This window comes from Helianthus annuus, chromosome 12, assembly GCF_002127325.2.
Source record: "Helianthus annuus cultivar XRQ/B chromosome 12, HanXRQr2.0-SUNRISE, whole genome shotgun sequence".
Classification (NCBI taxonomy): Eukaryota; Viridiplantae; Streptophyta; class Magnoliopsida; order Asterales; family Asteraceae; genus Helianthus; species Helianthus annuus.
In genome coordinates, this window is record NC_035444.2 from 10,620,374 (window position 1) to 10,692,462 (window position 72,089).

General features: G+C 38.9%; 3 protein-coding genes across 3 annotated transcripts; all 3 read right to left on the reverse strand.

The window, feature by feature from the left end:
• Window positions 1-23,308: 23,308 nt before the first annotated feature.
• On the reverse strand, window positions 23,309-25,591 carry LOC110878843. Its single transcript, XM_022127222.2, has 2 exons — window positions 24,649-25,591; window positions 23,309-24,570 (listed from the first exon to the last, which is right to left on the reverse strand). The coding sequence occupies exons 1-2, from the start codon at window positions 25,127-25,129 to the stop codon at window positions 23,426-23,428; spliced, it is 1,626 nt and encodes a 541-aa protein (XP_021982914.1). The 5' UTR covers window positions 25,130-25,591; the 3' UTR covers window positions 23,309-23,425.
• A 23,367-nt stretch (window positions 25,592-48,958) lies between these two features.
• LOC110878853 lies at window positions 48,959-52,741 on the reverse strand. The gene is made up of 3 exons (XM_022127233.2): window positions 52,692-52,741; window positions 50,314-51,135; window positions 48,959-50,237 (listed from the first exon to the last, which is right to left on the reverse strand). The coding sequence occupies exons 1-3, from the start codon at window positions 52,705-52,707 to the stop codon at window positions 49,126-49,128; spliced, it is 1,950 nt and encodes a 649-aa protein (XP_021982925.1). The 5' UTR covers window positions 52,708-52,741; the 3' UTR covers window positions 48,959-49,125.
• A 6,685-nt stretch (window positions 52,742-59,426) lies between these two features.
• Window positions 59,427-61,598, reverse strand: LOC110878854 (3-ketoacyl-CoA synthase 10). Its single transcript, XM_022127234.2, has 3 exons — window positions 61,147-61,598; window positions 60,350-60,975; window positions 59,427-60,208 (listed from the first exon to the last, which is right to left on the reverse strand). Exons 1-3 carry the CDS (start codon window positions 61,564-61,566, stop codon window positions 59,605-59,607), a joined length of 1,650 nt encoding a protein of 549 aa, XP_021982926.1. The 5' UTR covers window positions 61,567-61,598; the 3' UTR covers window positions 59,427-59,604.
• Between the last annotated feature and the right edge of the window lie 10,491 nt (window positions 61,599-72,089).

The window sequence follows — 72,089 nt, forward strand, 5'->3', positions numbered from 1 at the left end:
AAACCCGCTACCCACACACACTTGATCGATGGCCTCTTGGACGCACGAGGAAGAGCTAGCACTTGTCACGAGCGTCATGGACGCGATGAAGGGCCGCCAACCCGGTGAGACCCGTTACTGGCCGGAAGCTTTCGCTAGCTACCGGCAAACGTGGGGATTGACCGGCACAATTTAAATGTGTGCCAACACAAGTGGCGCGAGCTACGACCGAAGCTCGATCGTTTTAAAGCCTACTACGAGAGCGTCCCGGGCGGTGATATAAGTCACGAAGACCGGGTGGCAGTGGCCAACATCGAGTTCCGGGGCAAGGAGCGGAAGCCGTTTGACAAGCTCGCCCTTTTAGAAATCTACCTAACACTTTAGGCTTTTTTTTATTTTGTAATCTTTTTTTTGTAGAATTTTGTAATTTTTAGGAAATTTTAATAATATTTTAGACTTTTTTTTAATTTTGTGTGTATCTTTTAATTTTAGGCTTTTTTATTTTAATAAAACTGGCCAACCCACGTGGGCTAGCCACGCACTGCCATACCGACCCAACACGTCACTCACCAGCCGGGGGGGGGGGGGGAAGTCCAGTGTCAACCCATGCCCCAAACCCCCGCCCCACCACACCCCACGGTCTAAGATAACACAGAATGATGACACACATATTTCAATATGATTTTTAAACGATGACACACAAATATAGTGTCATAAAAATTATAAGATGACACACAGCGATCACACACATATTTCAATATGATTTTTAATCACAGTTAAACGATGACACACAAATATAGTGTCATAAAAATTATAAGATGACACACAACGATGACACACATATTTCAACGTGTTTTGTTTTTTTTAAATGACATTTAAACGATGACACACAAATATAGGTGTCATAAAATATTCGGATTTTACCAACGATGACATTTTTTTTATGACACACATGTTTACGTGTCATAAGATTAGTGTGTGTCATTGTTCTTGTGTCATTAAAGGTCATTTTTCTAGTAGTGAATAAAATATAATAGTTGAAAGAAAAGAGTGTGTAACCATACTGAAAAGGATGAAACGTAATTAATACAAAGAATATGGATTGTCGTTGAGATGCCTAAAACACAAAGCCAACATCAAAGGAATTAGGTTGGCAGATGATACAAGAATCTGTTACAACTTGACAAAAGGAAATCACAAAAAACGAAATCAAAATTGAGAATCAACTTACAACTTAACCTACAGTTTGTTATGTTAATCAAAGATCATCTTATGTTTAAATTGTTCAAACCAAACGCCTACATTGACTAAAAACAATATGAGTAGAACAATAAAGTAAATATATTCAAAGTTTGTTAGTGTTACTCCAACTTGCTTTACATAGGTAAAAAAATAAAAATAAAAACAATAATGTTTAAAACTAGGTGACACACCGTACTATGCGGCGGGATGTCTCATAAGAAAGGTGGTGAGCGCATTTTATACCATACTATATCACATATATGACATAATACAAAGAAGCTACATAGTCTGTTTTGTTACTAGTGAAAAATGTTTCATTTCAAATACAATTCCGTTATTAATAAAATTTCTATATGAACATTGAAAAAAATATATAAAAAGATAACCTTATCGAATAATAACTTTAATATTGTTCAAATAAAAACATAGTTAAAATAATATTAGTTTATGATTTTTACTATAATTTAATTATTGTTGTGTTGGATTATCGATGTTGTTTGGTCGGAATCGATGGAGTTTGCCACGGTATTGAAACGGCACCGGACCCAAGAAAACACTCTATTTTTAATACTTTATTGTCAACTTACATCTCGTAAATGGATATAAATACAAATATTATAAAACTTATTGGGTTTACTATATTTTGTGTAACATCAGAACTTTAGTAGAAAATTTAAATATAGTAAAAATAATAAACTAAAAACCATGTAAAAATTTAACTAAAGGCTTGGAAAAGGGTTAGGCAAAGAAAAAAAGAAAAAAAAAACCATGTACAAAAAGAAATCATACAACATTTGGAATTGAACCTGTGACAATTCAAGAAAAAACTACAAACCATGTACAAAAAGAAATCATACAACATTTGCGGGGCACTAAGCCGAATATTTCTCTCTCATAACATGTACGTATATGTTTTGGTTACTTGTACATACTAAGAAAAAAATTAAATTGAGTCAACCAATTAAATTAAAACACTATAATACTTTTGCTTAAGAAAAACAAAAACGATAGGAAAACAATAATTTTAAACCCGGGAAAAATCGTAATTTTTCAGGATAGATGAGCGTGTGCCAAGCAGCCGCCTAACACAAATAAAAATTACAGCGAGTCAAACAATTAAAACAAATCACTACTATAGTTTTGTCGAAAAAAAAACTAAAACAATGGCATGACTGTAATTTTACACTGAGGGCAAAATCGTAATTTGACTGGGAAAGCAAAGGAAAACGACGGCAAAAAATGTAAATTTAGATTGAGGGCAAAATTTTAATTTGGCTAGGTGGAGAAAAACAAAACTAATGACAAAAATGCAAATTTAAACGGGTCAAAATCGTAATTTTGAATCGAGAACAAAATGGTAATTTTTAGTTGAGGGCAAAAGCATAATTTTTTTTCAACTGTGTGTAAAAACATAATTTTGAATTGATGGCAAAATCATAATTTTAAAGCGAGGATAAAATCTTAAATTGGTTGGGTCATTGGAGGAGTGCCAGATCCCCATCTTGTGTCTGTAGTTAGACCATGCGTAATGGTTAAACATTATAATGCCCCCTCCATGGGGCGTTTTGCGCCATGTGGCAGCCCAGTCAGCAAGGGGCATTATACCATAAAATGGTGTAGTGGGGCATTATTCAAATAATGCCCATGCAATCATTTCCTAATTATTTTTTTTAATTTAAAACATAAAAAAATACAATACTAAAATATTAAAAACAGAACTTAAAAATAAAGAAAATAAAAATACAGAAAATAAAAAACAGAAAGTAAAATAAAAATACAGAAAATAATAAAGTTTAAAAGTATAGGGGCCTAAGTGTCAATATCAAAGTTTTAAAAAAAAACCTTTCTTCTTCTTCATTCCCATTCTTCTTCCCTTCTGCAAACCCTGCAAACCCAGAAAATCCGGCCAAAAATCCGGCCAAAAATCCGGCCAAAAAATCCGGCCACAACCCCATCTCTCTCTCTAAACCCACATGTCCTCAATTGATTGGGCATTCAAACCATTGTTCAGCGTTTTTAAAACCACGCCACCACCATTTTTTTTCAAAAAAAACGCCCGGAAACGCCCCATGTAATGGGGGTTCCGGCGTTATCCGGCGTTTTTTTGCAAATTTTTTTAAAAAAAACGCCCCGTTACGGGGGGTCTTATACACTAGGGCAAAATCATAATTTTATTGGGAAAGCAAACAAAAACGATGATAAAAAATGTAAATTTAAATTGAGGGCAAAATCATAAATTAGATGGGAGGAACAAAACAAAACTAATGGCGCAATTGTAAATTTAGACGTGGCAAAATCGTAATTTTGAACCGAGAGCAAAATTGTAAATTTTAACTGGGGCAAAAGCATAATTTTATTTTGAAATGGAGGTAAAAACATAATTCAAAACTATTGACAAAATCGTAATTTTAAAGCGGGGATAAAATCGTAATTTGATTTGCCCCAAACCCTAAAAGCTATGAGGTAAAACTATAAAAATAAAAAAAGAAAAAGAGAAAAGAGGAAAAAAGTAAAAAAAAAAAACAAAAAACAAAAAAACCACTGTTCATGAAACTTCCTAAATGTTATATAGACTAGTTGATACCCGGCCCGTGTTGCGGGGCGATAGCCGAATAATTCTCAATCAATTAAAAAAACACTACTATAATTTTGCTAGGAAAAAAACTACAACGATGATAAGACCGTAATTTTTGGCTCAGGGCAAAACTGTAATTTTTCAGGACTAATGAGCGAGTGTTTGGCAGCTCCTTGACATGAAAAAAATTTAAATGGAGTCAACCAATTAAAACAAAAACTTTTATAGTTTTGCAAAAAAAAAAAAAAAAACTAAGACGATGAGAAAAGCGTAATTTTGAACTGAGGGCGACATCATAATTTTAATTTAGGGATGAAATCGTAAATTAAAAGGACCAATGGTGGAGTGCCAGGCAGCTGCCGGCATGATTGGAATTTTACACTATGGGCAAATTTGTAATTTAACCAGGAAAACAAACAAAAAAGACGGAAAAATGTAAATTTAGGTTGACGGAAAATTTGGCTGTGAGGATAAAAACTAATGGCAAAACTGTAAATTTAAATGGGGCAAAATCGTAATTTGTAACCGAGGACAAAATTGAAATTTTTAGCTGGGAGCAAAAGCGTACATTTATTTTTAAGTGAGGGGTAAAAACATAATTTTTAACTGATGAAAAAATCGTAATTTTAAGGAAAAAACCTAATGGCAAAAGTGTAAATTTAAACGGAGTAAAATCATAATTTTTAACCGAGGGCAAAATCAAAATTTTAGCTGGGAGCAAAAGTGCAAATTTATTTTTAAGTGAGGGTAAAAACATAATTTTATATTGATAGCAAAATCGTAATTTTAGGCCGGGATAAAATCATAAATTTATTGGGCAAATAGGGGAGTGTCAGACAGCTGCCTGACACTATTAAGGCTGCCGCACATTTCAACCAATTGGGGGCATGTACTATTACCCCTCGTGGGGTTTGTATGTGTTGAATAATACAGAGAAAAGAATAACGGAAACAACAAAAACATCGCCATATTGGAATCTCTATAGTAGAGAAAAATATAAAGAAAGTAAGTGCACCTCAATATTTTATATTTATAGGTTCATATTCAACCCTCTATATCTTTTTTGTGAGTGTGTAGAAAAGAGGAAAAAATAATAATAAAAAGGTGTTTGTGAGTAAGAATCAGACAAAGATTGAGAGTTGGATGTGAAATATTTTTGAAAAATTAATAAAATCTTGAGAAAAATGTGTTTTATATAAATGAAGGTGGAGGCTCCCATGTGAACACTCTAATATAGATACATGTCGGTGGCTAGAAAATCAAAGAAAAAAAGATAGTAGATGCCACATGGCATTCACCTATTGGCTTCACCACCCAACTCAGCCGTATATTTTAGTTATAAAGGTTATATAGTATATTTTAGTTATAACTAGTGAGATGAGAGTCACACATTACAATGGGAGGTGCGGGTTGTGGTGGGCGGTTCATTCACCATAGCAACGGAAACAAAAAATCTAAAAGATACAATCATATACCCTCAAAAAGTTTTCGGTCCTTTGTTTTTTTTTATTAAATTTAGTTAGATAACGGAAGTAACGTTTACAAGATTATTACAAATTATTTAGTTAAGTTTAATTTAACTTAAATACGTAGAAAAAACTAAAATTAAAAAGTGCAAAAGAAAAGAGAAAAGAAAAAGGAAAAGAAATATGAGAAAAAGAGAAAAGGAAAAGGGAATGTGGGGTTTAAACGTTAGATAATAATGTGTATAGAGTAGGGACGGACCCACCCTTTGGTGTGGGTGGACGGACGAGCATACTCTTTGAAAAAAATTAGTGTTAATTTTCGTGTAAAATCTCGGCTGTACTCCTTGAAAATTTTCAACCTTCCCTTTAGAAAAAAAAATCTTATTAATTTATAAAATCAAAAAAATAAAATAAAAACTGTAAACACTGATTTTAACCCACTTTTGCTTAACAAATTATTATTAACCCTATCAGTTTCACTAAACAATTTAGCCCACACAAAGGCAATAAAGAATCCATTGTAAGCTTGTAAACCAAGGCCATATATGAATTAACCTAACCAAATTATTTTTGAAGTAAAATAAATGTGATCCGCCAGCCCCACTACCCCAACGATCAGCGCCCAGCGATGGTAACAACAGCCATCTTCTCGCTGAAAAAAAAAACAAATTCCGGCCACCAAACTAACCATAATCCGAAACTTAAAGATGTACCTTCATTTATTTATGTTATTTTGTTGTTTTATGCAAGGTTGGAGAACTCGCTAGTCGGCCGGTGAGGTGGGACTAGCGACTACTCGGGATTAATCAGGATTAATCGGATCAGGTTTTTTATATGTAATTTTCAGTTTTAGGTAATTTTTATCGGTAAATATTGTAAGTATACAAGATTAATTGTTGAAATTCACATAGTTTGGTTGGAAACTGGCCGGAATTTAGAGGTTTTGGCCGGAATATAAAGGTTTTTTGCCGAAATCTGTCTGGAATCGCCGATTTTTGCTGAGCGACTAGGCCCGACTAGCGATTAATGGACTGGGTTAACGAAAAATTACTCAGTTACTACTGGCCAACTAGCTATTAATCGCCTCCTAGTCGCAATTTTTACAACACTGGTTTTATATGATTTTTTAGGAGAAATAGAGTTATATAGATGTTAAAAGAGTTATATAACGTGGTTAAATGGACTTCCTCTGGTGTCACTTGGGATTGTAATCCGAACCTGCATATAACGTTTCCCGGCACCCCAACATAGCTTTGAATGTGCCATATAGAGATTGTAACCATTGGCTTTATTTTGACCTACGCGATACAATGTGGCTTCTAAGCATAATGTTACACGTAGGGATGAGCAAAATAGACCCGGTACCGGCACCGAATTTACCGAACCTGGTACCTTTTCGGTACCGATTCGGTACCGACTTTTAACATTTTCGGTACCGGTTCGGTACCGGTATTTACCGGTTTTTACCCTCAAATACCGGTACCATACCGGTACCGAACCGGTACCGGTACCAAACCGTACCGAACCGGGTATATTCGGTACCGGTACCCACTTTTGAGGATTTTCGGTACCGGTATCGGTTGGTACCGAGCTCATCCCTAGTTACACGCGTGTTTGTAAACTTGTGACAAGAGAATCTTTTTATCGAAAGCTTGTTCGACTAAAAATAGGCAATAAGATCGCTAAAGATCTTAACATTTAACGTAAGATGATCGTGACTGATCGATTGTCATCTTGGTATGTTGAGGTAGGTTTCAATCACACAAAGGATGTTTCATAAATTGATCAACAACAAATTATGGTACATACAGCTAGCTCCATCATGGCATGATGTATGCTAACATGGCTAGACTAGAGTGGTCATTATCTAATATGATGGACCATTAAATGGCAGTGTTATCTTTACCATCAACGACCATCCGAGCATTTTACTCTGTAGGTCCCTATGCACTTACACGGACCTAATTCTCTAAGTCACGCACACGTATGATGTGCGGAATCCAACACACGAATGTTTGAACATACGTAGAACAACAATTCGTAAATGAACCTGTTTTCTATTGATTGAAAGTGTGTACAAACTGTCACATAAAACCCACACTTATAATCTCTCACAAAAAAATTCTCTCAAAAAACTATAACGATTCCGTATTGTTCGTTTTGTGTGGTTTGACTATGTATTGTATTGTTCGAGATTGTATTTGATCAGTATTCAATTGTTTGGTTTGATTCTGTGTGATTCAAGATTTCATGTGGTCGGAATCAACTATTCATTCGTGTTGATTTTATCATGTGTTTATAGGTTATTGCCGTCAGGTTGATTTTGTGTTAATTTGATTTCACAAAAAGGCATTAGAAAGCATCAAAAATCATATAATATTAAACCATTTATGTTCCAACATGTTAGAAGAGTTTTTGTTCCACAACTGTTATCAAACTAATATTCTAAGTTATCATATATTTTCACAATATTTTAATAACTGTTATTCGTTTTCATTTTGTTGGTGCACTTGTGTCTGTATTCGGTCACGATGTAAACGATGTCCTGATTTAGTGTTGTAAGTTGACTAAGTCAACCATCCTCCGGTTTGACTTGGACAACAGTTTGTAAAATGTTGAAAGATGTTCTGTGTCGAAGGATAAGAGATCGAAGGATGATGTGGATCCTTCGATCTCATCGAAAGATATGCTTCGAATGTTAGACCTCGAAAGGTGATCTTTCGAGGTCCCTGCTGATCCTTCGAATGCCTTGTCTTCGATAGATGATCCTTCGGACCATCTATCGGATCCTTCGAACAGGACATCATGGGCTGGGTATATATATACCCATGCAGTGTGTTGTTTAGACATAAGACACAAGACAGAAGCACACCGAGAGATAGAGTTTTGTTGAGAGCATTCTGTCCGAAACACACACACACACTTAGAGAGTTTGCAAGTTAGATTTGTACACATTGTGCTTGTAACCGAAACCTTCATACGTATTAATACAGTGGTGTTAATCGGTGAACCCTTGTGTGTTTGTGTTTATACTTGATTCATCCCGGTTTGCTTGCTAGCTTGGATTCCGCACTCGCTAGTGGGTTTGTATAACAAGGTTTGAGGTTCGTCATCCTCCGAAGAGGGACCTACAAGTGGTATCAGAGCTTGGCTCTTTACCTTGTTTAAAACCGGGTTTGTTCAAGTTTTTGGTGTGTTTGGACACTTGGTTTAGCACCCGTTTTGGTGGTTTTTCTTGCATATTTAAACTGAAAAACGGTTTCTAAACCTTCGGGAGTGTTCAAGGTTGGGTTGGGTAACTTAAAAGGTTGTTTATAAGTGTTTTGGTGTTTTCCGGTCAAATTCCGATCAAGGATTCCGGTGACTGGTATTAGGATAAGGTTCTCCATTTTTGGTAAACTTTTCAAAGTTGGTAAGAAGGTACAGCCTGCACATCCCTTTCTGCCGAAAGTTGACTTACCAACCCATCACCTTTTCACCAACCTTTCACATCGTGTCAGTTGTGTCAGAGTGTTCGAAAGATATCCTTCGACTTCGAAAGACCATCTTTCGATCAAGGAAGGCTCGACAGATCATCATCTTTCAACCCATCCTTCGAAGTTCGTAACATATCTTTCGACCAAGGGAATCTATTCGAAAGACTGTTATTCGAAAGATAAGGATATATACTCGAAAGATAGGGATCTTTCAATTTGTGAATCCTTCGAGTTTGTGAATCTTTCGAATTCATTGTTCGAGATTCAACAGTGATCCTTCGAGCACTGTTGATCCTTCGAACAAGATTTGATCTTTCGATTGTGGTCTGTTTATTTTTAACAAGTTTCTGTGATTTCAGATCTTTCGACCAGGATCCTTCGGCTGGGTGATCTTTCGGAATATTCACTTAGCATTTATTTTGCTTATCAATCATGAATCCGAATTGGTGGAATCCAGCCCCAGACAGTGGTAAATATACAAGTTCAGGTTCCACTCCCTCATGGTGGGGTACACCGGCGCCAGACAGTGGAAAGTACACTTCTACAAGTCTATCGCCTTCATGGGCCGAGTCTCCGGTATCGACATCTTCTCAGGGAAATCAGTGGGCATTGGTATCGAATCAAACTCCAAGTATCCAAAGTATTTTACTGAGCGAAAGCGAAACAGGAAGTTTGAATCGACCTCCGAAGCTGATGCATTTAAACGAGTATCCGGGTTGGGCTGACAGATTTCGTACATATGTTCTGGGTCAGAATACAGAGCTGTGGATACGGTTCACCACAGATTTTGATCAAGCTATCGAGGTTGCTGCTTCTTCGACTGCCACATTTGCAGATCTTCCAGAGGATCAGAAGAAAACATATGATCTGGAGAAGAAAGCTTACGCCATTCTCACTCAGGCGTTAAGCAAAGATATTTATCACCAGTTTGTTAGCTTCAAGACTACCAAGAAGCTGTGGGACGGTTTAAAAACCAGAGGAGTAGGGAATGAGGCAACACGTCAACTGCGTCATGATCTACTCAAGAAGGAATTTGATGGTTTCGCATGCTTAGACAAGGAGTCTTTGGGAGATATGACAAGCAGATTTTATCATTTGCTTACTGAGTTGAACAATTTTGGCGTGACAACAACTCAGACGGAAGTGGTGAAGAAGTTTGCTGATGCATTGCCACCCCAATGGAACAGTTTTCTAGAAATCTTGAAGTATAATGGGGTTAAGGCAACTACAAACATCAATGACTTCGTGCAGTTGTTGGAGAACAAAGATCAAGAAGAAACCTTGAAAGAAAAGAGAGTTCCAGTGCCACAGAATCCAGAAATGTATTATGGAACTACAAGTTCTTCTTCTTCAAGAGCCATTGTGCCAAGCAACCCTGGTTCTCATGCTCCTCTTCAGACAGCCTTTGTCACAAGCACTGATATATATGGCAATACAGTGCAAGTTCCTGTTAAGCCTCCTCCAACCACAGACATGTATGGAAATCCAATACAGCCACCTCCTCCTCCTCCTGCTCAAACACAACGTGCATGTTATGGAGGAACATCATCTGCTGGTCAACAAACAAAGCCAAGTACAGTGCAGCTCGACACTTCAAGCTTCTCCAAAGTCAGTGTAGAAGTAGCTAAGGAACACATGGAGCTACTTAACACTGTAGTGAGCGCGTACTGTGGGTTAATAGAAGGTCAGATTGGGAACATTAATCTGACACAAGAAGATTATCGGCAGATTGATAAAGAAGAGATGGATCTGATGGATATCAAGTGGGCCTTTGCTAGTGCTGTTAGAAGGGCAAAGGATTGGATGGAAAGTACTGGCAGAACCAGCTTGGAAAGTAAGCGAGACACCAAGTATGGGTTCGATAAACAGGCAGTTAAGTGCTTCAACTGTGGTGAACGGGGTCACTTTAAGAGGGAATGTACAAAGCCAGCCCAGCACGGGAATCAAAACCCCTTCAGAAACCAAGGCAACCAGCAGAACAGAAACAATGAGCGTACATTGGTGCCTGTCAACAACCAAACTAACCGAGCACTTGCGGTTCAGGTGGATGAAGGTTGTGACTGGTCAATCCAGTTGGGTAGTGATGCACCCGATGGAACAGCGTGTTTTGCTCAAGTTGTGAAGGAGTTAGTTCACACCAGTGGTGGAGAATCTTCTGCCAATGGTGGTGAATCGTCTGAAGATGAAGACTCTTTTGGGTACAGCAGGAGTGTTGATGAAGAATCATCCAATTCTGGTGATGATCATGTGGGTGAGACATCAAATGCAACAATTGATGCAGATATTGATGAACTTTTGGAGGAAGCTGCAGCAGACACTCAAAGAAGATCTATTCTGGTGGATCAAGCTGCTTTTACTTCATCTTCTCTCCATTCAGCCTTTATGGCTAATGTCGGCAGTTCATCCAGTCAGGTATGTGTCGATGAACCCACTACTGCAAATTGTGTTAACTGTAAAAATTTGCATGTCAAATGTGCTGATTTAGAGGGAAACATGTCTGAGTTGCAAGCCAAACATGATGCTTTACAAGCTAGTTTGTTTGACTTGCAAGACAAACATGGTTCTTTGTCTGCTGAGTGGTGTGACTTGCAAAGCAAGCATGAGGCTTTGCAAGGGAAATATGATGTGACATTCATCCACAATCAGAAATTGACTGTGGAGCTCTCAAAATGCACAGAAGCCAACATGTTTTATGAAAACCATGAAAAGGAATTTAAGTCAGTGATTGAAACATTAAAGAAAGATAAAACTGAACTGACTAAAATGGTTTCAAGAAAACAAACTGATATTAATTTGTATATTTCTCGCCTTGAGATTATGCAAAAAGAGATGGCTTGTGTGAAAACTGAAAGTGATGCGATCCAACTTAAGCTAGACAGTTATTTGAGTTCTAGCTATGTGTTAGATCACATCATTGATGTTCAGAAGGAAAAGAGAGATGTCACATGCATTGGCTATAAGAAATGTCCACCACCAGTTAGACACAATTATGATGCCATGCCGGTAAGGAGGACAGAGTGTTCTTTGAACCATCTGTGCCTCTAGATGTGAAAGAGTTTGCTGCAGGGCTCGGATACCAAAAAGAAGTATCCTCAGATTCAGATGTGTCAGCAGATACATTTGTAAGTGCTGAACAGAATCAAGATCCTCCAGTTGTGATAGAGGATGCTGATTCTTCTGATGATGAATCTGATGATACTGATTCAGCAAAGTCTGATGCGGTGGTCAAGAATGAGGACATACCTCTCGAGAATTACATTCTATGTGATCCTCCAACAAAACCCGCTAAGACTGTTGCAATCGAGCCTGTATCTGAGAAAGAGTCGGAGAGTGTGAATTTGCTGTACACTCTTGTTGGTGATGATAAAATTTATTCAGACAAAGACTTTCCGATTAAAAATGTTAATCAATCTTTAATCAGTAAAGTTTTTGAAAATTCGACAAGTAAGTTTCTGGGAAAGACAGGACCACAAGTTACAGTTACACAGTGTCCTCCTATTCCCAAGGCCGAAGTTCGAAAACAATTTGGCAACAAGAAATTACCAACAGTGCCAAAACAGCAAAATCACACCAAACCTAAAGGAAAATCACCGGCTCAAGCCCAAAATAAGCCGAATCAGAAGAAGAAGAAAAATGTTAACTTTGTGAAATCGACGGGAACAGACAAAATTGAAAAGTTTGAAAATCAATCTAACTTAGATTTTGTCAAGAAAGCTATTGTCGAGAAAAGAAATGAACCAAGCTGTTCAAAACCTAGTACCTCGGGTTCACAAAGTTCAACACCATCGGCTAGACGATCACATGATTCTTCGGGGTTTGTTGAACGAAGATCATGTTTTGAGTGTGGAACCATTGGGCATATAATTCAAAATTGCCCATATCTTCATAAACAGAAAGAAAAGGTTGATGATCCCCGTGACAAAACTGACCGTAGGCAATCTGTTTCTGCAAAACAAGATCCCCGCCTTGTAAGAGAAAGGGAAAAGAAACAGAAACGCCAACAGGTCAAAAGGATTGAAAAAGCAATTAAAACCGATGTGGTTCAAAAACAATCTGTTTTTGTAAAACCAGTTAACCCAAAAACTTCAAACAACAAAGAAGTTAAAATTTTAAAGAAAAACACTGGTGACATAAAACAGACTTGGAAACCAAAAACGGTTGTTAAATCAGGGGGACCATCACAATTCACCAATCATCAAAGACAAGAAGTTATTGTTATTGATGAAAATGGAAGACCCAAGACCACAATGGCTTGGGTCCCCATCTCCAACTAATCATTTGAGTTCATGTGCAGGGTGTTCCAGGAGGAACTATCAGTAGTCACTGGATTGTTGATAGTGGGGCATCCAGGCACATGACAGGCGACATGAAGCTTCTCTACGACGTCAAATCTATTAGAGGCGGTTATGTTGCTTTTGCTGGAGATAAGGGTGGATATATAACGGGTGAAGGAATGATATCCAACGGGATTGTCAGCTTTGACAAGATCAATTTTGTGCAACAACTTGATCACAATCTTCTTAGTGTTTCTCAAATTTGTGACAAGCAATTCTCAGTACACTTTGATGCTAATGGATGTTATGTGCTGAATCCCGGCTTCAAAATTCCAAAAGAATGGATTCTCTTGTCGGCTCCAAGGATAAATGATTTGTACGTCCTTGATATGAGCCAGGCTATTACTACGTCTGCACAAGCAACATGTTTCGTTTCCAAAGCCACAGAAAAAGACACAATCTCTTGGCATAGACGTATGGGTCACATTCACCTACGCAAAATGAACCATTTGGTTTCAAATGAATTGGTGAATGGTGTCCCCCTCAAAAATTTCCATCTTCAAGACGTCTGTGTTTCGTGCCAAAAGGGTAAACAAACGAAGAAGAAGCACCCTACAAAGAAGATCAACACGGTGGCAGTTCCCCTTGAACGTTTGCACATGGATTTGTTCGGTCCTGTCAAGCACAAAAGTATTCGGTGTGATCAATACTGTCTCGTCATTACTGATGATTATTCAAGATTCTCTTGGGTGGCGTTCATGGCACACAAGAGTGAAACCTTTGGAATTATCAAAAACTTGATCGTTCAGATTGAGAATTTGTACAAACTTAAAGGTTAGGCGGATACGTAGCGACAATGGTACTGAATTCAAAAATCATGCCATGGTGGAGTTCTGCACTGAAAAGGGTATTCTTCATGAGTTTAGTGCAGCTTATACTCCTCAACAAAATGGCGTCGCTGAACGTAAGAACCGCACATTGATCGAGACTGCTAGGACAATGTTGGTAGAGTCGCAGCTACCCATTCCATTCTGGACTGAAGCTGTCGCCTCTGCATGCTACACATTGAACAGAGTCCTTACAGTCAAAAGACACAACAAGACCTGCTTTGAGCTTATCAACAAACGAAAACCAGATCTGTCTTATCTTGAACCGTTTGGAGCTCCTTGCACAATGATTGATCCTAATGGAAAGTTTGGGGCAAGAGCAATTGAGGGATACTTTCTTGGGTATGCCACCCCTAACTTACGAGTCTGGAATCTAGAGACTAAAAGGGTCGAGGAATGGTCTGAGGTCAGAGTACAAAGGCACACCTTGCCAGTCAAATGTCCTGGTCAACCTTGGATGTTTGAGTACGATGACTTTTTCAATTCGATCAATGTTGAAGCCGTTGAAGAAAATGTTGCGGCTAGGATGTTTTTCGAGAGTGACAATGCAACAGTTTCACCGGTGGTTCGTCCAATTCTTGTTAATCAAGAACCATCGTCTTCGGTGAACAACAATACTCTCAACAATGAGGATTTTCATGATGCAACCGAGTTGAACGAATCTTCAGAGGATGATGAATTTCTAGATGCAGATCAGGAAGTTCCTACAACGGCAGTTCACGGTACTTCAGAGGGTACTCCTCCAGTGGATGCCCACAGAACAGCTGAAGCTACTGCATCATCCTCTTCGTCAATTCCGGGGCTTGATTTGGTTGTTGATCTTAATCTCAACAACCTGGGTATCAATATTCCAGTTCGAGATAATCCTGAGACAAGGATTCATAATACCCATCCTCAACAAAACATCATTGGAAATGTGCAAAGTGGCATTCAAACAAGAAACATGTTGCGAAACAACAACAATGCAGGCCTGTATGCAGCTATTAGAGAATCCGGGCAACAAAACGATTGGTCTTTCGCGTGTTATGTTTCACAGGAAGAACCAAGAACTTGGAAAGATGCCTTGAAAGATAACTCTTGGGTGGAAGCTATGCAGGAAGAATTGCAACAGTTCCAGAAGCTGGGTGTCTGGAAACTGGTAGAGAAACCTCCTGGATACAAGAAGATTGGTACCCGTTGGGTTTTCAAATGCAAAAAGGATGAGCGCGGAGTTGTTATCCGAAACAAAGCGCGTTTAGTCGTTCAAGGTTTTCGTCAGATTGAAGGCATCGACTACAACGAAGTGTATGCACCAGTGGCACGTCTCGAAGTAATTCGGATATTTCTAGCCTATGCGTCCTTCAAAGGATTCAAGGTTTATCAAATGGACGTGAAAAGTGCATTTTTACATGGTGTGGTAGAAGAAGAGGTATATGTCGAACAGCCTCCAGGTTTTGAAGATCCTATCCATCCCGATCGGGTTTGGTTGCTCAACAAAGCTCTCTATGGTCTACATCAAGCACCACGAGCTTGGTATGCAACCTTATCACACTATCTACTGGAGAACGGTTTTCGACGTGGTCTCATCGACTGTACTCTTTTCATCAAAGAACAAGATGGAGATCTTCTACTGGTACAGGTATATGTTGATGATATCATTTTTGGTTCTACTAATGATGTCTTGTGTAGGGAATTCGAGCGCATAATGCAGGATAAATTCGAGATGAGTGCTATGGGGAAAATGAATTTCTTCTTGGGCCTTCAAGTGCAACAAACAGAGTCTGGGATATTCATCCATCAGACTAAATATGTTGGTGACATCCTGAACCGGTTTCAGATGTCTGATGCAACGCCCATTGGTACCCCATTGCCAACTAATCACGGAATTACTCCAGACTTGAAGGGTGAAGCTGTTAGCCCCTCAAACTATCGCGCAATGATCGGATCTCTTATGTACCTCACAGCATCAAGGCCAGACATAATGTTCCCAACGTGCCTGCTTGCCAGATATCAAGTTAATCCGAAGGCCTCACACCTTGCAGCTGTTAAAAGGATTTTTCGTTATTTGAAGGCTTACCCGGACACCGGTCTGTGGTACCCTAGGGATAATAACTTTGAATTGGTAGCATTCAGTGATTCTGATTTTGGCGGATGTAAAATCGATGGTAAATCCACAACGGCTGGATGTCAGTTTTTAGGAAATCGCCTAGTCACATGGCAGTGCAAGAAGCAGACGTGTGTCGCTACTTCAACATGCGAAGCTGAATACATTGCTGCCTCAAGTTGTTGCTCCCAAGTTCTTTGGATCCAACAACAATTGCGGGACTACGGTTTTGAATTCCTAACTACTCCTATTTACGTTGATAATTCTGCTGCTTTAGATATCACTAGAAATCCTGTGCAGCATTCAAAGACCAAACACATCGAAATCAAATATCACTTCATACGTGATTGCTTTGAGAAAAGGCTAATCGATGTTGTTAAGGTCCACACCGATGACCAACGTGCCGACCTTTTTACCAAAGCTTTTGACAAATCAAGATTTGACTTTTATTATTGGTAAACGACATTAAGGTTAAGCAAGAGTAAAACCAACATCGGAAAATCATTTTTGTAAATATCTTCGTGTTTTTAAATTTGTCTTAGTTTATTGATTTTAGGGGGAGTAAATCCAAAAATATGAAAATCCAAAAACATCGAAAAATTTCAAAAACACAAAAACAATAGAAAACCAAAAATGAGTTTCCTGGCGAGCAAAAGAGAAAATGATAGTACATCAGTGGTCTATCCAAATCTCTTTAAATCTTAAATGAAAAACGATAAGCAGCTCTATATAAGATGCATCGGTAGGCTCACAATCATTTTAAAGTGTGCAGGGTGATATAAATCTTAAACCGACTGAAGACCAGGTGGGAACCATTCATTGGCATATGGTCTTAGTACCAAAATTTCGTTTGATAGATCGCCGAGGTTCTGAGATATTCGGTCTTTATGCTGCTTATCATCTGGGTATCATGGTTGCTTCTATAAATAGACTAAGTCTGAGATCTGCCATGATACTATACATACGTGTACATAATACATACTGCATTCGACCTCAATAAGTGATAAATAATCACATGTCCAAACAAATAAGTGATAATATATCACATTTATCCGGGAGTCAAGTTCGTCTCTCTGCTGTACGGAAGTACTGACCTGTTCACGAACTTGCTCCTGTGCCCCCATGCATATGAAAATCAAGTTCCTCATCAATAAGTGATTCTATCACATAGGGCTTGTTTTCAAATCAAAATAAGTGAGAATCTCACATCATATACGGTCAAACAGATGATAATCGGTATACTCACCGGTAAGATGAACCCTCGTGCATACCTTGATACGGGAATGTGTCGTGATGTGGATGAACACCGGTCGGTAAGTATAAATCATACCTTAACGTATCCTCTAATCATGATTACATCTGATAAGTTGAGCTTAAGTGGACAACAATACCGATAATTGTTATAGGATGCTTATCTTAATGTTAACTAACTGAACAACAAGAGCGTTTTGGCATGACCGTACACTGATATGATTCTCTTACCCTCGAAACTCGCAAAAAGAATGTCTGTACATATTTATTTACCGCTTTCAGTCCTTACATTTGAAAAAGTCAAAAATACCAAAAAGATTTTAGGTGTGTTTTAATTTAAACTTTATAAAAGCCAAAAAGATGTTATTTCTTCTTTATTTTCGATCGTACGATGTTGGAACTCGAGTCTTCGTTGCCTGAAACCTGAACGAAAACCAAATTGACTAAATCTTCATAAACGGTCGAAATTTGCAGATTTTGAAAGTGAGAAACTGAAATTGATAAATTTGTTAAACTTTCAAACTGTCGGACGGTGTCTGATTGTGACATGGTCATGAGTGTGTCATTTGTTTATGATTAACTATATTCCAAGCAGTTGTTCTCATTACGCGTTTAGATTTCTTGCATGTGCAGATTCTAAAGGCTAGGAGAACATGGTCGATGACAAAGCTTCGGAATGAAGACACGACGAGAAAGCACTCAAATGATGAAGATGATCGAGTTGCCGCTGGCCATCATCAACACCTCAAGGATCTCACTTCATAAAGATCAAGTATTTCACGAGCATAACTCAAGGGGGAGCTTATGTTAAGGGGGAGTTTGTCAACACACTTCCTACATGATACGGGTAGTTTGTTGATACACTCTCTGCTTTCAAGAAGTGAAGACTTTGAAGATCCTCCGGCATTGAAGACTTGAAAGGACATCAGAGTTTTGAGAACTCGAAGACCAAAGACCGTCGAAGTTCGAGACGAGTCTACAACTATAGAAGATCAAGACAAAGCTACAGCCAAGGGGGAGTTTGTTGGTGCACTTGTGTCTGTACTTTGTCTGTAGTCGGTCACGATGTAAACGATGTCCTGATTTAGTGTTGTAAGTTGACCAAGTCAACCATCCTCCGGTTTGACTTGGACAACAGTTTGTAAAATGTTGAAAGATGTTCTGTGTCGAAGGATAAGAGATCGAAGGATGATGTGGATCCTTCGATCTCATCGAAAGATATGCTTCGAATGTTAGACCTCGAAAGGTGATATTTCGAGGTCCCTGCTGATCCTTCGAATGCCTTGTCTTCGATAGATGATCCTTCGGACCATCTATCGGATCCTTCGAACAGGACATCATGGGCTGGGTATATATATACCCATGCAGTGTGTTGTTTAGACATAAGACACAAGACAGAAGCACACCGAGAGATAGAGTTTTGTTGAGAGCATTCTGTCCGAAACACACACACACACTTAGAGAGTTTGCAAGTTAGATTTGTAAACATTGTGCTTGTAACCGAAACCTTCATACGTATTAATACAGTGGTGTTAATCGGTGAACCCTTGTGTGTTTGTGTTTATACTTGATTCATCCCGGTTTGCTTGCTAGCTTGGATTCCGCACTCGCTAGTGGGTTTGTATAACAAGGTTTGAGGTTCGTCATCCTCCGAAGAGGGACCTACACATTTCTTATCAGGATGCATCAGCTTAGCAAAGTATTAGAAATTGATTCAAAACAAGTCGACAAAATAGAATAGAAGAAATAGAAGTCAGAGAGTAGATTAGATTTGAAAGAAAAAAATATAATAGGTTAACTGAATAAAGAAATAAAAGAGAAAAAAGATATAGATAGATAGATAGTTAAATTATACATATATTATACAATATAAAATTATATAATATTATACATTATATTATACAATTATACATTATACAATTATATTATACATTATACATTATACAATTATACAATTATAATAACAAAACGAAATGAACAGTAGCAAAAGCCACGTCACATTTGCCACGCATTCAAATACCCACCACCGCCCCTTCCCCTTTCTTCAAAAGTAACCTAACCCTAACCCAAAGAGAGTCTGAAGAGAGAGAGAGAGAGAGAGAGAGAGAGGAGAAGCGATGAGAGAGAAAGACACGACTTCCCCTTTCTTCAAAAGTAACCTAACCCTAACCCAAAGAGAGTCTGAAGAGAGAGAGAGAGAGAGAGAGAGAGAGAGAGAGATAGAGAGGAGAAGCGATGAGAGAGAAAGACACGACTTCCCCTTTCTTCAAAAGTAACCTAACCCTAACCCAAAGAGAGTCTGAAGAGAGAGAGAGAGAGATAGAGAGGAGAAGCGATGAGAGAGAAAGACACGAGGGAGAAGGAAACGACCATAGCGGACAAGCCACCTGCGACAACAGCTGTGGTACCAGGGTTTCCGATCACCGCAATGTGATGGAGAGACGGTGTGTCTGTGGTGTGGACGGAGAGGAAAGGAAACGGCTGGGGCGATTCCTCAGGCTGAAGAAGATGACGGCATGAGGCACTCCGGCGACGAGTTTAGGGTTTTTCTGGGAACCCTAAGAATGTTGACGGCGACAGTTCCAAAAGATGAATAAAAGGGGTCTGATAAGTATTATGGCCGCAAGCAAACCAGGGTTCAGGTGACGGTGGATGGCGACCTCAGGTATAAGTTAAGGTTGCATCACTTAATGAATAGCGACTTCATTCAGGCGATGGCGGTTTGGAATTGAACCAGCGACGTCGTCTCCTCCTTACACTGCTGTTGCTTCCTCCTCCTTTTCCAACACGCAGCCGATGGTGTTTCTTTTGTTGAGAAGTGCGATGGAGACAAAAATTAGGATTCCACGATGTCTTCTGGTAAAGTTCCAACCAAACTCAGGTAAGCTTCGATTCTATTGCATGTTTTCGTATTGATTCCGCGATCGTCTGTCCAGAACTTCCGAGCACCTTTGTTACATGAGACCATGAATGGTGTTTGGTTCATCAAGGTATGCGTTAGTCTCTCATTTTGTTCCATGTATTTTGGTGGTTGTTTTAATTTGAAATTGAGGTGGTTATTTAGTATTCTTGGTCAGGATTTCGGTTTTCCTTTGGTAATTTGTTGTTAAATTTGTTTTTGGCTAAGGTTTTAGGGTTTTTTACAGGTTTTGTTCTACTGTAGGACATGTTGAAGGTAAGTGTGCTCTTAATTTGTTTTCTCCATTTTTAGTTTGTTTTAAGAATTGTTAGCATTTTTGTTTTGCTTAGTGTATTAGTGCATTTTCGGATATCAGATTGTTGGTTATATTTATATTTTAAGATAAAGAGTATTTTTTCATCTGTTAATGTCTAATGATATTTGTATTTCTTATTTTCAGGTTTCTGTGTTGTTCTTGTTGGGTTTGCTCTCAGTGTTGATTCATAACTTGATGGTCTACATTGCTTTATGCTTTGTGTAAGACCAGACGGTATGGGGGCCGGCTTAGGCTCGGCTTGGCCCGGCGCCGATCCCCCACACCGCCCCCTGGGTCCGGCTAGTCCCAAACGGCTCCCACAAGACGCGGGCGACGGGCCTTGATTTGAAACATGTAGCCGTTTATATTTTAATAAAAAAAAAACTTTTTACCTTTAAATAAATACTCGTATCTAATCCATGTTTATACCATTTTCTCAATACTTCTCCCATTCTCTTCCACTTTTATAAAAAAACTCTACATATATTTTATACAATCATGAATCCATTCAACCCAAACAACCCCAACCCGAACCAACCTAACTTTTTTTCGGCTTCCGCTTACACTCCGACTATGGATCCTTCATGGTTGTCTCCGCAATTTACATTTTCGGGTTTCCAACAATAACCCAACGCCTTCAAACAAATGTCTGAAGTTCAACAAATGCAACAATACCAAGTACTCCAACAAATCATGCAATGCAACTCGTTTGAACAATTCCAATCGCAACCACCAACTTCCCAACCGCAACCCTCGGTTCAACTTGACGATAATGATGAAGAAGGCGTCCCCGAATCGCCACCTCAAGAGCTCAAGCACAAAACGCAGTAAACTTCCTAGTCCGGAAGTTATAGTGCAGGAGGCTCCACCGCTCGTTGTCAAATCGACATAAACGACGACCCGGAATATGACGAGGATGTGTTGCCCGTTCACGAGTCGGAACGTCCCACCAGAAGGGACAAAGCAAAAAAAGAGGCGGCCGGAAAGCGAAAAGGGGGCGGCTCGAGTGGAGGGGCGACTCGGGTGGAGGGGGCGGCTCAGGGGTGGGTTCGAAAATGGACGAGTTGATATCCGAATTCCGTTCGTTCAAAGAGCTCGCGGCCGAAAAATATAGTTACAAGAAAACCTTGTCGGCCGACTATGCTCGAGCGGAGGATTTTAGGATTATGTGATTGGATCTCGACTCGGTTCCGGAGGATGAACGCGAGGTTTATCAGAGGATGAAAGAGGAGGTTAAGAAAAAATGAACACCGTATGTTGTTTACTTTTTTAATCGTATCGTTATTTTTTTTTCGTTTTTAGGTTTACTGTTTCTAGGATTAGTAATTTTAATTTTTAGGAAATGTAATTTTTTTATGTTATAAAATGAATTTATTTATGTTGTTTTATGTTGTATTTTTTAATTTTTATGAAGTTTTATTAAGTTAACAAAAAAAAAAGTTAGGAAATTATAAAATAATTAAGTGAGGTAGGCCACCCTCCACCCTCCTCAAAATGCAAGGAGGCCCATCCTCCATGGGATGGTGATGTGGCGTCTACGTGGCGGCCCATCCTCATGGGGATGGGGCTCTCCAGACCTTCTAGTCTAAGATATAGATTTTGCTCCGTAGTATTTGTAGTATTTGAAGGGTTGTTATGTTTGGTTTTTGTGTTCTACAAATTTGTTTTGGCTTATTTAGAGTTTGTAGTGTCGGTATGAATTGAGTTTGTCCTTTTCAAAGATTAAGAAAGACTAAAAATTACACCACAGGTGCAAGTATTCGAGTTGAAATTGTGTGATATGAATTGAGTTTGTCCTTTTGGTTGATTTGTATGAAAAATATACTATTGCAGCAGGGACAAAGCACACTCCATTTGCTTCTTTGGAGGTGTAGTTTTCGGGAAAAATAATTGATACTTCACTTAAATCAGATTTGACTAAAACTGGCATGAACGATGAGCAAAGAGCTACATTATGGAAAAGATGAAGTTGAGGGAGAGGGGAACGGGATACCGGCCTGGTTTAATAAATAAGAAACACCTATTTTCGTAATTATTTTTCAAATCACTCCCCCCCCCCACCCCCACTCCATCCTTTTGGAAAAAAAAACTCCATATTTATAGGGTCACACGACTAAGTGTGCCAACCTGTTCAACTACACCAACTACATATGCGTACTTGTTGGTAATTGTGCCACTTGGGTCACCTATGCCAAAGTTATGGTGAAGTTGTTCCTAAGTGTGCCAACACTTGGACCAACTACAAAACTCTATTACAAAAATCCTACCAACTATTACATCGTTTATCTACCAAGTTTTCGTCACAAAGTACCGCATCTACAAACTCTTTTTTTTTCCTTTTCTTTTAGTTTAGCAATATGTAGGAATGTGAATGAGTCGGTAGAGCCCGGCTTGTTTAGCTTAAAAGAGTTCAAGCACGCTTTGTTTCAAACTACGTGTATAAAGCTTGAGTTTGGCTCTTACTAGTTTTTAAAGTCTGAGTGTAGCTAATTTACTATTTATTAATTAAAGTTTCCAAAAAACATGAGAATAGGCTTTTGATCAAATTAATATCATAAGTGAGATCAATACGGTGACAATTCCGTATATACGTATCTATACAGAGAGAGACATGGAACCAATAATTTCTTTTAATATTAGGTCAAAATGAAGCAAACTTTTATTCGGTGAAGAGTATTTTAGAAAACTAAAAAAAAAACACATTTCTTGAACAAGTGTACCGGAAATTTTTTGATGAAATGCTACAAAGAAATTGTTTTACCAAAATTGCACAATCTTGAAAGATAAAACCTACAATACACAGGCGTACAAACGAGATTCTTTCTTTATTTGACAAAATAAGATTGTATATAACTAACTATAAGTTGAAACAAGATACTCCTATTTAATTGATAAACCATAGAAACCAAACTAGTCAAAAGAAATGACTAGATACACATAATAATATTACAACAATATGGATGCACCGAAGTATAAGCTAATGAGCTTGATCACATGCATATCTAGAAGCACACTTAAAATGTAATGCATATTCACACTCCAAGCACTTAAAGATCATCTTGTACTGTAATCGGTCACGACACTTAATGCACTCGCCATCGCTCTCAAGCCCTTGAACAAATGCCAAGCGGTGTGAGTGATCTTTGATCTCAAGCGTTCCTCCAAATTTAACATTGAGAAACTTATAGACGCATTTGCGATTTTTGGCATATGTATTTTGCTCACATTGAAGTATTAAGGGCACACAAGCAGCATGCATTGACTGGGCACATATAGTGCAATGATAAAACCACTTCCAAGGGATTAATTCATCCTCACATATTTCACAAAAGTATTCGCTAATATGATTCTCTGCTGGTTCGTATCTTAGGTTCAAAGGATGTTTATCGCACTTGTGCTTAATCACTCTAGGCAATAACAAAGCACACTCCACATGAATGTTAAAATTACAAGAAGGGCAATGAAATACCAGATTTCTCCGGTGCATCCAGTATCCGCATGCTTTGCAATATTCTTCAGATTGCGTATCTGAAGGTTTCACTATCGATAGGAGATGATTTGGATGAGCGTCATGTGTGATTTCTTTAGGTATGAATGCACAATTGATATCAACATAAAATTTACATATTGTGCATCCGTATGAAAAACCATTGGATGGTAACTCACAAACGGCACATTCGAAGACACCAAAGAACTTACTAGGTATTTTCGGTAGAAGAAAAAGAGTATGCTCAGGATGGCCCACGTATTCTTGTACTTCAGCCGGTAGTTTGGCACACCATTCATGAAGAACAAAACAATATTGTTCATCATCATATTGGCAACACACGTAAAAGGGTACCGTCATGATTGGTTTCACACACCCATCACATAACAGTTGAATTCTTTTCATGGGGTCATGCAGAGAAACACCAGCTGGTGTTTGCTTGTCGAAAAGGACGAGTGGGTGTTGATGGCTAGCATGGGTGAGCATCTCACCCTCATGTTGTTTGGAGTCACCAATCAACTCGTGTTGGTTAGACATATAACGCTTCAGAAGATTGTCACCTTCATCATGAAATGGACAATGGAGCAGATTCGGGTGTTCATCTTCTTTAAAATTTTTGTAAGTTTTGCCAAGGCCTGATTAAAGATATACCTGGAATTAGATTTAAGACACAAACTAAAAAAATTATAAAAAACGAAGAAGAGAATGCTCACTTGCAGTTTGGAAGATGGACATAAACGGCTCTCTTTTTGAAGTTGCACAATCAACATGCGCGTAATACAAACATTTATCGCATTTGTAAATCCACAAATGAGAATAAAATATGCCACCACAAACTCTACATTTGGGATAGTATTTAGCTTCATATTCGGAATTCGGAAAGGAATAGGCAAGAGTAAGTGGATGAGAATGAGTGAAAGTCCCATCAGTATGATTTTGTATAAGTAATTTGGTAGGCAGCAAAGCACATTCCAGGTTGATTAAAAACCTAGGACAAGTGGTACACTGAAAGAAGACCCCTTCATGTTTGTTACCACAAGCTACACAACCTGATACTATGGGCCAGGGCATTCGATCCAGTTGGTGAGGGTGACTATGGTGGTTTATCTTCTGCTCCAGCAAAGTAGCACAAATTATATCCATTTTAAAGTAGCAGGTACCACAGTCATACCGGCCAGAAATACTCTTCTGCATAAGATTGCAGGCATGACACTTAAACCCATACCTACCTCCTGAATTAAAATAAAGATTATGGCCAGGATGTAACGGGTGATTTTGTAGGATCTCGGGTAGCTCAGCACAGAATTTGTGCAATGAGTAGTTACAAGTCTTGCAGGAGTAGTAACACAAATGAAATGAAATGACCAGATCTGTTCCTTACAAAGGTTCCTTACAAAGGTTCAGCGGATGCTCGTGACGAAAGGCACGGAGCGGGTCCATAGCAGCTACATCAATAACATATTTATGTTACACAAAATCACTATTCGATTAGAAAAATAGAAGAGAAGAAGCCAAGAAGGAAGGTAAGGTGACCAACTTTCTCTCCGGTGAGTGCAGCGAGGGGGTTATTAGGTTTTGTAACTGGGCTTTTAAAAATTATAGATATGGCCCAATTCAAAAGTAATAAATCCCTATTTGACATATTGTTTGGGCTTTCATTAAAAAACATCAGCGACAGTAATTTCAACCTTTATTTTTTTATTATTCATTACTTTCTTTAGTATAAAATTTATAAAATTTTATTTGTTTTGTTATTATTTTTATTATATTTGATTACTGTAGTAAATTTACGGAACTCGTAAACCACAAACTTGTGGTGTAAAAAACTACACGCACAGCATTTTTTTTTAAATTTTTTTTACGAATGTGTTTATAATACATGCATCTACGTTTTTGAAAAAAAATTTGGTCCACCTCGCCCCGTACGGTGTGGTTCTCGCGGTTCTTACAACTCGAGGTGGTTCTCATTCTAGCGGTCCCCTATATATATATATATATATATATATATATATATATATATATATATATATAAATATATATATATATATATATATATATATATATATATATTATGGTTAGGATCATTTGTGAACAAACCCCTCACTACTAGAAAAGTGTATAATTTCCTACACAATTATTTTTGTAACATATTCAAACACATTTGTGAAAAATTTTCTACGATTTTTTTTTCCAAAATTCTATGTCAAATTTTTGACGCAACAATAACAGAAAATAAAAAAACCCTAATTAATTGACAGTTGCGTCACAGATCTGTTAGAAATAATCTACAAAAGGTTGATTATTAAATCATTTCCTACAAGTTTGTCACAAAATACTTGATTTTGAATACTAGTGAACTGTCATAGCCCTTGATTATCAATACACAAGTGTAGATGATGAAAATACACTAGCGTATACACTAGTGTATTTTACGATTTGATGATGTAAATAAATGGCCAGAATTTGTTCACTTAGTTCACAAATACACCACACTTCACTATAGAACCCCCACCCCCCCCCCCACCCTATATATATATAGACACACATATCTACTTGTGATTAAAAATTACATTGCAAACCCCAATAATAAAAGTCTACTTCCGCCACTGCTTAAGAGACATCTATTTGGACGTGAGACTAATTATAATATTTTGTGTGGGTTTAGGTGCATCAATGTTAGTAGGTGATGTCCATTTAATTATCCAAAATCGACATAATACGTGCACGTAGAACAACATCGAGTTGTTTTTTTTAGTATGAGTTTATAATAAAAGTTGGCAATTTCAATCATCTAAAATTATAGATAGAGATTCCTTCATACTCAAGAGAAACACACAAATCCGACGGGTAATAAGTAATCCCAACGGATATATTAGATACGCTTTTACATGTGTGCACATATATATATAAAACAAAATCATAGTTTTATTTTAATACAAAACAATAACTAAAACAAACTTCCCCTTGATCGACCTATTTTTGAATTCTCAAATGAGCACCAAAAGTAAGCATGTATAAAATGAAAGAGAGATACATACCAATTGAAGAATCCATCAAATTAATTTCCTTCTGAGATCAATAAGCAAGTTCAATATACCAATTTACAAACACACTAATTAATGCACCATTTATAAAGGAAAGAAAAGTGGAATATCTTTGGTTACACGTAAGGCATGAACCATTTCATAAGAAATCTATTATTATCCCCACTCTTTGATTCCTTCCTTCCTCAGCATGCATCCCATATACACTTTTTTATTTTACATGGAAAGGATATAAACTTAATTTGTTGTAAACTTGGAATCCATTAATTTTATTTTACAGTATTTTGTATAGTTGGGATGGTGTATGTAATTCGGGTCAATATTACATTATATTATGCGGTTCTGTTGAAACAATGGTTTAACCGAAGATAACCAAAGGGATTGTTTCACTTATGGGTTCAACCTCTTTTCTAGCTCGCGATAAGGACCTGTGATCTGCAAAACAGCAACACCGTTAGTCTCGTTAAGAGGGGAAAGGGAGGTTTTCCCTCTTAACCAGGCTCCGGCGTGAGAATAAGTACTGTTCCGAGAGGAATGAAATAGTGTGTGTATAGAGTGAGTGAAGAGAGCTAAGATCCTTGACCTGAATGATGAAGGGTTCTATTTATAGCCGGAGGGTGAAGAAGGAGGAAGCAGCTGTGCCAGCTGTGGGTGCGCGCCAGCTGTCCGACCAAGGGGAATATCCTCTTGGTCTGCTCTGTCAGGGACGGCGTAGTGGTACACGTGGCATCCCTGCATTCGACGGTGCTGGGTACCTCGTACTGGTCATGTCAGCCCTGCTCCCTGGATTGTCGCAGGCCCATGTGGCTTCCTGTGTATGGTGCCACGTATTGTCCTTGATGTTGGGCGAAGCATCTTTGATGTTAGCCGGGCCTTATCCGGGTGTCTTCTGGAAGCTTCTAGAAGATCCGGATGATGTGGATGCCTTGTGTGCATGGAGGTGGTGTGGTCCTTGCCATGTAGGCAGGGAATTGGGACCATACCTCTTCAAGTCCCCCCAGTCCAGTGTGCCTTCTAGTTGAGTTTATCGTCTAGGAGGGATTCTGGACTTATGAGAGTTGTTTTTCTATGCGTTTCGTTAAAAAAGGGGGGTCGAATGGACGCATGCCGCATGGGTTTTGGCCCTTTGAAAAATTGAGCCAAATGGACGCATGCCGCATGGGTTTTGACCCTTTGGAAAAATGGTGAGCCAGATGGCCGCATGCCGCAAGGGGTTTGGCTCTTTGAAAAAAAATGGTGAGCCAGATGGCCGCATGCCGCATGGGTTTTGGCTCTTTGAAAAGTTGAGCCAAAAGGCCGCATGCCGCATGGGTTTTGGCTCTTTGGAGAAGTTGAGCCAAATGGCCGCATGACGCATGGGTTTTGGCTTGTTGAAGAAGTTGAGCCAAATGGACGCATGCCGCATGGGTTTTGGCTCTTTGAAAAGTTGAGCCAAAAGGCCGCATGCCGCATGGGTTTTGGCTCTTTGAAAAGTTGAGCCAAAAGGCCGCATGCCGCATGGGTTTTGGCTCTTTGGAGAAGTTGAGCCAAAAGGCCGCATGCCGCATGGGTTTTGGCTCTTTGGAGAAGTTGAGCCAAATGGACGCATGCCGCATGGGTTTTGGCTCTTTGAAAAGTTGAGCCAAAAGGCCGCATGCCGCATGGGTTTTGGCTCTTTGGAGGTTTCTTCTGTTGGAAGTTTGGTGGTTATGGGGGCGTGTTTGGTGTGACCGTCTGACGTCTCTGTCCTGTCGGAGGTGGACAGTTGCTTTAGTCAGTTGCTTTCTGTCACCTCAGCAGTCTCTGCCGCCCATGTTTTCCGAAAAACGAGCCGACGTCTTCTCTCTCCTCTGACGTGTCGGACATCTATTGGTTGCTTTTCCTGCCTCCTGACGTTCCACTATCTCTCGCATTTAATGCGATGAGTATAAATAGTGGAGCGGTTATTCACTTCCCCTTATCTTCGAAATTTCTAAGTGATTTTCTCCCTTTCTTTCTCCTTTGTTCTTCTTGTTCTTCATATTTTTTCAAATCCGAAGTATCTTACTCCTGATTTTTCTTAATGGCTGAGAAAAATCCTACACAGCAGAAAAGGAAACAACGGAGTAGGGGTCCTCCTGGCCCGGATCGGGCCGTCATTAACTGGAAAGAGGAGGAATTTCATAACCTCGTTAGAGGGCATAACTTTCGACCTGAGTGGGGGGCTCGATATCCTCCGTCTGGGTCTACTGCACTGGATGCCCCCCCCCCCCCGGTTTTATCACTTTATATGCCGCTTTTTTCCGAGAAGGCAATTTTAGATTGCTCATTACTAAGTTTGTTGCCGGTGTTTTGAGGGGTTATGGGCTTCATATCTCTCAAATAAATGCCATTGGGCTTCCCCGGATTACTCACTTCGAGTTTGTTTGCCGGTCTTATCGGGTTGAACCAACGTTTCAGATGTTCAACACTTTTTATAGTGTGACATATTCTAGTGGTTTTTATTCTTTTCAAGCCAGGACGGGGGTTGTCCCAGTGTGTTCTGCCCCAATAAAGGGTATTCATGACTGGAAACAGAAATTTTTCTACATTCGTCGTGGAGTGATTCCGTCGGAGATGACGTACAGGCAGGTTGATCAAGGGATTCCAAGGGTGGAACCGTTGGAGGATTTTGCTGCCCAAGAATGGTATGGGAGGATAACGGCCAAGGCAACTGCTATTTCTCAACTGGATGAAATGGCCTTGGTCGGTGCTGGGATGAGCATGTTATGGGTGCCTAAGCATCCTTTGGGTCAGCCTGTCTACAGCCATAAGGGCAAATGTATGATTCCTTCTTATTTTGTTGGTTGTTTACTTCCCTTTAGGCTTGTTTTGTATTTTGATTTTGGTTGTTTTTCTGCAGTTGGTTATAGTTTGTTGAATGCTCTGGATCCCAAAGCGGCGGGTGCTATGGTTGAGGCCATCCAGGCTGATGGTAACCCAACATGGCTGGATCAAATACAAGATCGTTTCTTGCATCCTACCGAGCAAAGTTTGAGTCGATATGCTGCTGAAGTTCTTGGTGAGGATGTTTGGGATGACTTTGTTGACTCTGATCAGGAGGAAGTCATCATTGTTTCCAGTGGGAGTTCTGGTCGGGGTGGTGCAGATCTAACGTCTCGTTCCGCGCGTGCAGGTACCGTGCCTGGTGGTAATGCTGAACCGGTGCACGAGGTTGTTGGAGATGATGAGGATGCTGAAGCTTCTATCGATCCGTCTGCCCAGTTGGAGACGAGGAAGAAAGCCCGGACTGATAGGTCTGGAAGGAAAGGAGAGAGAACCGAGGGTGGAACTGCTGGATCTTCTCGTAAGCGACCCTCCATTCTTTCTTGTCTAGATTATGTAGTAGTGTCTGATACGTTGTCTGGCTTAGGCCCTGGGGAGGTGCGTCGAGGGTCAGATCCTGATGATGGAGCTACTTTGACTGAACATATGAAAAAGAAAGCTTTGGATGATCATAAGCGTCATCTGGATGAACAAGCTGCTGCTCTTCTTGCGGCCAAGAGAGCTAAACTTCAGAAGGAGGCTCCTCCAGCACCCTCAGAATCTGAAGTTGATTTGGGTGTGTTCAGTGGTGGTCGAGGGAACTTGTTGGAGGAGTTGTATGCTGCTTCTGCTCCACGCCCTGGTGAGTTATTGTTGGCAGTGTTTTGCCTTGTTTTATCTTGGGAAATTTTGCTGACTCTTGTTTTATTGCAGTGCTTAAAACGACGAAGAAACCTCGACCGGTGGATATTTCTCAGATTACCCCACCTACTTCTCCTCCGTCGAGGGTTGTTGGTTTAACTCCTCCACGAGACGATGTTGAGGTTCGTGTGGAGGGTGGTGAAACTAAAGCTGGGGGTAATGCTGGAGGTGATGAGGATGTTGAAGGCGATGGGGCCGCGGGTAATGTTGCGGCTGGTGATTAGGGTAAAGGTATTGAGCTGAGCGCTGAGTCTAGTGAGACTACCCCGCCGCGAACCGTGTATACCAAGCGCCCATCTGGTGGTGGTGGAGCTACATCTGGAACTGTGCGGGGTCTGCACGTTGAAAGAATGCCTGAAGAGTCATGGGAGAACCCTGCTTGTGACGATATGCCGCATGTTCCTCGGTGGAACCTTGTGCAGGGTTCCCGCATGGATGACTTAGACAACTGTCATCAGTTTTTCTCTTTATCTCTGCCGCCAGCTGAAAGAATGTTTCAGAAGAGACGCAACCGCTTTGCCCTTATGGACGATCACGTTAGAGCCGGGGTTAACTTCTTTGCTACTTCCCAGGAAATTCTTCGTGAATGGTGATCTATGGGGGAAGAGACTCTTGAATTTGAAGAGTGTAAGAAAGCTTTCTCTGAGGAAAGGGAGAAGTTTAACTCGGAGAAAAAGGGTTTGCAATGGCGGGTTGCTGAGGCGGAGAGAAAGTTGGAAGAACAGAAGCAGTTGAATGAACAGAAGCAGAAGGAATGGGAGTCTGCATGCGCGCGCACGAACTTGGAGATGCAGTCTCAACGCGATGCTATTGTGCGTTTATCTGGTGAGAAAACGGCTCTAGCCGATGAGGCTAACCAGGTGCGGCTTGCTGCAGAGAAAAAGGAGAAAGAGTATGTGGCGCGGATTGACAAGTTAGAACTTCTTGCGCAAGAGAAGGCGGCGGAATGTGAAAATGCTCAGCGTCTTCTTGATGAGAAGACGGCGGAGTGTCATGCCTCTGAGGTTCTTGCGGAGGAAGCTGCAGCTGATAATAAGTGGTTGTTGTCTCGCGGTGTTCCCTTGGTAACTTTCTCTTCTCTTCTCTTTTTTTTTTGTTTTTGCATGTTCTTCCTTGCCATTTTATTTACTTTCTGTGTTTTTCGTAGCTTGCTGATCGCATCGTACATTCATCGGAGCTCGCCCGCTATATGTTTGAACTAGGTGGGGCGGGTTATAATAGTGGACGCAAGTTCGGGTATGCGGAGGGTAAGTTTGCTGCTTCTAATAACGAAAGCGATCATAAATTTGAGCTTTTCAAGGTTGACTGCGATAGTGCGTATGCGGCGAAACGGCGAGAGTTTGCAATGCTTGATTTTGCCGTAGTTAAGGCTGCTGGTAAGTTGGCCCTCAAAGCTGATGGGGTTGCTTTGTTAAAGAAGGCATTGGGAGAAGATGATGCTAGCGGTGCAGGTGGTGCTGGTCCCAGCCGCACTTAATTTGGGATTTCCGGCCTGTGTGCCGCGTACAGCCTTGTATGGGCTTGTAATGATGTTTCAAGACAATTTCTTACTTTGCACTTGTAGTGTTGTGTACTTTGACAGTTGTGTTTTTGCTTTGATTATGTTTATGCAAATTTTGAAATCGTCATAATATGTGCATGTTTTAATTACTTTGATTAGGTGTCACGAATGAATGATGGCGCTGACAGGTGATGTTGTGTTACTACAACGTTTTTATTATGTCGTTTAAGTATGCGCGCTTGCATGTGATATACGAAGTGATCGAGTTGCAGGTTATTGTGTGAGCTCGGCTGGGATTACAGCCTTGGGAGCATTACAATGTTTAGTTGCCTTGCTATCGATGTTTTCGTGTTTATGTGGGCACGAAGTTATGTTTTTTGGCGTTTTGTAGGTTTTGGTTGTGTTTTCGACCCGGCTGTGCACTTGGCTGTGACGAGCCTTGGAGGTCTACAACGTTTCCTATGGTCGAGCCATTGATGTTTTCGTGTACGCCCAAAGTGATAAATGCAGTTGTGACAAAAAATTTGCATGAAGTAAATATAGCCAAACACTTCTTGTATTAGGTAAATGTGTTGGCGATTCGCCCTATACGATTACATGTTTATATGTAGCATTTTCGTAACTGTTGGGCATTCCAGGTTCGTGGAACCTCTTTGTCGTTCATGGTGCGTAGCTTGTATGCTCCCTTGCCGAGGACCTCATCGATGATGTATGGGCCTTCCCATTTGGGAGCCAGTTTTCCCGGTTTTTCTGCGTTGGACGCTTCATTGTCCCTTAAGACATAATCGCCTGGGTTGAAGGTGCAGATGCGGACTCGGGAGTTGTAATATTTTTCAAGCTTTGTCTTGTATTTGGCTTCGTTGATTGCCGCTATCTCTCTCCGTTCTTCTAGGAGGTCCAGGTCGATCCTCCTTTCTTCTTCGTTATTGATCAGATTCATGGAGAGCATTCTCGGAGATGGAAGCCCGATTTCTGCTGGGATCACAGCCTCGGACCCATAGACCAAGCTGAACGGTGTTTCTCCATTGCTTGTCTTGGGCATTGTTCTATGGGCCCATAATATGCTTGGTAGCTCGTCGACCCATCCTCGTCTCTTTTCACCGAGTCTTGCTTTGATGCCATCAACGATGCTTTTATTGACTGCTTCAACTTGACCATTCCCTTGCGGATGTGCGACCGACGAGAAGGTGTGTTCAATGTTTAGTTCCTTGAACCATCGTTCGAGATCATCTGCTGCAAAATTTGTACCATTGTCGGTGATGATGCGGAGTGGAAGGCCGAAACGGCATATGATTTGTTCCCAGATAAATCGTTTAACGACTGCCGATGTGGTTGACGCAAGTGCTTTTGCTTCTACCCACTTGGTAAAGTAATCGACCGCGACGATGATGAACTTGACTGCCCCCGGTGCTTCTGGGAAGGGGCCCACCATGTCTATGCCCCATTGTTGAAAGGGCCATGCGGTTGTTACTGGCACCAACTCGTTTTTTGGACGCATGGTTTTTGGTGCATGCCGTTGGCAGCCGCCGCATTTCCTTAATTCTTTCACGGCATCGAGGTGCATTCCGGGCCAGTAGTAACCGACGTTCATTACTTTAGCCACTACCATGCGCGGCCCTGCGTGGATGCCGCAGATGCCCTCATGTACTTCCCGGATCAGATAATTTGCGTCGTCAGCGTCAACACATCTCAGCAGGGGGCCGAGATATGACTTTCGGTACAATATCCCGTCCGCCATTTGATAATGTTCTGATTTATACTGGATTTTCCGCGCCTCGGCTTTATTTTCTGGGAGTATCCCGGACTGTAAGTACATGATGATGGGTGTCATCCATGACGTGGTTCCTGTTTGGATGACGTTGACTTCTCGGAGTGGAACAGACGGGTTGCTTAAAACTTCTATGCGTACGTCTTTGGCTAGGTGCTGAAAACTTGTTGACGCAAGCTTGCTTAAGGCGTCTGCCGGCTTGTTTTCGCTGCGGTTTATGTGGTGCACCTTGTAAGAATAGAAAGTTTGCAGCAACGTCTTTGCTTGGTTGAGGTAGAGTGCCATGATGTCGCCCTTGGCTTCGTATTGACCGTTGATTTGGCCTGCCACTAGCATGGAGTCCACATGTGCCTCAATATGTCGGACTCCCATTTTGATTGCTAAGCGCAAGCCGGCCAGAAAGGCTTCATACTCTGCCTCGTTATTTGTGCTCTTGAAGTCTAGGCGTATGGCGTAAGTGAACTCGTTTTTGTCAGGACTCACTAGCCGTAGCCCCGCGCCTGCCCCATCTTCGTTGGACGCGCCGTCAGTATACAGCATCCATGGTTCTTCGGTTTGTTTTTTCTCCGCTTTCTCCATCGCCTTACACTCTCTGTCTTTGTCATCGGGGACTTCCGTCATGAAGTCTGCCAAAACTTGGCCTTTTATCGACGGTCGTGGTCTGAAGACTACGTTGTGTCCCCCTAGCTCTATCGCCCATTTGGCCAACCTTCCTGATATTTCCGGCCTTGCTAGGATATTCCCAATATTGTAATTTGTTAACACGTGGATGACGTGATTGGCGAAATATCGGCGTAGCCTTCTTGACGCGTGAATCAGTGCAAGGACAAGCTTTTCCATGATTGCGTATCTTGTTTCTGGGTCGGTTAAAGTTCTGGACACATAATACACAGGTGTTTGGACACCTTGTCGATCAACCAGCAATACGGCACCGACGGCCCTGTCGGACGCTGAGAGGTACAAAACCAAAGGTTCTCCTTTGTTTGGTGCGGTTAAAGTTGGCAGCTTGATGAGACAGTCTTTCATCTCGCGGAACGCATTTTCTGCTTACGGAGTCCATTGGAATTGGGTTTTCTTCATGCAGTTTCGCAAGGTCTTGATGAATGGGAAAGATTTTGCCGCGTGGTTAGCTAGGAATCGATTGAGGGCTGCCAATCGTCCTGCGAGCTTTTGCATATCTTTGATGCTTGCTGGTGAAGGCATCTTCTCTATGGCCTGGACTTTTTCTGGGTTCACCTTAAAACCATCTTTGGTGACTATGAAGCCCAGAAACTTTCCTTCCTCCATTCCAAATGAGCACTTTGCTGGATTCAGTTTGATGCTCACGCTGCGCAGCGTGTTGAAGGTTTTCTGAATATTTACCAGCATCGCGCTCTCCTCCCTGCTCATGATTACCAAATCGTCCATGTATACCTCGATGTATTTACCGATGGCGTCACTAAATGTTTCGTTCATCAACCGTTGATACGTAGCACCTGCATTCTTTAGGCCGAACGGCATCTTGGTGTAGCAGTATAGCCCCGTTGGCGTGCGGAATGCGGTTTTATCCTCGTCTTGAACAGCCATCTGGACCTGGTGGTATCCCTTGTAGCAATCCAGAAAACATTTCCACCGAAATGTTGCCAAAGAATCTATTTTCTCGTCTATGTCTGGCAACGCATAGCAGTCTCGGGGGCATGCTTTGTTCAGATCCTTGTAGTCGACGCACATTCGCCAACTACCATTTGGTTTCTTTACCATGACTGGGCTTGCCACCCACGTTTGGTACCGGACTTCCTTGATGATTCCTGCGTTTAGCAGTTCTAACACTTGTTCTTTCATTGCATCATGTTTGATGTCCCCCAGGTGTCGTTTGGCATGCACTACTGGCTTCGCATCTTCTGAGACGTTTAGCCGGTGCTCCGCTATATGCCGTGGAACACCAACCATATCGGCCGGTGTCCAGGCGAACACGTCCATGTTGTCATGCAGTAATTTCTTTAGCGCACCACGCGTTAGGTCAGACATTGCGGGTCCCAGAGTGACCGTTTGTTCTGGGTATGCGCTATTCAATACCCATTTTTCTGCCTCTCTGCGCGGTGCGGGCTTGCTTGCTTTTGCCGGCCTGATTTCGTCTGTTGCTAGTACTTCCTTGCTTTCATATATCAATGCAATGCCTATTTCGGTTGGAAAGCCTATGGCAAAATGTGGTGCGGAACAGATCATATTGAAATCTCCTTGGGATTCTCGTCCTAAGAGGATGTCATGTCTTGAATGTGCTGGCAGTACCATGAATGTGACTTCTTCAGTTCTTGAATTTCTCCCGTCAGAAAGCAATACTGGGAATGAGATTTGTCCCAGAGGGAAGACGGCCTCGTTGCAGAAACCAGTTAGTGGGTAATCGACTGGTTCTAGGCGCGCCTTATCTTCTGGGTCGAACTGATTGAAGCATTGTTCGTATATGATGTCTGCGGTGCTCCCGGGGTCGATGAAGATGTAATCTGTTTGGTAGTGACCAATTACCCCTGGAATGACTATTGGTCGCTTTTCTCTTGGGCCTCCCCTGACTACTGGGAACACCACTTGCTTCTCGCGCCATGAATCATCTTGCGCGCGTTTGTTGTAGTTTTTTCTTGGTCGCCGCGGACCTCCTTGCACCATATGAGTTTCTAGCTTTCTGAGCTTCTTGTTGTCTGGGCCCTCATCTCTTCGTTGTATCTGGCGGTAATCGCGCTTTCCTCCTTTAACTAGGTGGCCGAGTTTTCCATCTCTTAGGGCTCTTTCGATTTCTTGCTTCAAGCTAAAACAATCATCGGTCAAGTGGCCTGTATCTTTATGGAATTCACAGAAGAGATTTGGGTCTTGCCCCCTTTTGTTGCGCATTTGCAAGGGTGGTTTAAATTGGTGATTTTCTGTGGCCAAAACTTCAGATGGTGTTTTAGTCAGTGGTGTCCACTGTTTTTCTCTGTTTTCTCGTTTAACTTCTTTCCGGTGGGCTATTTGGTTGATGGTATGGCGTGCGTCCTCCCGTGGAGGGCTCCTTTCTCGGTGTGCGGAGGCCTTCCAGGGCTGATTTCTGCCCTTTCTGTTGTTTCGGTCATTGTGATTGTGTGCACGCTGACGGTGGTCGTCACCGGTCAGTTGCCTGTCTGTTTGTGCGATGGTTTTAGCCGCTTCGATGAAAGTTTCCCAATCTTTGGGGCCTCCGTCTCGTCCTTTGATTCGCTTTATCAAATCATCGCACTTTACCGCCCGCATGAAGTGTGCACGCATCATCTTTTCCGGTATGTCTCCGATTTCCAAACATTCCTTGTTGTACCTTGTGATAAAATCTTCTACGCTTTCGTAGTCTTTTCTGTATATGTTCAAACAATCACCTGGGTCTCTGGCGTGTCTTCGCTGTTGAGAGAAGTGTGCCAAGAATTTCTCTCGGAAGTCGACCCATGATTTGATTTTTCCAGCTGGTAGATTATCGAACCAGATGCGTGCCGCACCAACGAAAGTTTGAGCGAACAGGTGACACCATGTTGGTAGGTTCCAACCACCTGTTGCTCCCGCTCCTTTGAATACTTGGAGGTGATCGTCTGGGTCTGTCAGCCCGTTGTATTTACCTACGTTGTGCGGCAGCTTCGTTTTATCAATGGCCGCGCATGCAATTTCGCGGATAAACTTTGAATTTTCAGCCATGTCTTCAGGACGATAGCTTAGGGTGTAGTCATGCTCTGCTTTTGGGTCGTATCCCGCGCGCTTGATTGGCTTGTATGCTTCGTGCTCCGGATGGAGCCTGCTGAATACTGTGGATTCCCCGTTGTATGTTGGGTCTTCTTCATCTTCATCCCATTCTGTGTTCATGTTACGTGCGCCCAAACGGGTTTGGATTGGTTTTCGGTGCAAGGTGGAGTTTTGCACGAAATTGCTCTCAGTTTCAGCATAAGTGTCGCGCGTATCTTGCACGCTGGGTCTTCTTATATTCTGCACTGGCCCTCTCTCTGGACGCAAATTCCATGCGTTGGCCTGTTGAGCCGTGTGTGTGCTCAGAGACCTTGGCTGCGGAGTTGCAAATGTTGTTTGGTTGGCCTGTGCCTGGAGCAGAGCTTGCTGTGCGCTAAGCTGCGTGTAAACTAAGTTTATAGACGCCATTTGCTCGGCGTACCAGGAGGCTAGAGTTTTTCCTTCTGGTAGCCCTAAGAGTGCGGAGTAATTGAGCTGTGTTGGTTCCGATGGAGCAGAAGGGCCTGCTCCATGGCTTAAACTTGGCATCGGGGGAGGTACGTGGTGCAAGGTCCCCGTTGGAGTTTGGAACCCAGCTCCGTTTGTGTTTTGTGTAACAGTTCTCGTTGGTGTTTGGAAGGCAGGTCCAGTCGTTGTATGGCTAACAGCCCTGGATGCACTTCCAAAGATGGATGGGAACTCGTTGTTCAGCTGACCTTCTTCGATGGTTTCGTTCCTTTGGCTCCTTTGGACGTGTGCTGTGTCCGAAACGAGTTCAAAGGAAGAAACTTCTCCGTCAACCGGGTGTGACTGATTTTGTTCTGCCATTTTCACGAGTGTTTTTTAGAAACGAAAAGAGGTGAGAGTGGTTTTTGCAAAAAAGCGGATGGCGCCAATGTTGAAACAATGGTTTAACCGAAGATAACCAAAGGGATTGTTTCACTTATGGGTTCAACCTCTTTTCTAGCTCGCGATAAGGACCTGTGATCTGCAAAACAGCAACACCGTTAGTCTCGTTAAGAGGGGAAAGGGAGGTTTTCCCTCTTAACCAGGCTCCGGCGTGAGAATAAGTACTGTTCCGAGAGGAATGAAATAGTGTGTGTATAGAGTGAGTGAAGAGAGCTAAGATCCTTGACCTGAATGATGAAGGGTTCTATTTATAGCCGGAGGGTGAAGAAGGAGGAAGCAGCTGTGCCAGCTGTGGGTGCGCGCCAGCTGTCCGACCAAGGGGAATATCCTCTTGGTCTGCTCTGTCAGGGACGGCGTAGTGGTACACGTGGCGTCCCTGCATTCGACGGTGCTGGGTACCTCGTACTGGTCATGTCAGCCCTGCTCCCTGAATTGTCGCAGGCCCATGTGGCTTCCTGTGTATGGTGCCACGTATTGTCCTTGATGTTGGGCGAAGCATCTTTGATGTTAGCCGGGCCTTATCCGGGTGTCTTCTGGAAGCTTCTAGAAGATCCGGATGATGTGGATGCCTTGTGTGCATGGAGGTGGTGTGGTCCTTGCCATGTAGGCAGGGAATTGGGACCATACCTCTTCAGGTTCTTATAGTTTTCTGTCTAAAAAATGTTTGTTTAATGAACGTTGTGCGTGTTCTTTTATTGTTTATGTATGCAACAATTATGTGGTATATTGTTGTTGGTATATTTATAGAGAAATTACCCATTTAATCTCAACTCTTTGTAAATTTGTAACATGATTGGTTTGTAATCGTAATTAACGTTAAAAATGTCAGTTTAATTGTCAATGAGGTAGTGGTGGAGTGGTTGAGGGAAAAAACTTGGTGTTCCTTGTGACCCAGGTTCGACTCCCACTCTTTCCCATTATTTTCTGCGGCATCCAGGTGAATGGCGAATACGGGTGGCGCCGGTTCGTCTTGGATGGAAGGCAAGGTTTTACCGATTATTCCACTGTCGTGCCTTCGGGCGGGTGGAGGTCGGGTTTCCGTTTGGGAGAGTCAAGGGGCTGGGGCGGTCGTGTAGTCGACCTTGGCCACAGCGCCCGGTGTCACGATGGTTGGTACGTCATTCCTTGCCGTTCAAAAAAAATTGAAGTAAAATAACTAGTTTACTTTTTTTAATTATGAAAGAAAAATAATAACAAAATAACTGAAACTTTGTAACGGAAATTTACTGCAATGGCAATGGATTCATCATTTTTTTTTATTTTTTATTAGATTACACCAGCAAATGGGACTTTGGTTTTTTAATCAAGTTAAATTTAAAGCTGTCGGACAAAATATCCTTGCACAAAAAGACAAAATAGGCAGGTGGTAACTGTAAAAATGAGACTTTTTGAATGTTGGACTAAAATGACAATAAAACTGAAACCCCATGGACCCAGATATAAAAAGTTTAAGATTTGGACTAAAATGACAAAACTGCCCAAACCACAACAACCAAAATGACAATTTACTCTAATGTTCCAGAGTAAACTAACGGAAGGAAAGGAAAGAAAACAGAAAGAAAGTAAAAATATTTTGTGTTCCAGAGTTTCATTTTAAGGAAGGAAAAGAAAGGAAAATAAAACATGTCGTGTTCCCGAGTTTCATTTAAGGAAGGAAAAGAAAGGAAATGACAGGAAAATTAGGCTAAATTCTTTAATATTTCTTTTCTTCCGATTTGGGAGGAAGCGGTGGGAAAGTCATCTTTTTTTTCCTTTCTCATCCTTTCCTTTCTCACTTTTGCTTTCTTTTCTTATCCCTCGTTAAGTTAACTCGGGAAAAGAGCGTAAGTAAAATATAATAGTTGAAAGAAAAGAATGTGTAACCATACTGAAAAGGATGAAACGTAATTAATACAAAGAATATGGATTGTCATTGAGATGCCTAAAAACACAAATTGCCAACATCAAAGGAATTAGGTTGGCAGATGATACAAGAATCTGTTACAACTTGACAAAAGGATATCACAAAAAACGAAATCAAAATTGAGAATCAAACGTAAAAATGAAAACTTACAAAATAATATTACAACACATATATTTTTTTAAAAAACGAGGCGATGTTATAAGATGACATGTAAGAGACCGGTTTGAAATTCGTTTTAAAAAAGTTGTGGGCTTCTAACATGTACGGTATCAAGTGATGCATGTGGGATTGGTCAAAAGCATTTACCCGCTTGAAATAAAATACATTAATATTTTATTCAATCGTACAAAAATAAATTACACTGAAATTGTTTAAAAATATAAATTATTAATATTATGGACTCATTAGAAATGTGGTCGAGTTATCTTTTATAAATTTTAAATTGTGTGTTTTTGGATAATGGGTAACTTTTAACCGCATAAAAATATAAACAGCTATATCTATGAACCTTATAGATATTGAGTAACAACTACTTGAAGAGTGTGTGATGGAGCACAAACAGTTTTATAATCAAGTTATAATCAAGTTTAATTCTAGGATTGCTAAAACTCGTCCCATACCTTAAACATTACCATCTTAATTGCTTGCCGACAACTATTATATTGTAGTTTAACTATGAAAATTTTGAAATCTATAGAAAAATGTGTTTTATATAGATGAAGATGAAGGCTCTCATGTAAACACTCTAATATAGATACATGGTGGCTAGAAAAACAAAGAAAAAAAGATAGTAGATGCCACATGGCATTCATCTATTGGCTTCACCGCCCAACTCAGCCAATTCTGAGAGAGTATTGTATACATTTTAGTTATAACTAGTGTGATGAGAGTCACACATCAGAGTGGGAGGCACGTGTTGCGGTGGGCGGTTCACTAACCATAACAACGGAAATAGAAAATCTAAAAGATACAATCGTATATCCTAAAAAAGTTTTCGGTCCATTGTTTTTTTTATTTTATTAAATTTCGTTAGATAACGGAACTAACGTTTACAAGATTATTACAAATTATTTAGTTAAGTTTAATTTAACTTAAATATGTAAAAAAAACTAAAATTAAAAAGAGCAAAAGAAAAGAGAAAAGAAAAAGGAAAAGAAATATGAGAAAAAGAAAAAGAGAAAAGGAAAAGGGAATGTGGGGTTTAAACGTTAGATAATAATGTGTATAGAGCAGGGACGGACCTGCCCTTTGGTGTGGGTGGACGGATGAGCACACTCTTTAAAAAAAAAGTAAGTGTTGATTTTCGTGGAAAATCTCGAGCGCACTCCTTCAAAATTTCAACCGTCCCCTTAGAAAAAAAATCTTATTAATTTATAAAAACAAAAAAAAATAAAAACTGTAAACACTGATTTTAACCCACTTTTACTTAACAAATTGTTATTAACCCTATCAGTTTCATTAATAAAGGCAATAAAGAATCCATTGTAAGCTTGTAAACCAAGGCCATATATGAATTTAACCTAACCAAATTAATTTTGAAGTAAAATAAAACAACCTAACCCAAATCGCCCCTTCCAATTCTTTCTCTTGCTTGCTCTGTGATCCGCCAGCCCCACTACCCCAACGATCAGCGCCCAACGATGGTAACAACAGCCATCTTCTCGCTGAAAAAAACAAATTCCGGCCACCAAACTAACCAGAATCCGAAACTTAAAGATGTACCTTCATTTATTTATGTTATTTTGTTGTTTTATGCAAGGTTGGAGAACTCTCTCGTCGCTAGTCGGCCGGTGATGTGGGACTAGCGACTACTCGGGATTAATCATGATTAATCGGATCGGGTTTTTTATATGTAATTTTCAGTTTTAGGTAATTTTTATATGTAAATATTTTAAGTATACAAGATTAACTGTTGGAATTCACATAGTTTGGTTGGAAACTGGCCGAAATATAAAGGTTTTTTGCCGGAATCTGTCTGGAATCGCCGATTTTTGCTGGGCGACTAGGCCCGATTAGGCACGACTAGCGATTAATGGTCTGATTAACGAAAAATTACACAGTGGCCGACTAGCTATTAATCGCCGACTAGTCGAGATTTTTACAACACTGGTTTTATATGGTTTTCCCGGTACCCCAAACATAGCTTTGAATGTGCTATATAGAGATTGTAACCGTTGGCTTTATTTTGACCTCGCGATACAATGTGGATTCTAAGCATAATGTTACACACGTGTTTGTAAACTTGTGACAAGAGAATCTTTTTATCCAAAGCTCGTGCGACTAAAAATAGGCAATACGATCACTAAAGATCTTAACGTGTCACTTAATTAGGGCATCCTAAGTTCTCTTTTCCCGTCCATCATCCCTCATTTACTCATTTAGGGCTAATGCTTTCTTTCTCTCTCTGCTCTGCTCTATTCCGATCGATTTTTATCCTCTCTGATGTTTATCTTTCTTGTTGTTCTTCTTCTTCTCATATTCATCTCCTCAACAATGTTCGGCAGAGGTTACTTCTATTGGATACATCTGCGTTTGAAACCCTAAATCATGTACCGTCGAGTGGTTGAAGAAGAGAATAATCATGTAAGATCAATTTTTTTATTCAGAAATTTTATTTCGTTTTATCTATTTTCTCATACTGAACATGATTACACCTTTTCTATCCTCAGAAGAAGAAACGGATCTCCTAGGGTTTCTTATCGTACTCGATGAACGCTTTTGTACAAGCTCCTCTTAATCGGTGACTCGGGTATGTTTGCTTTGTTGTATCATGTGATTACGAGTAGATTTATTTTGATATGTTTTGTACTTTGTCTTTCTAAAGCTTTTTTGTTGGTTTATAGAGTTTGTTGATTAGAAGCAACCTCTGCCGGACGGTTGTTGAGGAGATGGAAATGTGAAAGGTGACACCAGGTGTGTTGATAGGTGATACCAGTACAAAAGTTTAGGACATCACCAAGGTAACTTAAATGTAACAACATATCCTCCACATATAGTAATAGAATGATATAAGAACCCTTAAACTTTTGATTTAACAACAATGGTCATTGCCACATCTCTTGTATCTGACTCTTCCCATGAAGTTATCAAACTTTAAATACCATTGTTTGGGCGCTTGTTTCAGACCATACAAACTCTTCTTCAACTTACACACCAAGTTTTCTTTGCCTTTAACCTGAAAACCTTCTGGTTGTGTCATGTAGATATCTTCTTCTAGGTCACCATGTAGAAAAACTGTCTTTACATCTAGCTGCTCTAGATGCAAACCTTCTACTGCTACAATACTGAGAACAAGTCTGATGGTAGTCATTTTCACCACTGGAGAAAATATTTCATTGAAATCAATTCCCTCTTTCTGCTGAAATCCCTTGACCACTAATCTTGCTTTGTACCGTTTGGTACCATCATGTTCATCTTTGACCCTGAAAACCCACTTGTTCTTCTCAAGCGACTTCATCTCATCTTTCATTGCTAACTCCCACTGCAATGAATCTTTCAACCCCATAGCTTCTGATTACCACTGGGGTTCGCCATTTTCTGTCAAAAGTATGTAATTGACGGATGGTGAATATCTGTCTGGTGGTCTAACGACTCTGGAGGATCTTCTTGGTTGAAACTGAGGAGTTTCTAGGGATTCTGGAATTTGAGGAGCGACCTCTTCTTCTTCTTCTACAGAATCATTTCTAGAATCATCCCCTGAGCTCCCACTGTCGATTGACTCATTCCCATTTTCTAGAATGTCGACTGAAACTTCTTTTCTTGTTTCACCACTTTCAAATTCAACATACTCTTTCTGAACTTCTGGTCCTTTGGTGTTTCTGTCTTTATACAATTCGTTTTCATTGAAGACGACATTCTTGCTTCTGATTACGCTTCTGCCTTCACTACCCCAAAGCCTGTAACCCATTTGTTCTGACCCATAACCAATGAATGTGCACTTCTTGGATTTTGAGTCTAACTTATCCCTGTCACCAGCTTCTAACAAATCGTAAGCACTACAACCAAAGACTCGTAAGTGTTCGAGACTTACCTCCTCTCCTTGCCACATTTCTTCAGGCAACTTGAAATCTAGGGGACCGGTTGGTGAACGGTTGATCAAGTAGGCTGCAGTGCTAACTGCATCGGCCTAGAATGTCTTGGGCATCCCAGCATTTAGCCTCATGCTTTTAGCCCTCTTATTTAGAGTTCTATTCATTCTCTCAGCTACACCATTCTACTGAGGAGTTCCGGGAGCTGTCTTGATCATCTTTATCCCTTCCTTGGCGCAATAGTCAGTGAACTGCTTACTTATGTATTCACCACCATTAGCAGACTTTTAGCACTTTACCTTCAAGTTACTTTCATTTTCAACAGCAGATTTCCATATTTTAAAAGCATCAAATACGACAGATTTATGCTTAAGAAAATATACCCATACCTTTCGTGTTGAATCATCGATGAAAGTAACATAATATCTTGAGCCTCCTAGAGATAAAACTGAGGTTGGTCCATATACATCCGAGTGAACAAGCTCTAACTTCTGAGCTGTCAGTGTCTTCCCTGTCTTCACAAAAGTAACCCTCTTTTGTTTTCCAAGAACACAAGGTTCACAAAATTCAGTTTCCACTTTCTTCAAGTCTGGAAACTTAACTTTCTAAGCCAACATCTTCAATTCCTTCTCACTCATGTGTCCGAGTCGGTTGTGCCATAAATTTGATGGACTCGGACCGGTGGTCATTGCATGAACACCTTCAGCAGAAACTTCTGCCATGTATAGAGTACCTTGCTTCTTTCCTTTGGCAGTCACTAAATTGCCTTTGATCACTTTCCATTGTCCACCCCCAAAGTGAACATTAAACCCTTCATCATCCAGTTTACCAACTAAAATCAACTTTCTCCTCAAATTAGGATAACCCTGACATTTTTCAATGTCCATATAGTTCCTAATGAGATCTTCAAGTCTACGTCTCCAATACCTGTGATATCAAGCATTTGATCATCTGCTAAACGAACTTTACCAAAGTTACTTGTTCGTAGATTCTTGACCATATCTGGGCATGAGATAGCATGGAAAGAAGCACCTGAATCCATAATCAAAGATTCAACTGAATCTTCAACAGAACAGATGAGAACATCACCTAATTCTTCCGAGGATACAATGTTTATTTCTTTCTTTGAAGCGGGTTTTGTACATTGGCTTCTATAGTGACCTTTTTCTTTGCAATTCCAACATTCAACGTCTTTTCTGTTCTTTGACTGTCCCCTTCTTCTGGACTTGGACCTCCTCGATTATGTCCTCTTTCGTTTCTTCTTCCTCTACTTTCTGTATGCAATAAAGAACTAGAATTAGAAGTCTCACCATTGCTTCTCCGTCTGATATCTTCGTTTACTATCAAGTCACGAATACTATCGAAAGTGAGTTTGGTAGTGCCGGATGCACTACTAACAGCTGTGACTGTGCCTGACCAACTGTCGGGCAACGATGATAAAAGCAGTAGTGCTTGCACTTCATCTTCAAACGTTATTTCAACTAAGGCTAAATGAGAGATAATTGAGTTAAACTCATTAATGTGAGCGGGAACCGACATGCCTTCCTTCATCTTGGTGTTAACCAATTGTCAGATGAGGAATACTTTGTCGGAACCCTATTTCGATCTCACTGGTGAGCTTTTTCTTATCTCCTGTTCGTATGTCACACAAGAGCCAAACTGGGTTCAATCGGAAACCTAGACAGCGGCGACGGCTGCGGCGAATCAAGCAGGTGGGGCGGCGGAACTGTCGGCGGTTCTGGCGGCGGCGATGGCGGTTCTGGCGGCAGCGACGACTGCTTGTTCTGAACGGAAGACGGTTGCTGTGAAGAGACGGCTGAAACCGATGCAAATCGGAACCCTAGTTCAGATTTCTGCATTGTCAGGTATCTCCTTCCTCTACACCTCTGTTTCTGTTCGTTTCAACAACACGAGCCTGAGCTCTGATACCAGTTGTTAGGATCAGAATACACTCACGAACACAGAACTCACACACACACACACACAGCCACTTTTCTGATGAAGAACACAAAGATTTATAATGGTTCGATCGGTTCTGACCTACATCCACTCTCGGTAACTAGGAATATTTGTATTAGTTAAGCTTGGTACAATTTTACAGATACATAACAATCTCATATATATAAGATTGAGGAAAGAGAAGAATGTCCCAAAACATGATCCCTGAAATCTGATCACCAAGACTATTATTCCCTTATCAACTTGATCAGCTTTGCTGACCTCAGGTTGATCAAGTTGTCAAGTGGCTTGGCTTGGCTTCACACTCAACACAATGAACACAAGGATTTATACGAGGAAAAACCCTTGATCAATGAATGATCTCCGGCATAAAAAAACATTGGGTGATGAAAACTACCGATCACCAACTATATTGAATAATAAAGGTTACAACTTTTGATGATATTGAGCTTGTTACAATGAGATTTCTAGTATGTTTGAGAGATGAGTTCGAGAGAGAGTGTATGTGAATGTGTACGTGTTGTAAAAACTGGTAACTAATCAAGCTCAATACCCCATAAAATATCTGTCTAATCCTAAGGAACTAACTATCAAATTTCAGCCATGCATCAACGTTCACCATTAAAGGTCATTACCCCATACACGTGCTCGAAATAGAAGCATATTCCACGTAATTCCCGGTTAGAACAAGTCCTCTTCGAAATACATCTGCAAAACAAGGACAAATGATATGGAAACAATTGTTAGTTAGTGAGAATAACAATTGTTTTTATTTTTTAGGTGCGGTTTTATCAATGGGCGGGCACACTTGAGTTTAAATGATTAATTAAATTTCTCTTTTAGTGTTTTAATTTTGATTTTTAATAGTAAGGGAGATTTTGTAATTTTACATCGACTTAACTTAACTTAACATAACTGGAAAACTAACGGTCATCTATAAGGGACTGTCCAAGTAACAACAGAGCAAACCACAAAGAACATACATGTTATTTTATAAAGTTAGGGGACTAAAGGTGTAAAAATGGCAAACCACAAGGACCATCTGAGCATTTTACTCTCTAGGTCCCTATTACAGATCCAATTCTCTAAGTCACGCACATGTATGATGTGCGGAATCCAACACACGAATGTTTGAACATACGTAGAACAACAATGCGTAAATAAACCTGTTTTCTATTGATTGAAAGTGTGTACAAACTGTCACATAAAACACACACTTATAATCTATCACAAAAAAACTCTCTCAAAAAACTTAATGATAAAATGACCCATAATAGCATGTTTATAGAGTTTTGTTTTCTAAAAAAAGGGATGGAGTGGAGAAAATTATTTACCAAAATGGGTGATTTGAAAATTTATTACTAAAATGGGAAGAATTTAATAATTTTTAGTTTGTAAATAAAAATTGCCAGAAAGTCAAAAAAACTCATTCCTTCACTCACCAGCGTTTCAGTATACACCAATCTTCATCGTGATTTCGTGATTTCATGACGATTTTCTTAGTGACTTGCCTTGCCATCAACGATCTCACCTGGGCAAATTTTATCAAGTTATTAATTTTTATTTTTCGTGCACGATTCACTAGTTTTCTTGATTCTGATTTTCCGCTCGTTAGTTTTCACGATTTTGATTTGCCAGCCGTATGTTATGGTATTGTACGCTTTTGTGGTTCAATGATTATCACGATTCCGTATTGTTCGTTTGTGTGGTTCGATTATGTATTGTATTGTTCAAGATTTTATTTTTGGTTTGATTCGATTCTGTGTGATTCAACGATTCCATGTAGTCGGATTCAACGATTCATTCATGTTGATTTTGTCATGTTAATTTGATTTCACATAAAGGCATTAGAAAGCATCAAAAATCATATGCGTAATTGTTGGTAATTGCGCCACTACCGGTGGTCTTATAGGGTCACGCGACTATGTAGTTGGCACACTTAGTCGCGTGACCCTATAAGACCACCTCATATGCGTAATTGTTGGTAATTGCGCCACTTGGGTCACCTGCGCCAAAGTTACGGCGAAGTTGTTCCTAAGTATGCCAACACTCGGACCAACTACAAAACTCTATTACAAAAATCCTACCAAGTATTACATGGTTTATCTACCAAGTTTTCGTCACAAAGTACTGCATCTACAAACTCTTTTTTTTTTCTTTTCTTTTGGTTTATAAATATGTAGGAATGTGAATGAGTCGGTCGAGGCCGACTCCTTCAACTTAAGAGAGTTCAAGTACGATTTGTTTCAAACTACGTGTATAAAGGTTGAGTTTGGCTCTTACCTAGTTTTTAAAGTCTGAGTGTAGCTCATTTAATATTTATTAATTAATGTTTCCAAAAAACATGAGAATAGGCTTTTGATCAAATTAATATCATAGGTCAGATCAATACGGTGACAATTCCGTATATATGTATCTATACAGAGAGAGACAGGGAACCAATAATTTCTTTTAATCTTAGATCAAAGCTGAAGCAAACTTTTATTCTGGTATTTTAGAAAACTAAAATAAACACATTTAATAAGATTCTTTCTTAATTTTGACAAAATAAGATTGTATATAACTAACAAAAAGTTGAAACAAGATACTCCTATTTAATTGATAAACCATAGAAACCAAACTAGTCGAAAGAAATGACTAGATACACATAATAATTAATATTACAACAGTATGGATGCACCGAAGTATAAGCCAATGAGCTTGATCAAATGACAGATGAAGAGGCACACTCAAAATCTAATGCAAATTCACACTCCAAACACTTAAAGATCATATTGTACTGCAATCGGTCACGACACTGATTGCACATGCCATCGCTCTCAAGCCCTTGAACAAAGGCCAAGCAGTGTGGGTGATCTTTGATCTCAAGCGTTCCTCCAAATTTAACATTGAGAAACTTGTAGACACATTTGGGACTATTGACATATGTATTTTGCTCACATTGAAGTATCAAGGGCACACAAGCAGCATGCATTGACTGGGCACATGTAGTGCAATGATAGAACCACTCCCAAGGGGTAAATTGATACTCACATATTTCACAAAAGTATTCGCTAGTTTGATTCTCTGCTGGTTCGTATCTTAGGTTCAAAGGATGTTTATCGAACTTGTGCTTAATCACTCTAGGTAATAACAAAGCACACTCTACATGAATGTAGAAATCACAAGTGGGACAATAGAATCCCCACCTTTCAGTCCAGTAACGACATGCTTTGCAACGCTTTAATAGTTTCACTATCGACAGGAGATGATTTGGATGAGCGTCATGTGTGATTTCTTTAGGTATGAATGCACAGTTGATATCAACATAAAAATCGCACATTATGCATCCATACGCGAAACCATTAGATGGTAATTCGCAAACGGCACATTCGAAGACACCAAAGAACTTACTAGGTATTTTCTGCAGAAGAAAAAGAGTATGCTCAGGATGGCCCACGTATTCTTGTACTTCAGCCGGTAGTTTGGCACACCATTCATGAAGAACAAAACAATATTGTTCATCATCATATTGGCAACACACGTAAAAGGGTACGGTCATGATTGGTTTCACACACCCATCACATAACAGTTGACTTCTTTTCATGGGGTCATGCAGAGAAACACCAGCTGGTGTTTGCTTGTCGAAAAGGACGAGTGGGTGTTGATGGCTAGCATGGGTGAGCATCTCACCCCCATGTTGTTTGGAGTCACCAATCAACTTGTGTTGATTAGACATATAACGCTTCAGAAGATTGTCACCTTCATCTTGAAATGGACAATGGAGCAGATTCGGGTGTTCATCTTCTTTAAAATTTTTATAAGTTTTGCCAAGGCCTGATTAAAGATATACCTGGAATTAGTTTAAAGACACAAACTAAAAGAATAATAAAAAGAAGAAGAGAATGCTCACTTGCAGTTTGGAAGATGGACATAAACGGCTCTCTTTTTGAAGTTGCACAATCAACATGCGCGTAATACAAACATTTATCGCATTTGTAAATCCACAAATGAGAATAAAATATGCCACCACAAACTCTACATTTGGGATAGTATTTAGCTTCATATTCGGAATTCGGAACGGAATAGGCAAGAGTAAGTGGATGAGAATGAGTGAAAGTCCCATCAGTATGATTTTGTATAAGTAATTTGGTAGGCAGCAAAGCACATTCCAGGTTAATTAAAAACCTAGGACAAGTGGTACAGTGAAAGAAGACCCCTTGATGTTTGTTACCACAAGCTACACAACTTGATACTATGGGACAGGACATTCGTTCCAGTTGGTGAGGGTGACTATGGTGGTTTATCTTCCATTCTAACAAAGTAGCACAAATTATATCCATTCGAAAGTCGCAGGTACTACAGATATACTTAGAAATACTTTTCTGCATAAGATTGCAGACATGACACTTAAACTCATAATCATCACTTGAATAAAAATAAAGAGGATGGCCAGGATGTAACGGGTGATTTTGTAGGTCGTCGGTTAGCTCTGCACAGAATTTGTGCAATGAGTAGTTACAAGTCTTGCAGGAGTAGCAACACAAATGAAATGACCAGATCTGTTCCTTACAAAGGTTGCACTGACGGTCTTCCTCCACAAATTCAACTTCATCTTCAACTTCATCCTCATCCTCATCGTCTGCGTTTTCATTTTTGTGATGCAACTGCTGCGGCAGATGCACAAGGTAGAGCGGATGCTCGTGATCAAAGTGATGGAGTGGGTCCATAGCAACTACAACAATAACATATTTATGTTACACAAAATCACTATTCGATTAGAAAAATAGAAGAGAAGAAGCCAAGAAGGAAGGTAAGGTGACCAACTTTCTCTCCGGTGAGTGCAGCGAGGGGGTTATTAGGTTTTGTAACTGGGCTTTTAAAAATTATAGATATGGCCCAATTCAAAAGTAATAAATCCCTATTTGACATATTGTTTGGGCTTTCATTAACTCTCTAAAACATCAGCGACAGTAATTTCAACCTTTATTTTTTTTATTATTCATTACTTTCTTTAGTATAAAATTTATAAAATTTTATTTGTTTAATTATTATTTTTATTATATTTGATTACTGTAGTAAATTTACGGAACTCGTAAACCACAAACTTGTGGTGTAAAAAACTACACGCACAACATTTTTTTAAAATTTTTTTTTACGAATGTGTTTATAATACATGCATTTACGTTTTTGAAAAAAAATTTGGTCCACCTCGCCCCGTACGGTGTGGTTCTCGCGGTTCTTACAACTCGATGTGGTTCTCATTCTAGCGGTCCCCTATATATATATATATATATATATATATATATATATATATATATATATATATATATTATATGGTTAGGATCATTTGTGAACAAACCCCTCACTACTAGAAAAGTGTATAATTTCCTACACAATTATTTTTGTCACAGATTCAAACACATTTGTGACAAATTTTCTACGATTTTTTTCCAAAATTCTATGTCAAATTTTTGACGCAACAATGACAGAAAATAAAAAAAAAACCTAATTAATTGACAGTTGCGTCACAGATCTGTTAGAAATAATCTACAAAAGGTTGATTATTAAATCATTTCCTACAAGTTTGTGACAAAATACTTGATTTTGAATACTAGTGAACTGATCATAGCCCTTGATTATCAATACACAAGTGCAGATGATGAAAATACACTAACGTATACACTAGTGTATTTTACGATTTGATGATGTAAATCAATGGCCAGAATTTGTTCACTTAGTTCACAAATACACTACACTTCACTATAGAACCCCCCACCCTATATATATATAGACACACATATCTACTTGTGATTAAAAATTACATTGCAAACCCCAATAATAAAAGTCTACTTCCGCCACTGCTTAAGAGAAATCTATTTGGACGTGAGACTAATTATAATATTTTGTGTGGGTTTAGGTGCATCAATGTTAGTAGGTGATGTCCATTTAATTATCCAAAATCGACATAATACGTGCACGTAGAACAACATCGAGTTGTTTTTTAGTATGAGTTTATAATAAAAGTTGGCAATTTCAATCATCTAAAATTATAGATAGAGATTCCTTCATACTCAAGAGAAACACAAATCCGACGGGTAATAAGTAATCCCAACGGATATATATTAGATACGCTTTTACATGTGTGCACATATATATAAAACAAAATCATAGTTTTATTTTAATACAAAACAATAACTAAAACAAACTTCCCCTTGATCGACCTATTTTTGAATTCTCAAATGAGCACCAAATTAGTAAGCATATATAAAATGAAAGAGAGATACATACCAATTGAAGAATCCATCAAATTAGTTTCCTTCTGAGATCGATAAACAAGTTCAATATACCAATTCACAAACACACTAACTAATGCACCATTTATAAAGGAAAGAAAAGTGGAATATGTTTGGTTACACGTAAGGTATGAACCATTTCATAAGAAATCTATTATTAACCCCACTCTTTGATTCCTTCCTTCCTCAGCATGCATCCCATATACACTTTTTTATATTCCATTCTTGGATTACATGGAAAGGATATAAACTTAATTTGTTGTAAACTTGGAACCCATTAATTTTATTTTACAGTATTTTGTATAGTTGGGATGGTGTATGTAATTCGGGTCAATATTACATTATATTATGCGGTTCTTATAGTTTTCTGTCTAAAAAATGTTTGTTTAATGAACGTCGTGCGTGTTCTTTTATTGTTTATGTATGCAACAATTATGTGGTATATTGTTGTTGGTATATTTATAGAGAAATTACCCATTTAATCTCAACTCTTTGTAAATTTGTAACATGATTGGTTTGTAATCGTAATTAACGTTAAAAATGTCAGTTTAGTTGCCAATGAGGTAGTGGTGGAGTGGTTGAGGGAAAAAACTTGGTGTTCCTTATGACCCAGGTTCGACTCCCACTCTTTCCCATTATTTTCTGCGGCATCCAAGTGAATGGCGAATACGGGTGGCGCCAGTTCGTCTTGGATGGAAGGCAAGGTTTTAACGATTATTCTACTGTCGTGCCTTCGGGCGGGTGGAGGTCGGGTTTCCGTTTGGGAGAGTCAAGGGGCTGGCGGCGGTCGTGTAGTCGACCTTGGCCACAGCGCCCGGTGTCACGATGGTTGGTACGTCATTCCTTGCCGTTCAAAAAAAATTGAAGTAAAATAACTAGTTTACTTTTTTTAATTATGAAAGAAAAATAATAACAAAATAACTGAAACTTTGTAACGGAAACTTACTGCAATGGCAATGGATTCATCATTTTTTTATTTTTTATTAGATTACACCAGCAAATGGGACTTTGGTTTTTTAATCAAGAAAATGTTAAATTTAAAGCAGTTGGACAAAATACCCCTGCATAAAAAGACAAAATAGGCAGGTGGTAACCGTAAAAAATGAGACTTTTTGAATTTTGGACTAAAATGACAATAAAACTGAAACCACAGGGACCCAGATATAAAAAGTTTAAGATTTGGACTAAAATGACAAAACTGCCCAAACCACAAGAACCAAAATGACAATTTACTCTAAGTAAAATATAATAGTTGAAAGAAAAGAATGTGTAACCATACTGAAAAGGATGAAACGTAATTAATACAAAGAATATGGATTGTCATTGAGATGCCTAAAAACATAAAGCCAACATCAAAGGAATTAGCTTGGCAGATGATACAAGAATCTGTTACAACTTGACAAAAGGATATCACAAAAAACGAAATCAAAATTGAGAATCAAACGTAAAAATGAAAACTTACAAAATAATATTATAACACATATTTAAAAAAAAAAAAACGAGGCGATGTTATAAGATGACATGTAAGAGACCGGTTTGAAATTCGTTTTAAAAAAGTTGTGGGCTTCTAACATGTACGGTATCAAGTGATGCATGTGGGATTGGTCAAAAGCATTTACCCGGTTGAAATAAAATACATTAATATTTTATTCAATAGTACAAAATTAAATTACACTGAAATTATTAAAAAATATAAATTATTAATATTATGGACTCATTAGAAATGTGGTCGAGTTATCTTTTATAAATTTTAAATTGTGTGTTTTTGGGTAATGGGTAACTTTTAACCGCATAAAAATATAAACAGTTATATCTATGAACCTTATAGATATTAAGTAACAAGTACTTGAAGAGTGTGTGATGGAGCAGAAACAGTTTTATAATCAAGTTTAATTCTAGGATTGCTAAAACTCGTCCCATACCTTAAACATTACCATTTTAATTGCTTGCCGACAACTATTATATTGTAGTTTAACTATGAAAATTTTAAAATCTATAGAAAAACGTGTTTTATATAGATGAAGATGGAGGCTCTCATGTAAATACTCTAATATAGAAACATGTCGGTGGCTAGAAAAACAAAGAAAAAAAGATAGTAGATGCCATATGGCATTCACCTATTGGCTTCATTGCCCATCTCAGCCAATTCTGAGAGAGTATTGTATACATTTTAGTTATAACTAGTGTGATGAGAGTCACACATCAGAATGGGAGGCACGTGTTGCATTGGGCGGTTCACTAACCATAGCAACGGAAATAGAAAATCTAAAAGATACAATCATATATCCTAAAAACGTTTTCGGTCCATTGTTTTTTTTATTTTATTAAATTTCGTTAGATAACGGAATTAACGTTTACAAGATTATTACAAATTATTTAGTTAAGTTTAATTTAACTTAAATACGTAGAAAAAACTAAAATTAAAAAGAGCAAAAGAAAAGAGAAAAGAAAAAGGAAAAGAAGTATGAGAAAAAGAAAAAGAGAAAAGGAAAAGGGAATGTGGGGTTTAAACGTTAGATAATAATGTGTATAGAGCAGGGACGGACCTGTTCTTTGGTGTGGGTGGACGGATGAGCATACTCTTTAAAAAAAAGTTAGTGTTAATTTTCGTGGAAAATCTCGGGCGCACTTCTTGAAAATTTTCAACCGTCCCTTAGAAAAAAATCTTATTAATTTATAAAAACAAAAATTAAATAAAAACTGTAAACACTGATTTTAACCCACTTTTACTTAACAAATTGTTATTAACCTTATCAGTTTCACTAATAAAGGCAATAAAGAATCCATTGTAAGCTTGTAAACCAAGGCCATATATGAATTTAACCTAACCAAATAAATTTTGAAGTAAAATAAAACAACCTAACCCAAATCGCCCCTTCCAATTCTTTCTCCTGCTTGCTCTGTGATCCGCCAGCCCCACTACCCCAACGATCAGCGCTCAGCGATGGTAACAACAGCCATCTTCTCGCTGAAAAAAACAAATTCCGGCCACCAAACTAACCAGAATCCAAAACTTAAAGATGTACCTTCATTTATTTATGTTATTTTGTTGTTTTATGCAAGGTTGGAGAACTCTCTCGTCGCTAGTCAGCCTGTGATGTGGGACTAGCGACTACTCGGGATTAATCATGATTAATCGGATCGGATTTTTTATATGTAATTTTCAGTTTTAGGTAATTTTATAGGTAAATATTTTAAGTATACAAGATTAATTGTTGGAATTCACATAGTTTGGTTGGAAACTGGCTGGAATATAAAGGTTTTTTGCCGGAATCTGTCTGGAATCGCCGATTTTTGCTGGGCGGCTAGGCCCGATTAGGCCCAACTAGCGATTAATGGACTGATTAACGAAAAATTACTCAGTGTCCGACTAGCTATTAATCGCCGACTAGTCGAGATTTTTACAACACTGGTTTTATATGGTTTTCCCGGTACCCCAAACATAGCTTTGAATGTGCTATATAGAGATTGTAACCGTTGGCTTTATTTTGACCTCGCGATACAATATGGCTTCTAAGCATAATGTTACACGCGTGTTTGTAAAGTTGTGACAAGAGAATCTTTTTATCCAAAGCTCGTTCGACTAAAAATAGGCAATACGATCACAAAAGATCTTAACATTTAACGTACGATGATCGTGACTGGTCGATTGTCATCTTGGTATGTTGAGGTAGGTTTCAAACACAAAAAGGATGTTTCATAAATTGATCAACAACAAATTATGGTACATACAGCTAGCTCCATCATGGCATGATGTATGCTAACATGGCTAGACTAGAGTGGTCATTATCTAACTTGATGGACCATTAAATGACAGTGTTATCTTCACCACCAAACACATCTTTAAAGTCTCACTGTTGTTACATTAATATTAAATTTAATAAACTTTATGTACGTGTAAAAAATAGTTAAAAAAGAACTTTGGGTTTCCTTGGAGACCCGGGTTCGATCCCCACCTGTTGCATTTGGGGGTAAGGGCAATGAGGGCGAGGAGTCCCGTGGACACAAAGGACCGCGGGCCTGAGCCTGAGCCCGCCCCCGGTTCTCATACGGCTGTTATTCTAGCGAGACTTTTCGTGTGGAGGCAGAACGGTTTCCGGGGGAAAGCCGTAACCAAGTCTGATAACCAGCGCGGGCCCGGTTAAGACAACGTAGTCTGGGCAGACTTGGCTAGGGCCACCCGGTTTAGGGGGTGTGGGAGTTGCTCTCACAACCAAAGTAGACTCTCACCTTTCAAAAAAAAAATAAATAAAAATAAAATATGTGTAAATACCGTGCATTCCCTCTTCCATAACTCCTCATGTCAAAACCTCTTCCAAGGGTAAATACCACAAAAAACCAACTATTATCTTATTTATAGGAAAAAAATCAGTTAACCCAAATACTAAAGTGCCTAAACTTAATAAAATTACAGAAAATACAAAAAAGATCTTTTAGCCCAATTTTGATATATTAAGGACCCGTTGTGTTTTTAAAATGCACGTATTTGATATATTATACTAAAGTCCCTAAACTTATTAAAAATACAAAAAAAAGACCTTTTCCAATCTCAACTTTAAGTAGTTAAGGGTGTCCGGGGCACCCTCGGTGACCCCATGCGGGGACCGGATTCACCGATCTGTGAGGGTGCCGCCGAAGGCGGGTGGAGGGTGATCGGGGAGGTGGGTCGGGGTGTAGTCACCGAAGAAGGTAGGGGGAGAGTGTGGGGCCACCATCATTCCAAACCAATCAATTTATTTCCTTTTTTTTTAATAAAAAACCAAGTCACCTAAGAGGGGAGTGCCGCCATCAATTTAGGGTGTTAGGGGAGTTTAAGAGGGGAGTTGACGTGACATAAACGGATTGGGTGTGCGTAAGAGAGAGGACCCCCCTCTTAGGGGAGTGCCCCTTACACCCTAAGGGTGGATGGGTAAACAGCTCGCAAGCAAACGGGTTCATCCGAGTTCTAGGGGGTAACGGCACCAAACTCCATGGGTTCGCAATCTGGGTTGGAAATTCAGTGTGGGTTGGGAAGAAAATGAGCCAAAAAAAGGGTGTGGGGTGGTTTTGGTGACTTTTGTGTGTGGGTTCAAGGGTGTGGGGTGGTTTTGGTGACTTTTGTGTGTGGGTTCAAGGGGTTTTGGTGACTTGGGTGGAAATCTGTGAGGGATTAAGCAGTTTTAGGGTAGTTGAGTTGAGAGTATAAAAGAAAAAACATTATAAGATTTTAATCATGTGTTTACTTGTAGTGGATGCATAAAGGGTGTGCATAATGTAGTTTACCCTATGTTTGTGACTAATACTACATGCAAACTTTTTCAAAACTACTTAGACAACATTCTAGAGTTGTTGCTTTAGAATACTCTCAATTTTATTTTTACTCAGCAGTTAGTATTATGTGAAACAAGTTTTGAATAACCTAAAACTTGTACTTGAAAATCAAACCCTAAAAGAGAGTAGGAGAGAGGTGGATGATCGTAGTGTTAGATGGAAAACAAGCCAAGATGGACTATTTGTAGTGTTTGTTGACGAGTATGAAATGTAAATAATAATTATAAAGTTTAGTGATCATATATATAATTTAACAAAAAAAAAAGATATAATTTAACAAAAAAAAAAAAGTAAAAGAACATTCATCCGCAAGGATGATATGTTCAAAATGCTAGATAAAAATCATAATTCTTTTTGTCAAATACGAGTACGGTTTAAGTATTTTACTTATAGGGTAAAGTTTCAATACAAATAAAGTTAATGTACTAAACGTACGAATAGCATGAAAAAAACAAAAACACGCGGTGGTATTTTTGTAATTATCTGCTTGTATGGTAATTATCAAAATTACTCTACAAATGATACTGTAGAGTAATTTTGACCCTTTAGAGTAATTTTGTAAAATGTTATTGTAGAGTAATTTTGATCTTATAGAGTAATTTTGATCAAAAAACAATACCTTAGCAAAAAAAAAAAAAAAAAAAAAAAAACCCAAAAAACCTAAACCCCCCCCCCCCCATCAAACTAAATGTTAAAAACTAAAGAATAAAGCTAAACCACATAACTAAATGCTAAAAAACTACTTTACATGATCATTTTACAAAATTACTCTAATAGATTAAAATTACTCTAAAGTATCATTTTACAAAATTACTCGATAAGATCAAAATTACTCTGCATAATCCTTTGTAGAGTAATTTTGAGTTGTATGTTGTTTGAAAAATTTGCAGAGTAATTTTAATTCATTTGTAAAACTAATTTTGATTCAGAGTAATTTTGATACACTTATAGATTATTTTTGATAATTACCCTACAAGATCAAAATTACTCTAAAAGAACATTTTACAAAATTACTATGCAAAGATCAAAATTACTCTACGGGATCATTTGTAGAGTAATTTTGATAATTACGGATAATTACGAAAATGTCACCACGTTTTTTCATCAAAACCTTCAGTTCGTACGTGTACGTTAAATTTATTTGTATTTGATATTTTGTTTTTACTTATACATGTAAAATACAATGACCATTCATGTATTTTACTCAAATTTAATTATGTTTATTTAAAATCAAAAGATAGTATTAACATACACAACTTTTACCTAAAAAGTTGTAGTTATAAACAACTAAATGCAACAAGTAACTATTGCTAATGTGTGTATGAACACATTATATAACTAAATAGTTTTTATTTAAAAGCAAAAAAAAACTATTTGAAGAGTTGACCTCTCAATGGTCAACGATAAATTCTAAGACATGTTCCTTGTAATTGGGATAACGTTAAATGAATTTCAAACACAAGTTAATACAACAATCAATAGTAAACCTCGGATACAACATAGAAAATGTAGAAGTTTATAAGGAGCTTTTAACCTCTTATTTATACAAGGTACCAAAGTGTAATTAAATAAAACTTTGAGGGGTGGATTTGGATACTCTAAGAAAGAGCCTCAAAAGGATACCTGTCTAGGCAATCAAGCCAAGGGTTGTTGCTTGAAGGTTTCTTTATGCTACGAACCGATTTCCACACGGCACTATTACACTTAAAACCCGACCCGAATGACAACTGCCAGATCCGATCACCCCTTTTGATCCGTCCTTTCGCCTCGAGGTATGCCAGCTCATACCAAATACTACTACTCGAAGTGTTCCCAAACCGATGGAGGGTGGCTCTAGACGGCTCCACGTTGGCATCACTGAGCCCAAGGTTGCGTTGGAGCTCGTTCACCACTGTTTTACTAGCGGCATGAACACAAAAGTGCTCAAACGCTAGCTTGTAGTCAGGGATGTACGGTTTGGTCCCAGAGGAAGAAGGTGCCAATGTGTCAGCTTTTTTAGCAGCATTGGTACCTTTCCCTTTGGAACCGGAGAAATACCTCTTTACTAGGGTCGTGAAGAAAAGTAGTTGCTCGGATAATGGTAACACTAGAGGACCCAAGGTTGTGATGTTCGTCTTGAGCGCATCACCTCCAATCTCAACTAGATCTTTGCTTATTTTCAACCCTTTGAACCTTTGTTCATCCTCCTCTTGATACACACTCCTGTAACACGAGTGGTACATATAATTAACTAGTTAACAAATAATATTACTTTTTTATAACAAAATTAAAATTTTTATTTTTCTAAATAAATTTCAAAAATCATATAAATATTCAAAAAAATGGTAAAATAATAATACATACCTGAAGTACCGGTCATCCGCACCCTTATGTGTACGAACAATGTGTTCAAGCCTATACTTTGCACGGCGGTAGTCCCGGCCACGGTTAGAAAGCAGCACGGCCGAGCACCCCATCCGGATATAACAATTAGGGATGAGCATAGACCGATCGCGTCCAGGATACCAATTGTACCCCACCATCTCGGTACTCACTACCACGGCCACATTATTCGGGTTCGCCTGAAGCATATCGCGCGCCAAATCCACCGCGATAATACCCGCACTACACCCCATCCCACCCAAATTAAAACTCAAAATGTTCCCCCTCATTTTATAATGGTTAATAATCATCGCGGATAGCGAAGGCGTCGGGTTAAAGATGCTGCAGTTAACAACAAGTACTCCCACGTCCTTTGGCCGCACGCGCGTCTTCTTGAAAAGCTCGTCTAGCGCTCCGAATATCACCATTGACGCCTCGGCTCTCCCTTCTTTCATCGTCGTGATGTTGTCGGGCGACATTATCGCTTTCGGAACATATGTTTCGTCCCCGATCCCCGACGATTGAAGGATCTTTTTCTGAAATTCGAGACTCGCTTCGTCGAATTTCCCCGATTTCCGCGCTAATTCGATAAATTCCTCCTTTGTCACCTTCAATTTTTACATGTTAAAACAATTATATTTATATTATTAGTATATTAAAGTAAACTTTAACTAGTATATATTCTCTACAATAAATAATTATGGTAACATATTGTTACCATGTTAAATAAACTCTAAGTAATATATTCTCTCCGTATAAACAAATCTGTTTCAACTGACCTTTAAATCATCGGTCGGTTTGAAACAGGCGAAGTCGATCAAATAAATAGATCGCGGACGAGACATGAAGTAAACCGAGAGCGTAAACACGGAAACCGCGAAAAACGCTAAAACCGTAGCGAGATCATACCCCGCAGTGCTGTCCCAGAGCTTCCGCCACAGCTCCTCTCTACTCAAGCTCCCAATCTCGGCACCGAAAACCAAAACCAACACGGGCACGGTGGCCAGATAGATGGCATGGTTGATCAAGTAATGGTAACCAAGTTTCACATATTTCAGGTTAACAGACTGGACAAAATCGGGTAACCTACGGCGTACCCGGACCGAAAAGGTCATGGAACCGGCATCAGGGCCCGCGGATTCGATACCGCGGTTGACGATTTCGGTGGAAAGGAGGTGTTGTTCTCCAGTAGGGGCCATTTGGGGGGGGGGGGGGGGGGGGGGGATGGGAATGGGGATGGAGGTGAAGATGGGGGGTGGATATATGGAGGTTGAGGAGAGTAAATGATGTACAACAAACTAAGGTGAATGTAGTTGAAGTGCATTAAATGGAAGGTAGTTTGGGAAAAGAAGTTTGTTTGGGAACGAAGGTAGTTGCATGCTTATGTAATATGCATGTATAGTTTACTTGGTCTATGTAAAGGTTTGAAAGTGTAACAAAAAGATTGTTTGTCCCTAATGGGACATTCTGGTACATTCCTGTGTTTAAGATAGACTTAAGAGTATTCACAATGCTAAATCTTTACAAAATTATATCATGGTGTTACATTTGATTTTAAACTCTAAAACAGTTCTCACTTTTTCACAATTTATAAACCATAGAAACTCCTAAAAAAAATATTATAAATCTATACTATATTATAATGTAGAAAAAAAGAGACATTTTAAGATACCCAACTTTTTTCCTCTTAATTTATAAACACATCCTTAAAACGAGGGTAAATTAGTCTTTTAAAAATATATATATTTATATTAGCAACCATTAGGCCACACAGGGCGGTTCCCGTGATGGCATTTATAACGCGTGGAACTTCAAAATCCCCACCCCCACCTCATTGTATAACGCGTTAATATATAACGAAAATCCAATTTCGTTATTTTTACAACGCGTGATGTTTTTTTTTGTGAGTGTATTGTTCGTTGGGGGAAAATTGTTGGGTGTGGTGGTGAGTAATGACCACCCCCACTAAAAAAGGTTGTGAGTGATGAAAAAATGGTTCATAACATGGCGAAACTTGATTGGTGCTTATGAGTGATAGAATTCTATCACTAGTGACCCCCCCCCCCTACATTGCACTTAAATCTTTTAGTTTCAACATGATTATGAGTAATTAGTTACACTTTTCCTCCTCCACAACAAACTTATAAATCTTATGTATTCTTATGATATATTATAAACTTTAATATTTAAAAAAAAAATCCAAAAGTACTGTAACGACCTATTCATTTTTCTCGACGTTTCGATAGTTGTCATGTTTAGTATTGACGTGTGGATTAAAGGGTACAAAAAAGATGCTTTACTTAGTCATTATTCCAGAATGTTTAATAGCTACGTAACGTCAAGTGATTAAATACCGTCAATTGAATCCTCTCATCTAGTAATTACATTTTATCCCCTTATTAAAAAACGAACCCCCTCCCACCGATTTTTCAATGGTCATAACTTTTTGTTACATTAATATTTTTTTCTAAATTACACCATATAAACGAGTATTTCATTCTCTTTAATTTGAGTATAGTATTGCTATAGTTTTTTTAATTAAAAAAATTGATATGTTACGTGATTAACAGTGTCTAAGGGTGAGTAACAACTGAATCGTTAACCGAAACCAAACCAAACCAAATTCAACTAAAAACTAAATTAACTAAACAACGATTAACCGGAACCCAAATTAAGCAAAAACGGTTAACGATTTTCTATACCCTCATTTAACCAAAATTAACTGAACTGAACCGAACCATTCATCTTTTTATATATTTCTAGTTTTTATACCTTGAGTTCATATATTTCATATTAATACCCTCATGTACCTATACCTATACACCCATTACCTAAATTCATGTATTTCTAATCAAAAGTTTTAGCCCAAATTTGGTTTTAGCTATTAACCGAAATTAAATGAATCAAACAAAAAACCGTCAATCTAACTGAGTAAACCAAACCGATTAATTGAAAACGGACTAGTTAACAAAATAGACTAATCGATGACCTCGACTTCGGTTGAGGATAATAATCTAACCAACCGAAAAATGCACATCGTGGCAATGTATGTGTTTCATGCCTCATCGCGCGCGCATCTATTGGTTATCAACCAAAATCGGTTATTGGTGAGGACTGAGCAGTAACTAAGTTGTTAACCTAAACCAAATTGAAAACAGACGAAACCAAACTGAAATCAAGCAAAAACTAAATTAATTAATAACTGAAAACCTAATTAACCAAAAACCGGCTATCAATTTTTTGTACTCTCATTTAACCAAAACTAGCTGAACCGAACCGAATCATTCGTATTTTCATATATTTCTAGCTTATATACACCCAGTTCATATATTTCATATTTTATATCTCCATTTCATATATTTCTAAGCAAAAGTTTTAGCCCCGGTTTGGTTTTTTCTATTAACTGAAAATAAATGAACCAAATAAAAAACCGTCAATCTAACTGAATAAACCGAAGTGATTAACCGAAAACCAATTAGTTAATAAAATAGATTAACCGATGACTTTGGTTTCGGCTTTGGTTGAGGATAATAACTGAACCGACCGAACCATGCACAATACAATGAAATGAATTACCCAATTACTTCACTCTTGATGTATACCTATCACAATGATGCTATAATAATACTACTACCAAAAACGTGTATTGCAACGCGATTTGTCACTCTCGTTGCATCGCGCGAGCATCCTGCTAGTGTGTATATTATATATCTGTATATGTGAGTGGGGGACCCCCAATAGAAGTCCGTTGGAGGTTCGCACTTACGGACCGTGACAACTCTAGATGAAAAATTCAAAGGTTCAAATATATTTTTATCGTACATTTATAAGACGGAGAATTTTTTTACTGTGCATTTAGAGATATTTTACACTTCGTCAAGAAAGTTAAGGAGTATTCCGGATACCCTTCGTCAAAAAAATATAGATTGTATGTCTTTTTATCATGTGAGATGTATAACAATCAAAATCAAAATTAGGGGTAAGATATTCTACAAACCATCAAAATTCTACAAATGCTAGAAACAATTTTGGTGTTGACATGGGCACTGGTGCTAATTTACAATATGAGCAATATTCTCAAAAAGCTCATGCACATGTCATTTACATACGAAAGATCATGCATATGCAAGCGCATGCATCTTCCCTCATCTTTTTTAAACGTCTATAACTTTTTGTTGGAAATTTTGTGAAAATAGCATTTTTCACAAATATAGGAAAATGCTTTTTTCCTATTTTGGACTAGAAATAAATATAATAAAATGAGCGGGTTTTATGTATTTATTTGTGGGTTTGTGTTCTATGTTGGAAGAGCTTCGCAACAAACTAAACCACGTCCAAAACGGAGCTAAGATGAATGAGATATCGATGCTCAAAGTTTGGTGTTTGAAACTTGAATGCTGAAATAAGTGGCAAAGTGGCACCTTGTCCCACATCGGATGAGAGATGGAACTTAAAGGGGTATTTAAGTGGGATATCTCCATCCTTATTGTTTCATGGAAGCACTCACTAGTGTACTCGCGAAGGGTGCTCCGCACCCTAACTCGCACACGCGCGCGCGCGTGGCGTGGGCGATGAGGCGCAATGTGGCGCTTTGATGGCGTGGTCGACTGAGAATTAAGTGACGAATTAAAGGGCATTAAAGACGTTTAATGCAGTTTAATTCACCCATTTAATTTATTTTTCAGTTTCTTCAAGACCTGCAACTATAAATAGGAGCATCCTATTGAAGACCAAATACACCGAAACACAACAACTTACAATCTTCTCTGATTTTGTCTTCTTCTCTCAAGCAATCAAGGTACACCTTCGGGTTGGAGTCAAGACCGGCAGTGCAACTGCTTGCGGCTGTTGTATCCTGGAAACAAACGTGTTCTCCTGGGAGACACGAAATTTGTTTTAAGGGACCCGTGTCTAACACGATCCTCAGCCAAGAACAGTTTCGTCTGTTCGTGTTTTCAGTTCTTGTATTTCTATTTTTCAGTTGTAATTTGTACTGTAATTTTATTACATTCTGATTTGTTTCGGTAATTCAAGTTAATAAAAGTATTTTTATTTATTTTACACGAACGGATTCCTACAATCTTAAAACAAATTTTTAAAACACCGTTCGTGCAGAATCACAAACATTTTCTGTTGTGAATTCGAACCAGTTTTGAATTCATACAGCTGTGTTTTAAAAAACAGATTTTCTTCCTGTTTTGATTCAAAGTAGCGACTTTGTCAAAACAGAATCTGCTTCTACTCCTTTCTGTCGCTGAAGTTCTAAAAATCCTACTGTTGTAGTCTTCAAAGTTGGACTTAGAAGCTACACGGCTGAATTTGTTGAACTCCTAATAATAATAAAGTAGCGTCTTTATTATTTTGAAAACAGAATTTTAACTTGTTTTCTTGAAACGTTTTTCAGAATGTTGACTGAAAAAGTGAACACGAGCAACACTAATGTTGTAGTTAGTACCCCTGCCAACACTGTGGGAGCGTCCACAGTGGCAAATCATGCTGAAAGACCTGAGAAGTTCTCGGGTCTCCACTTCAAGAGGTGGCAACAGAAGATGTTCTTCTACTTGACCACCATGAACCTTGCGAGGTTCTTGACGGAGACCGTTCCCCAACCTGCAGAAGGGGAGACCGATGCTCAGGCACTGAGCGCGATAGAGGCATGGAAGCACTCGGACTTTATATGTCGAGGCTATGTTCTCAATGGTCTCTCGGATGCACTGTATAATGTGTACTATAATATCAAGACTTCCAAAGAATTATGGGAGTCCTTGGATAAAAAGTATAAAAACGGAGGATGCGGGAACAAAGAAATTTGTTGTCGCCCGTTTCTTGGACTTCAAGATGGTTGATAACAAGACTATTATGAACCAAGTCCAAGAGTTACAGATTATACTTCATGACATCCACGCTCAGGGTATGGTACTCTGCGAGACGTTTCAAGTGGCAGCCATGATTGAGAAATTACCTCCTGCTTGGTTGGATTTTAAGAATTATCTTAAACACAAGCGGAAGGAAATGACGATTGAGGAACTTGTCGTCCGTCTTCGTATAGAAGAGGACAACAGGGTGACCCAAAAAGGCACCATTTTGCAAGCTTCGACTAAGGCAAACATGGTGGAAGTTGGGGAGTCCTCAAAGGGCAAGAAAGGCAAGGGTAAAAACAACAACAAAGGGAAAGCAAAGGTTAACAACCTTGGACCGAAAAAGGGGCTGTGAAAAAGAAGCCTGCACCTTTCTGTAACACCCTTGTTATTATTTTAAAGGTTTTCGTATAATTAAAGAAAATAAACATGTAATTACGATTGAGTATCCTTAGAAAATACGAGTAATTTAAAACTTTTACAAATCATAAGTTATTCGGCATAACGTAAATCGGATTCGTCGTTTAAAAGTTACGACGCAACGTGCGGAAGCATGTATCTTCATCGTGTTCGGTTCTTCGTTGAGCTTGATCGTCTTCCGGCATCCAAAAAGAACCTACATTTCATAAACATTAAATGCTTTAGTCACACAGGGTTTAAAACGTGTCTAAAGGAGTCCACGAAGCGAAACTAAAAAAAAATATTTTATTACAGGGTCCACCGTAAATTACGGTGGGTACCGTAATTTACGGTAGCCCCTGAATGTCAATTCTTCCACCGTAACTCAGGGGTATTCTACCGTAGCTATATCAGCTCCACCGTAACTTACGGTGGCACCGTAAGTTACGGTGGCCCCTGCATTCAACCTTTCCATTTTGCCGTTTTTGACACGAAATCTTTCGTATCTTTCAAACCGCTTGTCTTTCTGACCTACCGTTTCTTCCTACGTGATTGTGATTTAATTCTCCACCTTATGGAGTTAAAATCCAACATCCGGTTTAGTAAAATTTCAGACTTTTAAGTTTTCGGCTTATTACCCTTTTTACCAAGTTTTGACCCGTTTGATTTTTCTCAAACAAACAAGTTTGTTTGACCCTTATTTCCCATAAACCTATCAAGTTCAATAATGTTTAACATAATAGGTTTCAAATTACAGGTTTATATACCTTCTTAAACCCATTCTCACCCATATGCTCATTTTGACCCGTTAAGGGTATTTAAGCATATTTTAAGCACCAATCTCTTTCATTCGTTTCTAAATACATATTCTAATTATTTATATGATTATAAAACTCATTTCAAAACTACCTTTAAAGGTCGTTTGTCCAATTTAGCTTATAAGGGCGTTTTAGTCCGTTTAGCTAATCATTTACAATGAAGGACTTTTGAAGGTATATTTGACCCATAATCCCTCTTTTAACCTATGATTTTTGTTTGAAAAGTCATAAAGCTTTCCAAACGCAATGTTCACTATTTTAAACATTCGGTTTACTTATCAAGTAACCAAATGTTTATTTTGACTCCTTTTGACACTCATTGAACCACATATTCTAAATGAGTGTTACCCTTTTTCACATACCTGGCGCGGATCAATATATTGACCCGTTTTAATACCTTGCTTTTATAACAGCTAATCCATAGCGTTGCTAATACCCATTTGACATTTACTCCTGAAATAATATAACTCGACAATAATCATTAGTCGTTATTGTCAAAAGGTGATATCTTCACCTTTTGACCCATTTGGTCTAAGTGACCGATTATGTTGGCGAGATGGTATTTGTTACCATCTCATCTATACGACTCGCTCCGGTTTCACCGTACGGTCATTTCACTTATTGATTGTTTCTTAATGCTTTTTAGCCTATCATAGCTTACGTCATGCGGTGCCTTTCAAAACCAATAGTTATGGTCAACGCGTGACCAATTTACCGTTTTACCCTTATTGTTTGTTTTGGTTTACCCTATAAGGTAACCATTCAAAAGTTTCGTTTTCCATTTGTCATAAAATGATCGAATTACCGATTTTAACTCCTTTTAAACCATCAACATGGTTTCTTGTCATGCTCGACTATCTTGTTCCGTGCGTCTACACGCCGGAACATCATACCGAAATTATGTATTTATCTTATTCGTAACTAATACGATAAGAGAATATTCTAAAATATAAGACTAGTGTAAGCCATACTTACCTTGCATCCGAATTATGCTTTTCCTCCATTCTTGATTCGTTTGACTCGCTTCCTTCCCCAAGCTTTCACCTAGCTTGCCAAGCGTCAAACTATCATTGTAATTGTAAAATGGTTAGGTTAGTCATAATCATTTACGACTATACCATCCTACACTTCTGATGCCGAATTTATCATTTAATCATATACTTGGTCGGTTTGACTTTTTAAAGTCAATCGACTTATTTAATGCACATTTGTTTTATTGAATTTCACTTAGGCATTTTATCGAACACCTTATGGGCGAAATTCGTATACTTCCTTTATCAAGTTCATGGTTACCGTTTTAACCAAGTTTTAACACCAAGTTCAAGCATCTAGACCTAGTGTATATGAACAACATCTAGAACTTATATCATAACAACAAATTTTTCACATATTTATCATCATTTTTCTAGTATTCATCATAGTACCACAAAACCCACTTATCACTTACAAGGTCATTAGCTAAATCTCTACTTTTATGGCACTATTTTACTGAATTCACATCTAGGGTTCGTTCCTAGATTCATAGAAATCACAATTTCACTATAACATTCATATTTCATACAAGAATTCATTCATGCATGACTACCAAATTTCACAAGTATCATCAAATATCAAAATTCAACATACCTTGTGATCCCCTAAGCTTGGTGATCACGATTTTATTAAAAGCCCCAATTTCCGGGCTCGATTTCTCTTTGATTTTGTTGATCTTTTGAGTGTTTAGGGTTCTTGGAGAGAACCCCTTCTCTTCTCCTGATGATACATGACCAAACACACATTCATGTGTGTGTTTTGGTGTTTGTTTCAATAATTAGACACAACCTTTCATATTGCCCCCCTTTAGTCCCTTTAGTTTCAAAGGTTATTAAAAATGGTTACAAATTTCAAGTTTCTTTATTATTTTAACAACACTCATTTAACTAGGTTGATAGTCCTAGTTACTTAGTGGGTTCGGGGAGTTCATAACCCGTTCTATTTTTAAGTCCCATTAACTCGGGCCTTTTATCAACTTTATTTCCTCAAAAGCCTTTATACCGTTTTTATTTAATATTAGGTTTATTTAATTAAAATCCCAATATTCACTGGGTAAATTTTACCACTAACGGTACTTTACCCGTTTTTTAGTATTAACGGGGTTCGATTACCAAACCCGTTTTCGGGTTGTTACAAGTCTACCCCCCTTAAAGAGGTTTCGTCCTCGAAACCTTTTCTTACATAATTCATTGAGTTTAAACTTAATGCATTTGATCCGAGAAACCTTTTAAACATTACTTATACTTTTAACCAATTGTTAGTATTACCAGAAAAGTATGGTAATATCTTTTTGGTTACTAATCGTCTACGTATCTCATACGACATAATGCACTTTGAAATAACGTAATCTCGTTATTTCCACTAGTTTAGTTAACTTAGCAATATTCGTCGCTCGGCTCTAGTGTGATTCTACTTCACATTACACTTCTTGACCGTGTTCATGTCACGTTCCGCCCAGTTTTATATCAACTCTCTATTTTCAACATTATCACTTTTCGAATATATCGTCTTGCACCTATCAGTGTCAAGACCTATATCTTTCCTGTTTACTATTTATACGTCTATCACAATTCATTTTTGTAGAAACATTATTTATTTATTTTTTTTTTCAAAACCGAAGTTTTAGTTTAGCGTCTTCTCTTTAGCCTTCGTCAATTATCCATACCTGGATATTGACAATCCAAAATTTTATTCTTTTTCAGTCTTTGTTTTATGCGAGGATTCTCCATTTATTCTCTCGCTTTGTCTAATTAACCCGTAGGTTTTATCACTTAGTCTATGGGCTATTTTATTAGACCTTCACCTCTTTAACGCGAGGTCCTTATAATCTATTCTTTCTAGTCATGACTCGTAGGTCGTTTTAGTCTCGTAGACCTTTCCATTGTTTATAACCTCAAAGGTTAGGTTGATCCCGTAGATCATTTCTTACTCATGTCATCCTTAAAATACATGTTTGGTGTCAAGGCATCCTGTTTCTGTTTAAAATCATTTATTTCCGCTTTGATATTTTCTTTAGCCTTGACTGTAGTCTAAGGCTACATTCGTTTCCTTTCGGACAAATTTTCCGACTTCATGACTTCTCACATCATTTATGCGTCGGTTTATCTTATGCTCACCATTATCCAGTTTTCATACATTCGTATTTGAAAATGTCCCATTACCGGGCTCATTATTCTTTTGCTTTTAGCGCTACCATTATCCTGCTTGCGTTTACTCATGCTGTCCGGCATGATATATTATATTCAACTCGTTCAACTTTTAAAATAGTTGAACATAATTTATTTAAAATTCTGATTTACATTATCTTGTCGTCTTTTAGTTATGACTCAAAACCTGAGTCTTTTAACTTTCCATCCGAGTTCCCGTATCTCGGTCTACGCATGTGTTTAATTCTTACCCATCAACCGGGTGTTTTATCGAAGTCGTTATTATTGCAACCTGTAGGATCGTTTGCTGACCGAACGAGTCGTTCAGAGGTTGTCTCTTGCGTTTCAGATGCGGAATAATAAGAAATGCAAGTAGATATAGCTTGTTCTTCCTTCTAACTGCTTGTTTTATTAATATGAAACGTTTTACAGCTCAATCTTCACACCGGCAGAGCTTCGGCGTGGAATTCAACAATCACTTATGAGGACCGCCCTAAAGACCCCTATATATAGACTGTTGGGTCCGCTTATGTGACACATGTCCATAAGAGCGGACCAGCAAAGTCCACATAAGCGAACCATAGTGACAAATAAGCGATCCTAAACCCCTATGTCCCTATGAGCGGACCTAGCATATAAAACCTATATAGACTCCTGATTTCTCGTAAAACGTGCCCTAAGCTATACAATACGATATAAGACCTGATCCTAGACACCTAGACGCAATCAACAAATGTAGTGCACTAACAGACTCCCCCTCAGATGTTGATGGAGTCGCCAATACACCCTGACAGCGAAACTGTGTCTTCACATCTTCAGTCTAGATCAGTCTCTGGGCTTTATCTTCTGTCAATCTTCAGACTCCCCCTCTCGATTTACTGGCATTCTTTTGTTCTTCAGTAACATCTTCAGGATCGTTGTCTGGCTTTAAAATACTCTAATTCTCTTGATCAGATCTCTTGATTCCTTAAATTCATCAGCCTCAACGATAGACGTGATTTTCAGGATCAGAATCTGACTCTACTCATTCTTTCAGAATTGATTTCCAGGATCGAAACTTGGCTCTCTTCCATCAGAGATCTTCAGAAATCGAAACCTGGCTACCTGCACAATCTCAACCCTGAAATAAATTTCTTTCATAAACATTTCAAATAACTATGCACCAACATTTGACTCGCATATCCACTAAACAAACATATAAATGCAACAACTCAGACTCTCTCTCAAATATCTATGATGAACCACTTGAAGAAGGTTAGATTTAACGAAAACAGTTAGATTTACACAAACACTCCCCCTCAAATGCTGCTCATCATGTTTAGCACTCGGAATTTTGAAAATCAGTTTTTTCAACGTCAGTTGTCGAAAATCTTTTTGACTTTTTCCAAAATTTATGCTAAAACACACAAAAATCTTTTTGGATTTTTCAGAGAGATATTACCTAACACTACTAGTAAACAAAAACATA

What these genes read in the sequence shown, in the direction of transcription:
- LOC110878843 (XM_022127222.2), bottom strand. Translation starts at nt 25,129, where the DNA reads ATGCAGAAGAGTATTTCTGGCCGGTATGACTGTGGTACCTGCTACTTT. An exon ending in GTCCATCTTCCAAACTGCAA is followed by an intron (nt 24,571 to 24,648) that starts GTGAGCATTCTC and finishes ATCTTTAATCAG; the next exon opens with GCCTTGGCAAAACTTACAAA.
- LOC110878854 (XM_022127234.2), bottom strand. Translation starts at nt 61,566, where the DNA reads ATGGCCCCTACTGGAGAACAACACCTCCTTTCCACCGAAATCGTCAAC. An exon ending in AACCGACCGATGATTTAAAG is followed by an intron (nt 60,976 to 61,146) that starts GTCAGTTGAAAC and finishes TAAAAATTGAAG; the next exon opens with GTGACAAAGGAGGAATTTAT. An exon ending in GCGGATGACCGGTACTTCAG is followed by an intron (nt 60,209 to 60,349) that starts GTATGTATTATT and finishes CTCGTGTTACAG; the next exon opens with GAGTGTGTATCAAGAGGAGG.
- LOC110878853 (XM_022127233.2), bottom strand. An exon ending in GTCCATCTTCCAAACTGCAA is followed by an intron (nt 50,238 to 50,313) that starts GTGAGCATTCTC and finishes ATCTTTAATCAG; the next exon opens with GCCTTGGCAAAACTTATAAA.